Source organism: Triticum aestivum, chromosome 3A (genome assembly GCF_018294505.1).
Source record: "Triticum aestivum cultivar Chinese Spring chromosome 3A, IWGSC CS RefSeq v2.1, whole genome shotgun sequence".
NCBI lineage: Eukaryota > Viridiplantae > Streptophyta > Magnoliopsida > Poales > Poaceae > Triticum > Triticum aestivum.
Genome location: NC_057800.1, coordinates 329,430,119 through 329,502,207, shown reverse-complemented (window position 1 = coordinate 329,502,207; position 72,089 = coordinate 329,430,119).

The following is a 72,089-nucleotide window of genomic DNA, read 5'->3' as shown; positions in this document are numbered from 1 at the left end:
AATCTACAATGTTCAGACCACCATACACATGCAAAACTAGTGAAAGCACAAACAGCAGCAGCAACTCGTCTCTCCTCAGGATATTGTAAACATGTAAATCGTTGTTCAGTTTCTAACTCCCAAGTAAGATATATATCAGGAACATATCTACCCTCAAATGGTGGAATATTCAATTTCAGTTTAGGAATATGGACATCATCTCGTACCTGAGGTGGTGGTGCAGGCCTACCATGACGAATATATACCTGAGGTCGACCTGCTGGTGGTGGTGCTGGTGGCTGCTCGTAGATCTGATTTTGATCAACCTCATCCTCATAATCACCCGCATACTCATCATCCTCCTGGGTACCAGCAGGAGCAGTAGCAGGAGCCAAAGAAGCACCAACAGCAGTAGCAGCGGCACCAGAAGTTTGTCCTGTCTCAATAGGAACACGCTGTGCTCGTCCATACTGATTCGGAAGGGGGCGTAGTTGTTGTTGTTGCAGAGGTGCGACAGGTGCAGCCGGTGGTGGAAGACTCGCAAGCAGTTCATTAAATCTGTTATCGAGCTTTGTTTCGAACGTCTTCTCAAGGCCAGTGATCTTCTCCATGGCCTCTTCAAAATTGTTCAGCACATCTTGTACCTGTTCAGTCATCATTTGCTGAAACTTATCATGAAGCTCCTTGTTCGATAAGTTCTCCCAGTCAATCTCGTCGGCTTTTGATCCTGGCATGGTTAGCAGCAATAGAAACACACAAGAATATGATCCTACAGACTACTAAGAAGTGGTGGTGGTGTATCACAAATCCGTCAAGCAAATCTCAAATTCTTACCAGTTCTTACCCAGCAGCAGGCGGTGATCGGCAACCGTTGTAGTCAAAAACTCTCAAAGCGTGGATAGAGCGATTACCAGGGAGAGTCGAACACACGACGTAGATGTATGTGGAGCTGGGAAAGCTTATAGTATGGTAGCAAAAAGGGTCAGCAATAATCAATTCAGAGATGCAAAGTTGAATAAACGCTCAACAACGGTACTGTGCTGGTCCTAGGCTAGACTGTGCTAGAGACACGAGCCTAGAACACCAACAAAATCACGGCGTGGCACGTAAACAAGGGAAAAGCACACTCTGAATTTTTTTTTTCGCTTTTTTTTTGCGCTCTTTTTTTTTCTTTTGCGCTGTTTTTTTTTTGCGAAAAATCACTATAATGGCGAGTGTCTCAAAACTCTTCCTAGCTCAAACTGACAGGATGGGCATGAAATTTTTCGACCAATTTTTTTTTTTTGACTGCCCGGAACCAAAAACTGGAAACGGGTCAAAAAAAACTTCCTATAATGGCACCTGTCTCAAAACACTCAGAAACACCTAAAAATAGGATAGCCAGAAATTTTTTCGAAAAATGCGTTTTCGAAAAATTTTGGGCCTAAACGGAGCGTGGCTACCCGACTCTTTTTTTTTCGAAACCTACTCCGGCAAGGAAACACGAATCGGAATCTAGATGGATCTCGAAAACAACCCTAATAAGCAAGGAACTCGGATTGGTGGTGGATATATGGTGGTGGTATATGGCAGCGGTGGTGGTAGCGGTGGTAGTATATGGATATGGATCGGTGGTGGTATATGGGCACGGATTGGTGGTGGTATATGGATACGGATTCGGAGCGGTGGCGGATAAGCGGTGGTGGTAGATGGCAGGGGCGATGATGATGGTGCGGCGGCGGCGTGACAACTTATGACCAGAACTCGAAACTCTAAAAGACTAGACGCTAAGACCAGCAACTAGACCGACGATGCAACCGCAAATTCAACAAAGCAAAACCCTAAAAAGATTATGCAAAGGCTCAGATTGGTTCGGATATGATGAACTAACCCTAATTTTTTTTGTGTGGCTTTTTCGTGGACTGTAGGTATGAAGAACAGACTCGATCTAAACTACGAAAAAATGTAAAATCTCACCGAGCAACCTGGAAATCTGATACCACTTGATAGAGGCGAGGGTGTCCCGTCTTTCGATGAGATGATGGATATCGCTTTGGTGGAAGTCGACTTTGACGATCCGACTACGAACGTGCGAGGACGTCGCGCCTTAGCAATCGCTAAACCAACTCCGAGAGGTTATTGACCACGCCGGAGCACGATCAACCTGACCACGAGGGTCTGTTTCCTGCGAGCAAACGAAGAACAAGCAAGAAACTGAGATTGCAATCTGGATATTGCGAATATAAGATGAAAGCTTTATTGATCAAGGTGGGGTTCTGTGACGCCTTTGTCTGGTCGTTGAACACAAACGAAGTACGCGAAGTTGCAGCTATGGCGAACTTTTAATCTAAACAAAACCCAAAGTCTAAACGATGCCCTAAGGGCTGTATATATGGAGGAAGAGGGGGGGAATTTCGTGGCCCTTGGTGGAGGGGTCCGAAATCAACCCTATCCCTTGTTTCCCCATACATACGGACTCTAAAAATAGCCTATACTTATGTATTTCGAAATTACATGGGCCTGGCCCAATAATAAGGTGACGCAGCACCTAAAATAGCCTCGGGACGAAATTTATGAAGTGGCATCTTGTATATTTCGTCCAAGGCTTCATGCACCCATTATGGTGGCTTCAAAGTCCTGAAATCATCACTTGTAACTCCGTTCTTGTTCCCCTTGCGCATGCCATCATCTCCATGCTTGTTCTTGCTCCAATGTTCATCCTTCTCCAAGCTAGGCCCTTCATTTGTAAGCAAAACAAATGTATCCAATTTAGGCAGCATCATATTCTCATGAACATTAGAATCATTACCAAGAAACGAAAGTACCTGGTAATTTAGTTGGCGTGCACGAGCTCTAGTAATTGGTCCAGTATGTATAGCAACAGGGGCTGTGGGTGTAACAATTGTATTGATGTCCTCATCAGAAAGTACGTCCTCCGTCTTCTTCACGCCAAAGTGTCCCATTAATCCTCCTCCATGCGCCTCCTGCAACAACAAAAGAAGAACGGAGCTAGCTGGAATGCATAGCTTGTTAGCACGAAACACAAATCCATCGTTAACGACGAACTTGTTCCACATTCTTCCTTCTTTACAATTCCGCATTACATCTTTAAAATCAGCATCATGCACATATTGATCTTTGATGGTCTCCAAACCAAATATTTTGAAGTCAAGTTGTGAAAGCATAGTATAGCGGCGAGACAATGCATCAGCAATAACATTTTCTTTTCCCTTCTTGTGTTTAATGACATAAGGAAAAGTCTCAATGAATTCAACCCATTTAGCATGTCTACGATTCAGTTTAGCTTGACTTTTAGTATGTTTCAAAGATTCATGATCAGAATGTATAACAAATTCTTTGGGCCATAAATAATGTTGCCATGTTTCTAAAGTCCGAACAAGAGCATATAATTCTTTATCATAAGTAGAATAATTCAGACTAGGCCCACTCAATTTTTCAGAAAAGTATGCAACAGGTTTGCCATCTTGTAATAACACACCGCCTAATCCAATTCCACTAGCATCACATTCAAGCTCAAAAGTCTTATTAAAATCAGGAAGTTGGAGTAAAGGAGCATGTGTCAACTTATCTTTCAATACCGAGAAGGCTTCTTCCTGTGCGATACCCCAAAGAAAAGGCACATCTTTCTTTGTAAGCTCATTGAGAGGTGCAGCAATGGTGCTGAAATCTCTCACAAAACGCCTATAGAATCCAGCGAGGCCAAGAAAACTCCTCACTTGTGTGACCATTTTGGGTTGCGGCCAACTCTCAATAGCTTCAATCTTAGCTTTATCAACTTCAATTCCCTATGGAGTAACAACATAGCCAAGAAAAGATACTCGGTCGGTGCAAAAGGTGCACTTCCCAAGGTTACCAAACAAACGTGCATCACGTAGAGCAATAAAAACAACACGTAAATGTTTCCAATGTTCTTCCAAAGATCTGCTAGAAATAAATATGTCATCAAAGTAAACTACCACACATCGTCCAATGAAAGCACGTAAAACTTCGTTCATTAATCTCATGAAAGTACTAGGTGCATTAGTTAACCCAAAAGGCATGACTAACCACTCATATAATCCAAACTTAGTTTTGAATGCTGTTTTCCATTCATCTCCCAATTTCATACGAATTTGATGGTATCCACTACGCAAATCAACTTTGGAGAATATTGTAGAGCCACTCAATTCATCAAGCATATCATCTAGCCTAGGAATTGGATGACGATAACGAATAGTAATATTATTAATGCCTCTACAATCAACACACATACGTGATGTGCCATCCTTTTTCGGCACTAGAATAATAGGAACAGCACAAGGACTAAGGGATTCGCGTATATAACCTTTGTCGAGAAGCTCTTGTACTTGACGCATAATCTCCTTCGTCTCCTCTGGATTGGTACGGTATGGTGCACGGTTTGGCAGTGAAGCACCGGGAATTAAGTCAATCTGTGCTCAATCCCTCGAATAGGCGGTAATCCTGGTGGCACGTCTTGTGGAAAGACGTCAGCGAACTCCTGTAAAATGTTAGTGACAGCAGGAGGCAAAGAGGAAGGCACGTCCTCGAATGAAAATAATGCCTCTTTGCACACAAAAGCATAGCAAACAGATTTGCTGAAATCTAGCTCATCAATATCAGATTTGGTGGCAAATAAACATGCACTTTTCAATTTAATTTCAGAAGCAACACTAGATGGTTTATTATTAGGCTTCATTTGTTGCTCAAATTCTTTTGCCACAATCTGATTTTCACTCTTATTCGTCTCCTGTTTTGCTTTATTAGCTCTATTAATATCATCTTTCAAAATGGAATCAGGAGTCATAGGAAGCAAAGTAATATTTTTATCCTTATAAACAAGAGTATAGTGATTGTTTCTACCATGGTGTACAGAATTTTTATCAAATTGCCATGGTCTACCAAGTAATAAGGAACATGCTTGCATAGGTACCACATCACAATCAACATAATCAGCATATGTAGAGATACTAAAATGCACACGAACAGTACGTGTTACCTTAACCTTGCCGCTGTTGTTGAACCATTGGATGTAGTAAGGATGTGGATGTGGTCTTGTGGTGAGAGAAAGCTTCTCCACCATCTCCATGCTAGCCAAGTTGTTGCATCTCCCTCCATCTATGATGACGCGCATAGAACGTTCTTTCACAACTCCCTTGGTATGGAACAAATTGTGCCTCTGATTTTGCTCAGCTTGTGTGACCTGCACACTCAAAACACGTTGAGCAACTAAACATTCATACATGTCAGCATCTTCAGGAGCCATGTATTCCGTCTCATGATCAGAATCATCTCCACCATGTTCTTCACGTGTAATAAGAGCCAAAGTCTCCTCATCATAGTCACTAGCGGACTCATATCCACCATCCGCGGTAGCAATCATCACACGCGGAGATTTGCATTCTCTCGCATAATGACCTCCTCCCTTACAACGACGACAAATAATATCACTTGTGTGCCCTGTTGATGCCATGGAAGAAGCAGAACTCTGTGCAGGCCCAGCAGGTGCGCTCTTGGCAGATAATGGTGGTTGTGCCTGTTTTCTTGTATCACGACTGGAGGGGACACCTAATTGAGGTGCTGGTGCAGTTGAAGTAGAAGATGCACACGGTGTCCGTGATGAAGGTCGGCCTGCAGAAAAGTTAGTTCGCGCCAATGCTCGTCGATCCTGCACTTCACATTCAGCTTTACAAGCAAGATGGAATAAACGAGTGATATTAGTATACTCCTTATAGTCTAGAATGGTCTGAATCTCTCTATTTAATCCACCCAGAAAACGTGCAAGCATAGCTTCATTCTCCTCAACAATACCACATCTAATCATGCCAGTTTGTAATTCCTGATAATATTCTTCTACAGAATTTTTTCCTTGTCTTAAGCGCTGTAATTTCTGAAGCAATTCACGTTGATAATATGGTGGAACCCAACGAGTACGCATAGCAGTTTTCAAAGCAGCCCAAGTAGTTGGAATAGGATATAATCTACAATGTTCAGACTACCATACACATGCAAAACTAGTGAAAGCACAAACAACAGCGGCAACCCGTCTCTCCTCGGGATATTGTAAACATGTAAATCGTTGTTCAGTTTCTAACTCCCAAGTAAGATATATATTAGGAACATATCTACCCTCGAAAGGTGGAATATTCAATTTCAGTTTAGGAAGATGGTCATGATCTCGTACCTGAGGGAAAGCCCTACCATTGTGATTATTTGCATGTGGATGACCTGGTGGTTGTGGTGCAGGTGGTTGCACATAGTTCTGATTTTGAGCAACCTCATCCTCGTAATCTCCCAGATAATCATCCTCCTCCGCATCAGCAGCAGGAGCCACAGAAGTATCAACAGCAGCACCAATAGTTTGGCCAAACGCAAGAGGAACATGGCTCGCTTGGCGGAGATCTGTTTCGCGACGTGGAGTTAGTCGTTGTTGTTGTTGTTGGAGAGGGGCGTTAGGTGCAGCGGGTGGTGGTGGTGGAAGACACGCGAGCCATTCATTAAACTTGTTATCGAGCTTTGTTTCGAACGTCTTCTCCATGCCATCTATCTTCTCCATGGCCTCTTCAAATCTGTTTAGCACATCTTGCACCTGTCCACTCATCATTTGCTGAAATTTATCATGCAAATCCTTATTCGTCATGTTCTCCCAGTCAGTCTCGTCGGCTTGTGATCCTGGCATGGTTAGCAGCAATAGAAACACACAAGAATATGATCCTACAGACTACTAACAAGAGGTGGTGGTGGGTGTCACAAATCCGTCAAGCAAATCTCAAATTCTTACCAGTTCTTACCCAGCAGCAGGCGGTGATCGGCAACCGTTATAGTCAAAACTCTCAAAAGCTTGGATAGAGCGATTACCAGGGAGAGTCAAACGCACGACGTAGATGTATGTGGAGCTGGGAAGGCTTATAATATGGTAGCAAAAAGGGTTAGCAATAATCAATTCAGAGATGCAAAGTTGAATAAACGCTCAACGACGGTACTGTGCTGGTCCTAGGCTAGACTGTGCTAGAGACGCGAGCCTAGAACACCAACAAAATCACGGCGCGGCACGTAAACAAGGGAAAAGCACACTCTGGACTTTTTTTTCGCTCTTTTTTTTTACGCTCTTTTTTTTGCGCTGCTTTTTTTTTCGAAAAATCACTATAATGGCGAGTGTCTCAAAACTCTTCCTAGGTCAAACTGACAGGATGGGCACGAAATTTTTTCGACCAATTTTTTTTTGACTGCCCGGACCCAAAAACTGGAAACGGGTCAAAAAAAACTTCCTATAATGGCACCTGTCTCAAAACACTCAGAAACACATAAAAATAGGATAGCCAGAAATTTTTTCAAAAAATGCGTTTTCGAAAGATTTTGGGCCTAAACGGAGGGTGGTTTCCGGACTCTTTTTTTTCCAAAACCTACTCCGGCAAGGAAACACGAATCAGAATCTAGATGGATCTCGAAAACAAACCTAATATGACAAGAACTTGGATTGGTGGTGGATATATGGTAGTAGATGGAAGCGGTGGTGGTATATGACAGCGGTGGTGGTATATGGATACGGATTCGAAGCGGTGGCGGATAAGCGGCGGTGGTAGATGGTAGGGGCGATGATGATGGTGCGGTGGCGGCGTGACAACTTATGACCAGAACTCGAAACTCTAAAAGACTAGACTCTAAGACCAGCAACTAGACACGACGATGCAACCGCAAATTCAACAAAGCAAAACCCTCAAAAGATTATGCAAAGGCTCAGATTGGTTCGGATATGATGAACTAACCCTAATTTTTTTTGTGGCTTTTTCGTGGACTGTAGGTATGAAGAACAGACTCGATCTAAACTACGAAAAACTGTAAAATCTCATCGAGCAACCTGGAAATCTGATACCACTTGATAGAGGCAAAGGTGTCCCGTCTTTCGATGAGATGATGAATATCGCTTTGGTGGCAGTCGACTTTGACGATCCGACTACGAACGTGCGAGGACGTCGCGCCTTAGCAATCGCTAAACCAACTCCGAGAGGTTATTGACCACCCCGGAGCACGATCAACCTGACCACGAGGGTCTGTTTCCTGCGAGCAAACGAAGAACAAGCAACAAACTGAGATTGCAATCTGGATATTGCGAATATAAGATGAAAGCTTTATTGATCAAGGTGGGGTTCTGTGACGCCTTTGTCTGGTCGTTAAACACAAACGAAGTACGCGAAGTTGCAGCTATGGCGAACTTTTAATCTAAACAAAACCCAAAGTCTAAACGATGCCCTAAGGGCTGTATATATGGAGGAAGAGGGGGGAATTTCGTGACCCTTGGTGGAGGGGTCCGAAATCAACCCTATCTCTTGTTTCCCCACACATACGGACTCTAAAAATAGCCTATACTTATGTATTTCGAAATTACATGGGCCTGGCCCAATAATAAGGTGACGCAGCACCTATAATAGCCTCGGGACGAAATTTATGAAGTGGCATCTTGTATATTTCGTCCAAGGCTGCATGCACCCATTATGGTGGCTTCAAAGTCCTGAAATCATCACTTGTAACTCCGTTCTTGTTCCCCTTGCGCATGGCATCATCTCCATGCTTGTTCTTAATCCAATGTTCATCCTTCTCCAAGCTAGGCCCTTCATTTGTAAGCAAAACAAATGTATCCAATTTAGGCAGCATCATATTCTCATGAACATTAGAATCATTACCAAGAAACGAAAGTACCTGGTAATTTAGTTGGCGTGCACGAGCTCTAGTAATTGGTCCAGTATTTCTAGCAGCAGGGGCTGTGGGTGTAACAATTGTATTGATGTCCTCATCAGGTTGTACCTGAGTATATGCAAGATCGATGCATGAGGTACTAGCCATGTCTCATATGTGGAAAGTGACGGTTCGAAGAGGAGTGAGTTCACCTTGTGTCCAATGGCGTATAGTCGAGGTCTCATCGTATGTCCTCTTGGGGCTTGGGGAGTAATTGAAGTGTACATGGGGATGATCATAGGATCCTCCGCATCATCTCCCCTCCCTTGGGAAAGATCCGACCTCGGATCGTGATCCTCATCACCATGGAAACGGTAGTCATGGACGGACATGTAGTTGGACGGAGTGGAAGACGTTACGCAATCCAAGTACTCCAAGGTGTCGCTGGAGTGGTATACATGCAAAAAGAGCAAACACAAACGACACTCGGAAATACAATGGTTAGAGCACACAAAGTGTCCATGTAAGAATGAGTCCGTGCAACAAGATTGAGCATGACAAGGTGCATGAAGCTTATCCAAAAGAGATGGAATGGTATGCAAAGCATTCATGGGAGCGAAAACATTCATTATGCACACAATTGTGTTGTGAAAATGATAAATGCAACCACGGTGCAAAATGATGTCATAGAGAGACGGTGTATCAAAAGCATGAACATGGTAATTGGTGCTCAATGTGACTATGTGATCATGCAATTGATGGTGGGCAATATGATCATGATGTATGAATATGCCACAAGAAAGATCACAACAAATTTGCTAAGGAAATGCACAAGCTCATATATCATGGATGACATGGAAATAGATGCAACAAGGCAATCATAATGTGAGTCAATCCATGCATAAGATGCCAATTTGTTATGGGTGGTGTTGTACCATAGCTCAATGTTGTTGTACAAGTGGTGGTCCGATGGTGAATCCACTAAGTCCGAGCACTCCTCAACTTGAAGGTCCATAGAACCAATGTAATGCCCTCGATGCGGCTATATCTCCCACGTGTCGAAGCACGACTTAGAGGCATAACCACATTGAAAGCAATGTCGCAAGTGAGGTAATCTTCGCAAACAACCCATGTAATATAATAAGGGAAAAGAGATACATAGTTGGCTTACAATCGCCACTTCACACAATTACATGAATAAAGCATTACAACATCCAAATACAATCAAGGTCCGACTATGGAACCAAAATAAAAGAAGACTACCCCAAATGCTACACAGATCCCCGATCAAACCCAACTGGGCTCCACTACTGACCGACTAGAACGAAACAAAATAAAGGACAAGATCTTCATCGAGCTCCTCCCGAGCTTGGTTGCATCATCTGCACGGACTCATCGGCACCTGCAAGCTGGTTTTGGAAGTATCAGTGAGCCACGGGGACTCAGCAATCTCGCACCCTCGCGATCAAGACTATTTAAGCTTATAGGTAAGACCAGGTAATATGAGGAGCTGCAGCAAGCGACTAGCATATATGGTGGCTAACTTGTTTGCAAAAGAGAGCAAGAAGAGAAGGCAAAGCACGAACGAAGAACTAGAGAACAACCTATGCTAAACATTACTCCAACACCGTGTTCACTTCCCGGACTCCGCCGAGAAGAGACCATCACGGCTACACACGCAGTTGATTCATTTTAATTAAGTTAAGGTTCAAGTTATCTACAACCGGACATTAACAAATTCCCATCTGCCCATAACCGCGGGCACGGCTTTCGAAAGTTCAAATCCCTGCAGGGGTGTCCCAACTTAGCCCATTCCTTCTAACGGGAAGACCCGATCAGACTCGGAATCCCGGTTACAAGACATTTCGGCAATGGTAAAACAAGTCCAGCAACACCGCCCGAATGTGTCGACAAATCCCGATAGGAGTTGCACATATCTCGTTCTCAGGGCACACTCAGATGAGACTAGATACGAGTAAAACCAACCCTCAAGTTTCCTCGAGGTGGCCCCGCAGGCAGCTCAGTTCGGACCAACACTCAGAGGAGCACTGGCCCGGGGGGGGTTAAAATAATGATGACCCTCAGGAGCGCGACTCCCAAGGGAAAAGAAAAGGCTAGGTGGAGAATGGTAAAACCAATGTTGGGCATTGCTGGAGGAGTTTTATTCAAGGCGAACTGTCAAGGGGTTCCCATTATTACCCAACCGCGTAAGGAACGCAAAATCCGGGAACATAACACCGGTATGACGGAAACTAGGGCGGCAAGAGTGGAACAAAACACCAGGCATAAGGCCGAGCCTTCCACCCTTTACCAAGTATATAGATGCATTAATTAAATAAGATATATTGTGATATCCCAACAAGTAAACATGTTCCAACAAGGAACAACATCTCCATGTTCCAACAAGGAACAAACTTTAATCTTCACCTGCAACTAACAATGCTATAAGAGGGGCTGAGCAAAGCGGTAACATAGCCAAACAACGGTTTGCTAGGACAAGGTGGGTTAGAGGCTTGGTTCACAATATGGGAGGCATGATAAGCAAGTGGTAGGTATTGCAGCATAGGCATAGCAAAAGAGCGAGCATCTAGCAAGCAAAGATAGAAGTGATTTCGAGGGTATGGTCATCTTGCCTGAAATCCCGCAAGGAAGAAGAACGAGTCCATGAAGAAGACAAATAGACGTAGACGAACGGTTCCTCACAAACACGACGTTATCGGAACCAACCCGAAGAAGCAACACCGGAAAGGAGCAAACAACATGATGTAGGGTGGAACCCTAGATGGACGATCTTTCACGAAAGGAGCGGATCCCAAGGATGAACACAAAGAACACGAGGGGAAAACGGGGGAAAACACGAGAGAAATCACTCAACCAACAAGAAATAGATCACACGTGCGCTAGATCGATGAACACAAAGGAAGATACATTGATCCAAAGTCAACAACGGACGATACAAACGGTAACGGGTTCTTCTCCGTGAGGAGGTCTTGATGGGGCCACCCAAGAGGGGGTCTTGAATCCAAGGGGATCTTCTCCGTAGAGGGGCCGCAATCTCTCTCGTGGAGTAGATCCGTAATGGATGAGCGTAGCTCTATTTCTCAAATGAGCTATCACAATGCTAACCCTAACTAGGAGGAGGTGGAGGAGTATATATAGTCTAGGTGAGTGAAAGGGTAAGTGGCTTCGGCCCAACACACGGGCGGGCGCACAGGCGTCGGACGTCCGACAGGTACCGGATGTCCGGTGGCTCGCGAGGGTCCGGTCGTCCGGTGCATGTTGGACGTCCGGCGTTTTGGCTCTAGACAGGTGGTGTCGGACGTCCGGTCGGTGTCGGTCGTCCGGGCACTGGAGAGTGTCGATCGTCCGGTGTCTGGCGGTCGTCCGGGCGCTGGGAGTCGTCGGACGTCCGGTGGCTCCGGTCGTCCGTAGATTCGGCTCGGGTCCTTAGGGGCCGGACGTCCGGGCTGGGTCGGTCGTGATAGAGGCGGGGGTGTCCCGATCTTTCGATGAGATGATAACTATCGATTTGGTGAAGATGACTTTGACGATCCGACTACAAACGTGCACGACGTTGCGCCTTAGCAATCGCTAAACCAACTCCGAAAGGTTATTGACCACGCTGGAGCACAATCAACCTGACCACGAAGGTCTATTCCTGCAAGCAATCGAAGAACAAGCAAGAATATGATAAAAGCAATCTGAATATTCGAGTATATATGAAGTATTGATAAGGGTGGGGATCCGTAAGCGGTCTTGGTCTGGTCGTTGGACACAAACGAAGTACATGAAGTTGCAATGGCTAACTTTTAACTAAACAAATCCCAAGGAAAAGCTACTAGATGGATCTACTTATATAGGAGCAAGGGGTGGCGGCCAAGGAGGTGGGAGGACGTCCCAAGGCAGCCTAAAACTAAATCTAGGTCGTACAAGGCCAATGGGCCCAAGTGGAGGTGATGTAACACCTTTGGACTTGTAGTTTGACTCGGATTCTGCTGCAGCATCAGATTGTTTCGTCCACAACTCAACGCTCCGGACGAATTTGAAGGTGATTCCAATTGGGTTGGAAAGTGCACGAAATCTAGTTTCCAACAAAAAAATCACCCAATTCGGAGTCCGTATGAAAAACTTGTGTGCGTTTTGAGTCAGGTGTGTCTGTGCAGTCCGAATCTGAATCCAGAACGTGAGAGACTTGGACTCTATCTTCTCTTGGGCCAAAAGTGACGTGAGAGAACTTTTTGGACAGCAAATAAACATCTCTTTCTTCCTTATCTTCATATGTGGATTGTATAAATGTCCCACACACCTGCAATTAGACAAAACACAAAAGTGTGTGAAGTATTTTTGTTCTGGATAACATAAATAGATTATTGAATAGTTTGCACTAGAAATTACCTGACAAATATGTATATATGCAATATTTTTGGTCATATCCAAGGTAGTCATGTCCTCATCATCCTCCCCTTCTTGAAAATAAAGCCGTCCTCGGCGTTGCTTAATCTGAAATGTGGCTAACAAAAGAGACAAGGTGTACATGTTGTATATGTATATGTCATCCATTTTTACTTCCCTTGATTTTTGCATATATGACACATGAATAGATGAGTAACTTGCATAGTTCATAAAATCTAAAGCCAAAAAATCAGCACAAGAAGTAGAAGGCATGAAAATATTGCAACTCAGTTTGCACATATAAGTGAAGCTCTTATTCATTTCAAAAGATTGACAATGTTCATCATTAAACCATCCCAACATTGGTGAATAAACCTTACTTGCATCAAATTTACATGCTACAACATGCTTAAATAAGCAAACATGCAATAAGTCATTTAACACAGAATCATCACCAAGATTAGAGGTCATATCAAAATGATTAAACATTGGTTCTTTTGCATCAATAGTTAATTCAATGGGTGCACTCAAAATTGTTGGTATTTCAGTTGTTTGATCACATGGCAAAGTCAAATTATCAACGTAGTTCTCTAAAATAGGTGGTGTGATCAAAGTAGTGGGTAGCTCATCAGATGGTGCATTCAAATTGACAAGGCATTCATCATTCTTATGTAGAGATGGAAGATCAGTACCTTTATCATTACCTCTTATGATCAACTCAGATGATGTAGCCACTCTCGGGGGCGATGTGTCACATGGTGGAGGTGATGTAGTCTTGACAACAACGGATGTGGTTGTCATAGTATGCCTAGTAGTTGAAGGAACAATCATATCAACTCTTGGAATGTGCACCGTGCGCTTGTTCTCCTCGTGGCCAACACGTCGTTTTATTTCCTGTTCAGCTTTGCAAGCAAGATGAAACAAATGGTCCATAGGATAACACTCTTCATGAATTAGTATCTCTTGAATATCACGGTTTAATCCTCCCCAAAATCTATCCATAAAATCATCTTCACTTTCTTCTAAAGAGGAATGCAACAAGGTAGTTTGTAAATCATCATAATATTTTGTTACAGTTTCACTACCTTGTTTTAAGTGTTGCAACTTCTTAATCATGTCACGAGTATAATAAGCAGGGACGAAAGTATGTCGCATGGCAAGTTTCAAATCATCCCAACTAGTAGGTATATAATCAGGGTGTAACCGACAATATTCACTCCACCAAACCAAAGCATAACCAGTGAAAGAACCAACCGCAACCTTAACCTTTTTATGTTCATCGAAATTATGGGAAGCAAATATATTTTTTATGTCGAACTCCCATTCAATATATAAAGCAGGTTTAAAACGGCCATTAAATGGTGGTATAGATACATTAACCTGATCATGTGCATTTGGATGTTTGTGCACCTCTCGTGACGGTTGTGGTATTTGCAAAGGTGGTGGCACGTCTCCCGCGATCGATAAAGCCCATGAATTGACTCTGGATCCTGTCATGATTAGTAGAACAAGAAGCAAAACCCAAAAATAATGTTCCTATAACTACTAGGATGTGGTGGTAAAACGCTCACAGTAAAGCAAATATCAATGTCTTACAAGTTCTTACCATGCAGCAGGCGGTGATCGGCAACCAGCGGTGTCAAGTAACTCCGAATATTGAGTAAAGCGATTGCCAGGGGAGCGTACGTATACACGGTGTAGAAATATGTGGAGCTGGGTTGGCTATATATGGTAGCAAAAGATTAGCAATAATCAATTCAAAGATGCAATGTTGAATAAACGCTCAACGACGGTACTGTGCTGGTCCTAGGCTAGACCGGACTAGAGACGCGAGCCTAGAACACTAATGAGGTCACGTCGTAGCACAACTAGCATCAATGAAGGATACTAAGTAGCTCTGGACAGCAAGATATAAGTGAAGATCACAACGGCAGTAAAGATAATGAGGTGAAACAACAGCCAAGCAGGATATATCAACAACTTTGTCTCCAACTTTCCTCTGAAAAAGTTTGTGCCGATTTTTTTGTTTTTTTTTCTTCTTTTTTTTTCCTCACACTTTTTTTTTCTTTCTCTCCTTTTTTTCTCTCTGACTTTTTTTTCTCCTTTTTTTTCTCTCTTTTTTTCTCCCTCTTTCCAAAACAAACTAGATAAGATGCAGACTGGATCAAGTGAAGATGTGAACGATCTCAACTATTATTATGACAATGAATGGTGGGTAGCACGTGGTGGAAATTGATGGATGGGTGGTGGACAGCGGAAGAGATAATGATGCAGCGGTGGCGTGACTAATGTGAACAGAACTCGAAACTCTAAACGAACTAGACACTAAGACCAGCAACTTACACGACGATGCAACCGATAATTCAACTATGCAAGCAATGAATAGAAAATTGCAAAGGCTCAGACTGGCTTGGATAAAGGATGAACAGATCTAACTTTTTTTTTGTGTGGCTTTTTCTTGGACAATAGGTAAGAAAATAAATCTAATCTAGGAAAACTGGAAATTCTCACCGAGCAACCTGAAAACTGATACCACTTGATAGAGGCGGGGTGTCCCGATCTTTCGATGAGATGATAACTATCGATTTGGTGGAGACGACTTTGACGATCCGACTACAAACGTGCACGACGTTGCGCCTTAGCAATCGCTAAACCAACTCCGAGAGGTTATTGACCACGCTGGAGCACGATCAACCTGACCACGAAGGTCTATTCCTGCAAGCAATCGAAGAACGAGCAAGAATATGATAAAGCAATCTGAATATTGCGAATATATATGAAGTATTGATAATGGTGGGGATCCGTAAGCGGTCTTGGTCTGGTCGTTGGACACAAACGAAGTACACGAAGTTGCAATGGCTAACTTTTAACTAAACAAATCCCAAGGAAAAAGCTACTAGATGGATCTACTTATATAGGAGCAAGGGGTGGCGGCCAAGGAGGTAGGAGGACGTCCCAAGGCAGCCTAAAACTAACCCTAGGTCGTACAAGGCTCATGGGCCCAAGTGGAGGTGATGTAACACCTTTGGACTTGTAGTTTGACTCGGATTCTGCTGCACCATCAGATTGTTTCGTCCACAACTCAACGCCCCGGACGAATTTGAAGGTGATTCCAATTGGGTTGGAAAGTGCACGAAATCTAGTTTCCAACAAAAAAAGAATCACCCAATTCGGAGTCCGTATGAAAAACTTGTGTGCGTTTTGAGTCAGGTATGTCTGTGCAGTCCGAATCTGAATCCAGAACGTGAGAGACTTGGACTCTATCTTCTCTTGGCCAAAAGTGACGTGAGAGAACTTTTTGGACAGCAAATAAACATCTCTTTCTTCCTTATCTTCATATGTGGATTGTACAAATGTCCCATACACCTGCAATTAGACAAAACACAAAAGTGTGTGAAGTATTTTTGTTCTAGATAACATAAATAGATTATTGAATAGTTTGCACTAGAAATCACCTGACAAATATGCATATATGCAATATTTTTGGTCATATCCAAGGTATTCATGTCCTCATCATCCTCCCCTTCTTGAAAATAAAGCCGTCCTCGGCGTTGCTTAATCTGAAATGTGGCTAACAAAAGAGACAAGGTGTACATGTTGTATATGTATATGTCATCCATTTTTACTTCCCTTGATTTTTGCATATATGACACATGAATAGATGAGTAACTTGCATAGTTCATAAAATCTAAAGCCAAAAAATTAGCACAAGAAGTAGGAGGCATGAAAATATTGCAACTCAGTTTGCACATATAAGTGAAGCTCTTATTCATTTCAAAAGATTGACAATGTTCATCATTAAACCATCCCAACATTGGTGAATAAACCTTACTTGCATCAAATTTACATGCTACAACATGCTTAAATAAGCAAACATGCAATAAGTCATTCAACACAGAATCATCACCAAGATTAGAGGTCATATCAAAATGATTAAACATTGGTTGTTTTGCATCAATAGTTAATTCAATGGGTGCACTCAAAATTGTTGGTATTTCAGTTGTTTGATCACATGGCAAAGTCAAATTATCAACGTAGTCCTCTAAAATAGGTGGTGTGATCAAAGTAGTGGGTAGCTCATCAGATGGTGCATTCAAATTGACAAGGCATTCATCATTCTCATGTAGAGATGGAAGATCAGTACCTTTGTCATTACCTCTTATGATCAACTCAGATGATGTAGCCACTCTCGGGGGCGATGTGTCACATGGTGGAGGTGATGTAGTCCTGACAACAACGGATGTGGTTGTCATAGTATGCCTAGTAGTGGAAGGAACAATCATATCAACTCTTGGAATGTGCATCGTGCGCTTGTTCTCCTCGTGGCCAACACGTCGTTTTATTTCCTGTTCAGCTTTGCAAGCAAGATGAAACAAATGGTCCATAGGATAACACTCTTCATGAATTAGTATCTCTTGAATATCACGGTTTAATCCTCCCCAAAATCTATCCATAAAATCATCTTCACTTTCTTCTAAAGAGGAATGCAACAAGGTAGTTTGTAAATCATCATAATATTTTGTTACAGTTTCACTACCTTGTTTTAAGTGTTGCAACTTCTTAATCATGTCACGAGTATAATAAGCAGGGACGAAAGTATGTCGCATGGCAAGTTTCAAATCATCCCAAGTAGTAGGTATATAATCAGGGTGTAACCGACAATATTCACTCCACCAAACCAAAGCATAACCAGTGAAAGAACCAACCGTAACCTTAACCTTTTTATGTTCATCAAAATTATGGGAAGCAAATATATTTTTTATGTCGAACTCCCATTCAATATATAAAGCAGGTTTAAAACGGCCATTAAATGGTGGTATAGATACATTAACCTGATCATGTGCATTTGGATGTTTGTGCACCTCTCGTGACGGTTGTGGTATTTGCAAAGGTGGTGGCACGTCTCCCGCGATCGACAAAGCCCATGAATTGACTCTGGATCCTGTCATGATTAGTAGAACAAGAAACAAAACCCAAAAAAACTGATGCCACTTGATAGAGGCGGGGGTGTCCCGATCTTTCGATGAGATGATAACTATCGATTTGGTGAAGATGACTTTGACGATCCGACTACAAACGTGCACGACGTTGCGCCTTAGCAATCGCTAAACCAACTCCGAAAGGTTATTGACCACGCTGGAGCACAATCAACCTGACCACGAAGGTCTATTCCTGCAAGCAATCGAAGAACAAGCAAGAATATGATAAAAGCAATCTGAATATTGCGAGTATATATGAAGTATTGATAAGGGTGGGGATCCGTAAGCGGTCTTGGTCTGGTCGTTGGACACAGACGAAGTACACGAAGTTGCAATGGCTAACTTTTAACTAAACAAATCCCAAGGAAAAGCTACTAGATGGATCTACTTAAAGCAAGGGGTGGCGGCCAAGGAGGTGGGAGGACGTCCCAAGGCAGCCTAAAACTAAATCTAGGTCGTACAAGGCCAATGGGCCCAAGTGGAGGTGATGTAACACCTTTGGACTTGTAGTTTGACTCGGATTCTGCTGCAGCATCAGATTGTTTCGTCCACAACTCAACGCTCCGGACGAATTTGAAGGTGATTCCAATTGGGTTGGAAAGTGCACGAAATCTAGTTTCCAACAAAAAAAATCACCCAATTCGGAGTCCGTATGAAAAACTTGTGTGCGTTTTGAGTCAGGTGTGTCTGTGCAGTCCGAATCTGAATCCAGAACGTGAGAGACTTGGACTCTATCTTCTCTTGGGCCAAAAGTGACGTGAGAGAACTTTTTGGACAGCAAATAAACATCTCTTTCTTCCTTATCTTCATATGTGGATTGTATAAATGTCCCACACACCTGCAATTAGACAAAACACAAAAGTGTGTGAAGTATTTTTGTTCTGGATAACATAAATAGATTATTGAATAGTTTGCACTAGAAATTACCTGACAAATATGTATATATGCAATATTTTTGGTCATATCCAAGGTAGTCATGTCCTCATCAGGTCGTCCGGTGGCTGTAGCTTCGCGCAGCTTCTTCTCTTCATCCATGTACTTGACGTCCTCGCTAGCTGTTCCGTTGGATGTGGTGACTTCGTGGCTTTCCTCCAAGTACCTGATCATGCATAGAACACACGTTGGAGGTAGTAGCCATATCTCACATGTAGAAAGTGATGGTTCGGAGAGGAGCGAGTTCACCTTGTGTCCAATGGCGTATGTTCGAGGTCTCGTCATATGTCCACTTGGGGTTTGGAGAGTAGTCGGAGTGTACATGGGGATGAACGTGGGATGCTCCGCATCATCTCCCCTCCCTTGGGAAAGATCCGACCTCGGATCGTGATCCTCATCACCATGGAAACGGTAGTCATGGACGGACATGTAGTTGGACGGAGTGGAAGACGTTACGCAATCCAACTACTCCAAGGTGTCGCCAGAGTGGTATACATGCAAAAAGAGCAAACACAAACGACACTCGGAAATACAATGGTTAGAGCACACAAAGTGTCCATCATGTAAGAATGAGTCCGTGCGACAAGATTGATCATGACAAGGTGCATGAAGCTTATCCAAAAGATATGGAAATGTATGCACAACATTCATGGTAGCAAAAGCAAGAATATGATGAATGCAACCACGGTGCAAAATGAGGTCATAGTGAGACGGTTTATCAAAAGCATGAATATGGCAATGGATGCTTGATGAGGACATCAATACAATTGTTACACCCACAGCCCCTGCTGCTATACATACTGGACCAATTACTAGAGCTCGTGCACGCCAACTAAATTACCAGGTACTTTCGTTTCTTGGTAATGATTCTAATGTTCATGAGAATATGATGCTGCCTAAATTGGATACATTTGTTTTGCTTACAAATGAAGGGCCTAGCTTGGAGAAGGATGAACATTGGAGCAAGAACAAGCATGGAGATGATGGCATGCGCAAGGGAAACAAGAACGGAGTTACAAGTGATGATTTCAGGACTTTGAAGCCACCATAATGGGTGCATGAAGCCTTGGACGAAATATACAAGACGCCACTTCATAAATTTCGTCCCGAGGCTATTTTAGGTGCTGCGTCACCTTATTATTGGGCCAGGCCCATGTAATTTCGAAATACATAAGTATAGGCTATTTTTAGAGTCCGTATGTGTGGGGAAACAAGAGATAGGGTTGATTTCGGACCCCTCCACCACGGGCCACGAAATTCTCCCCCTCTTCCTCCATATATACAGCCCTTAGGGCATCGTTTAGACTTTGGGTTTTGTTTAGATTAAAAGTTCGCCATAGCTGCAACTTCGCGTACTTCGTTTGTGTTCAACGACCAGACAAAGGCGTCACAGAACCCCACCTTGATCAATAAAGCTTTCATCTTATATTCGCAATATCCAGATTGCAATCTTAGTTTCTTGCTTGTTCTTCGTTTGCTCGCAGGAAACAGACCCTCGTGGTCAGGTTGATCGTGCTCCGGCGTGGTCAATAACCTCTCGGAGTTGGTTTAGCGATTGCTAAGGCGCGACGTCCTCGCACGTTCGTAGTCGGATCGTCAAAGTCGACTTCCACCAAAGCGAAATCCACCATCTCATCGAAAGATCGGGACCCTCGCCTCTATCAAGTGGTATCAGATTTCCAGGTTGCTCGGTGAGATTTTACAGTTTTTCGTAGTTTAGATCGAGTCTGTTCTTCATACCTATAGTCCACGAAAAAGCCAAAAAAAAAAATTAGGGTTAGTTCATCCCATCCGAACCAATCTGAGCCTTGCATAATCTTTTCTGTATTTGCTTTGTTGAATTTGCGGTTACATCGTCGTGTTCAGTTGCTGGTCTTAGCGTCTAGTCTTTTAGAGTTTCGAGTTCTGTTCACAAGTTGTCACGCCGTCGCCGCACCATCATCATCGCCCCTGCCATCTACCACCACCGCTCCGAATCCGTATCCATATACCACCACCAATCCGTGTCCATATACCACCACCGATCCATATCCATATACTACCACCGCTGCCATATACCACCACCATATATCCACCACCAATCCGAGTTCCTTGCTTATTAGGTTTGTTTTCGGGATCAATCTAGATTCCGATTCGTGTTTCCTTGCCGGAGTAGGTTTCGGAAAAAAAAAGAGTCGGGTAGCCACGCTCCGTTTAGGCCCAAAATTTTTCGAAAACGCATTTTTCGAAAAAATTTCTGGCTATCCTATTTTTAGGTGTTTCTGAGTGTTTTGAGACAGGTGCCATTATAGGAAGTTTTTTTTGACCCGTTTCCAGTTTTTGGGTCCGGGCAGTCGAAAAAAAAAAATTGGTCGAAAAAATTTCGTGCCCATCCTGTCAGTTTGAGCTAGGAAGAGTTTTGAGACACTCGCCATTATAGTGATTTTTCGCAAAAAAAAAAGCAGCGCAAAAAAAAAGAGCGCAAAAAAAAAGAGCGAAAAAAAATATTCAGAGTGTGCTTTTCCCTTGTTTACGTGCCGCGCCGTGATTTTGTTAGTGTTCTAGGCTCGCGTCTCTAGCACAGTCTAGCCTAGGACCAGCACAGTACCGTCGTTGAGCGTTTATTCAACTTTGCATCTCTGAATTGATTATTGCTGACCCTTTTTGCTACCATATTATAAGCCTTCCCAGCTCCACATACATCTACGTCGTGCGTTTGACTCTCCCTGGTAATCGCTCTATCCAAGCTTTGAGAGTTTTTGACTCCAACGGTTGCCGATCACCGCCTGCTGCTGGGTAAGAACTGGTAAGAATTTGAGATTTGCTTGACGGATTTGTGACACCCACCACCACCACTTGTTTGTAGTCTGTAGGATCATATTCTTGTGTGTTTCTTTTGCTGCTAACCATGCCAGGATCACAAGCCGACGAGATTGACTGGGAGAATTTATCGAACAAGGAGCTTCATGATAAGTTTCAGCAAATGATGACTGAACAGGTGCAAGATGTGCTGAACAATTTTGAAGAGGCCATGGAGAAGATCACTGGCTTTGAGAAGACGTTTGAAACAAAGCTCGATAACAAGTTTAATGAATTGCTCGCGCGTCTTCCACCACCACCACCCGCTGCAGCTAACGCACCTCTCCAACAACAACAACAACAACGACTACCTCCACGTCGCGAAGCAGACCTCCGCCGAGCAAGCCGTGTTCCTCTTGCGTTTGGCCAAACTGTTGGTGCTGCTGTTGATACTTCTGTGGCTCCTGCTGCTGATGCGGAGGAGGATGATTATGTGGGAGACTATGAGGATGAGGTTGATCAAAATCAACACTACATGCAGCCACCTGTACCACCACCAGCAGGTCGACCTCAGGTATATATTCGTAATGGTAGGCCTGCACCACCACCTCAGGTACGAGATGATGTCCATATTCCTAAACTGAAATTGAATATTCCACCATTTGAGGGTAGATATGTTCCTGATATATATCTTACTTGGGAGTCAGAAACTGAACAACGATTTACATGTTTACAATATCCTGAGGAGAGACGAGTTGCTGCTGCCGTTTGTGCTTTCACTAGTTTTGCATGTGTATGGTGGTCTGAACATTGTAGATTATATCCTATTCCAACTACTTGGGCTGCTTTGAAAACTGATATGCGTACGCGTTGGGTTCCACCATATTATCAACGTGAATTGCTTCAAAAATTGCAGCGTTTAAGACAAGGAAAAAATTCTGTAGAAGAATATTATCAGGAATTACAAACTGGCATGATTAGATGTGGTATTGTTGAGAAGAATGAAGCTATGCTTGCACGTTTTCTGGGTGGATTAAATAGAGAGATTCAGACCATTCTAGACTATAAGGAGTATACTAATATCACTCGTTTATTCCATCTTGCTTGTAAAGCTGAACGTGAAGTGCAGGATCGACAAGCATTGGGGCGAACTAACTTTTCTGCAGGCCGACCTTCATCATGGACACCACGTGCATCTTCTACTTCAACTGCACCAGCACCTCCATCCGGTGCCACCTCCAGCCGTGATACAAGAAAACAGGCACAACCACCATTATCTGCCAAGAGCGCACCTGCGGGGCCTGCACAGCATTCTTCTTCTTCCATGGCATCAACAGGGCACACAAGTGATATTATTTGTCGTCGTTGTAAGGGAGGAGGTCATTATGCGAGAGAATGCAAATCTCCGCGTGTGATGATTGCTACCGCGGATGGTGGATATGAGTCTGCTAGTGACTATGATGAGGAGACTTTGGCTCTTATTACACGTGAAGAGCATGGTGGAGATGATTCTGATCATGAGACGCAATACATGGCTCCTGAAGACGCTGACAGGTATGAATGTTTAGTTGCTCAACGTGTTTTGAGTGTGCAGGTCACACAAGCTGAGCAAAATCAGAGGCACAATTTGTTCCATACCAAGGGAGTTGTGAAGGAACGTTCTGTGCGCGTCATCATAGACGGAGGGAGCTGCAACAACTTGGCTAGCATGGAGATGGTCGAGAAGCTTTCTCTCACCACAAGACCACATCCACATCCTTACTACATCCAATGGTTCAACAACAGTGGCAAGGTTAAGGTAACACGTACTGTTCGTGTGCATTTTAGTATATCTACATATGCTGATTATGTTGATTGTGATGTGGTACCTATGCAAGCATGTTCCTTATTACTTGGTAGACCATGGCAATTTGATAAAAATTCTGTACACCATGGTAGAAACAATCACTATACTCTTGTTCATAAGGATAAAAATATTACTTTGCTTCCTATGACTCCTGATTCCATTTTGAAAGATGATATTAATAGAGCTAATAAAGCAAAACAGGAGACGAATAAGAGTGAAAATCAGATTGTGGCAAAAGAATTTGAGCAACAAATGAAGTCTAATAGTAAACCATCTAGTGTTGCTTCTGAAATTAAATTGAAAAGTGCATGTTTATTTGCCACCAAATCTGATATTGATGAACTAGATTTCAGCAAATCTGTTTGCTATGCCTTTTGTTTGGGGTACCGCACAGGAAGAAGCCTTCACGGTATTGAAAGATAAGTTGACACATGCTCCTTTACTCCAACTTCCTGATTTTAATAAGACTTTTGAGCTTGAATGTGATGCTAGTGGAATTGGATTAGGAGGTGTGTTATTACAAGATGGCAAACCTGTTGCATACTTTTCTGAAAAATTGAGTGGGCCTAGTCTGAATTATTCTACTTATGATAAAGAATTATATGCTCTTGTTCGGACTTTAGAAACATGGCAACATTATTTATGGCCCAAAGAATTTGTTATACATTCTGATCATGAATCTTTGAAACATATTAAAAGTCAAGCTAAACTGAATCGTAGACATGCTAAATGGGTTGAATTCATTGAGACTTTCCCTTATGTCATTAAACACAAGAAGGGAAAAGAAAATGTTATTGCTGATGCATTGTCTCGTCGCTATACTATGCTTTCACAACTTGACTTCAAAATATTTGGTTTGGAGACCATCAAAGATCAATACGTGCATGATGCTGATTTTAAAGATGTAATGCAGAATTGTAAAGAAGGAAGAATGTGGAACAAGTTTGTTGTTAACGATGGATTTGTGTTTCGTGCTATCAAGCTATGCATTCCAGCTAGCTCCGTTTGTCTTTTGTTGTTGCAGGAGGCGCATGGAGGAGGATTAATGGGACACTTTGGCGTGAAGAAGACGGAGGACGTACTTGCTACACATTTCTTTTGGCCAAAGATGAGACGGGATGTTGAGCGTTTTATTGCTCGCTGCACTACATGTCAAAAAGCTAAGTCACGACTCAATCCTCATGATTTATATATGCCTTTGCCTGTACCTAGTGTTCCTTGGGAGGATATATCTATGGACTTTGTTTTAGGTTTACCTCGAACAAAGAAGGGGAGGGATAGCATATTTGTTGTCGTGGATAGATTCTCGAAAATGGCACACTTTATACCATGTCATAAAAGCGATGATGCTGTTAATGTTGCTGATTTGTTCTTTCGTGAAATTATTCGCTTGCATGGTGTGCCAAATACTATTGTTTCAGATCGTGATACTAAATTTCTTAGCCACTTTTGGAGATGTTTATGGGCTAAGTTGGGGACTTGAACTTCCGTCGAGGACGACAGGTGCAGCCGGTGGTGGAAGACGCACAAGCAGTTCATTAAATCTGTTATCGAGCTTTGTTTCGAACGTCTTCTCAAGGCCAGTAATCTTCTCCATGGCCTCTTCAAAATTGTTCAGCACATCTTGCACCTACTCAGTCATCATTTGCTGAAACTTATCATGAAGCTCCTTGTTCGATAAGTTCTCCCAGTCAATCTCGTCGGCTTGTGATCCTGGCATGGTTAGCAGCAATAGAAACACACAAGAATATGATCCTACAGACTACTAAGAAGTGGTGGTGGTGTATCACAAATCCGTCAAGCAAATCTCAAATTCTTACCAGTTCTTACCCAGCAGCAGGCGGTGATCGGCAACCGTTGTAGTCAAAAACTCTCAAAGCTTGGATAGAGCAATTACCAGGGAGAGTCGAACACACGACGTAGATGTATGTGGAGCTGGGAAGGCTTATAGTATGGTAGCAAAAAGGGTCAGCAATAATCAATTCAGAGATGCAAAGTTGAATAAACGCTCAACGACGGTACTGTGCTGGTCCTAGGCTAGACTGTGCTAGAGACGCGAGCCTAGAACACCAACAAAATCACGGCGCGGCACGTAAACAAGGGAAAAGCACACTCTGAATTTTTTTTTCGCTCTTTTTTTTTGCGCTCTTTTTTTTTGCGCTGCTTTTTTTTTTGCGAAAAATCACTATAATGGCGAGTGTCTCAAAACTCTTCCTAGCTCAAACGGACAGGATGGGCACGAAATTTTTTTCGACCAATTTTTTTTTTTCGACTGCCCGGACCCAAAAACTGGAAACGGGTCAAAAAAAACTTCCTATAATGGCACCTGTCTCAAAACACTCAGAAACACCTAAAAATAGGATAGCCAGAAATTTTTTCGAAAAATGCGTTTTCGAAAAATTTTGGGCCTAAACGGAGCGTGGCTACCCGACTCTTTTTTTTCCGAAACCTACTCCGGCAAGGAAACACGAATCGGAATCTAGATTGATCCCGAAAACAAACCTAATAAGCAAGGAACTCGGATTGGTGGTGGATATATGGTGGTGGTATATGGCAGCGGTGGTAGTATATGGATATGGATCGGTGGTGGTATATGGACACGGATTGGTGGTGGTATATGGATACGGATTCGGAGCGGTGGTGGTAGATGGCAGGGGCGATGATGATGGTGCGGCGACGGCGTGACAACTTGTGAACAGAACTCGAAACTCTAAAAGACTAGACGCTAAGACCAGCAACTGAACACGACGATGTAACCGCAAATTCAACAAAGCAAATACAGAAAAGATTATGCAAGGCTCAGATTGGTTCGGATGGGATGAACTAACCCTAATTTTTTTTTTTGGCTTTTTCGTGGACTATAGGTATGAAGAACAGACTCGATCTAAACTACGAAAAACTGTAAAATCTCACCGAGCAACCTGGAAATCTGATACCACTTGATAGAGGCGAGGGTCCCGATCTTTCGATGAGATGGTGGATTTCGCTTTGGTGGAAGTCGACTTTGACGATCCGACTACGAACGTGCGAGGACGTCGCGCCTTAGCAATCGCTAAACCAACTCCGAGAGGTTATTGACCACGCCGGAGCACGATCAACCTGACCACGAGGGTCTGTTTCCTGCGAGCAAACGAAGAACAAGCAAGAAACTAAGATTGCAATCTGGATATTGCGAATATAAGATGAAAGCTTTATTGATCAAGGTGGGGTTCTGTGACGCCTTTGTCTGGTCGTTGAACACAAACGAAGTACGCGAAGTTGCAGCTATGGCGAACTTTTAATCTAAACAAAACCCAAAGTCTAAACGATGCCCTAAGGGCTGTATATATGGAGGAAGAGGGGGGAATTTCGTGGCCCTTGGTGGAGGGGTCCGAAATCAACCCTATCTCTTGTTTCCCCACACATACGGACTCTAAAAATAGCCTATACTTATGTATTTCGAAATTACATGGGCCTGGCCCAATAATAAGGTGATGCAGCACCTAAAATAGCCCTGGGACGAAATTTATGAAGTGGCATCTTGTATATTTCGTCCAAGGCTTCATGCACCCATTATGGTGGCTTCAAAGTCCTGAAATCATCACTTGTAACTCCGTTCTTGTTCCCCTTGCGCATGCCATCATCTCCATGCTTGTTCTTGCTCCAATGTTCATCCTTCTCCAAGCTAGGCCCTTCATTTCTAAGCAAAACAAATGTATCCAATTTAGGCAGCATCATATTCTCATGAACATTAGAATCATTACCAAGAAACGAAAGTACCTGGTAATTTAGTTGGCGTGCACGAGCTCTAGTAATTGGTCCAGTATGTATAGCAGCAGGGGCTGTGGGTGTAACAATTGTATTGATGCGGAGGTGTCCCGTCTTTCGATGAGATGATGGATATCGCTTTGGTGGAAGTCGACTTTGACGATCCGACTACGAACGTGCGAGGACGTCGCGCCTTAGCAATCGCTAAACCAACTCCGAGAGGTTATTGACCACGCCGGAGCACGATCAACCTGACCACGAGGGTCTGTTTCCTGCGAGCAAACGAAGAACAAGCAAGAAACTAAGATTGCAATCTGGATATTGCGAATATAAGATGAAAGCTTTATTGATCAAGGTGGGGTTCTGTGACGCCTTGGTCTGGTCGTTGAACACAAACGAAGTACGCGAAGTTGCAGCTATGGCGAACTTTTAATCTAAACAAAACCCAAAGTCTAAACGATGCCCTAAGGGCTGTATATATGGAGGAAGAGGGGGAGAATTTCGTGGCCCTTGGTGGAGGGGTCCGAAATCAACCCTATCTCTTGTTTCCCCACACATACGGACTCTAAAAATAGCCTATACTTATGTATTTCGAAATTACATGGGCCTGGCCCAATAATAAGGTGACGCAGCACCTAAAATAGCCTCGGGACGAAATTTATGAAGTGGCGTCTTGTATATTTCGTCCAAGGCTTCATGCACCCATTATGGTGGCTTCAAAGTCCTGAAATCATCACTTGTAACTCCGTTCTTGTTTCCCTTGCGCATGCCATCATCTCCATGCTTGTTCTTGCTCCAATGTTCATCCTTCTCCACGCTAGGCCCTTCATTTGTAAGCAAAACAAATGTATCCAATTTAGGCAGCATCATATTCTCATGAACATTAGAATCATTACCAAGAAACGAAAGTACCTGGTAATTTAGTTGGCGTGCACGAGCTCTAGTAATTGGTCCAGTATGTATAGCAGCAGGGGCTGTGGGTGTAACAATTGTATTGATGTCCTCATCATCCTCCCCTTCTTGAAATGAAGTCGTCCTCGACGGAAGTTCATCTTCCTCACCCAAATAAGGCTTCAAATCTGCAATGTTAAAAGTGGGACTAACCCCAAAATCTGCAGGCAGCTCAAGTTTATATGCATTATCATTTATTTTCTCTAACACCTTAAAGGGACCATCAGCACGTGGCATTAGCTTTGATTTGCGCAAATCAGGAAATCTATCCTTACGCAAATGTAACCAAACAAGATCTCCAGCTGCAAACACAACATGTTTTCTACCCTTATCTCCAGCAAGTTTATATTTAGCATTCATACGCTCAATGTTTTCCTTAGTTAACTCATGCATTTTTAAAATCAATTCAGCACGTTGTTTAGCATCAAAATTAACCTTCTCCGAAGATGGAAGAGGCAACAAATCAATAGGTGCACGAGGTAGGAAACCATACACAACTTCAAAAGGGCACATCTTAGTAGTAGAATGCAATGAACGATTATAAGCAAATTCAATATGAGGCAAGCATTCCTCCCACATTTTCTTATTATTCTTCAAAACAGCCCTAAGCATAGTAGACAACGTTCTATTGACTACTTCAGTTTGTCCATCAGTTTGGGGGTGACAAGTAGTACTAAAAAGCAGTTTAGTCCCCAACTTAGCCCATAAACATCTCCAAAAGTGGCTAAGAAATTTAGTATCATGATCTGAAACAATAGTATTTGGCACACCATTGATGAGGACATCAATACAATTGTTACACCCACAGCCCCTGTTGCTATACATACTGGACCAATTACTAGAGCTCGTGCACGCCAACTAAATTACCAGGTACTTTCGTTTCTTGGTAATGATTCTAATGTTCATGAGAATATGATGCTGCCTAAATTGGATACATTTGTTTTGCTGACAAATGAAGGGCCTAGCTTGGAGAAGGATGAACATTGGAGCAAGAACAAGCATGGAGATGATGGCATGCGCAAGGGAAACAAGAACGGAGTTACAAGTGATGATTTCAGGACTTTGAAGCCACCATAATGGGTGCATGAAGCCTTGGACGAAATATACAAGACGCCACTTCATAAATTTCGTCCCGAGGCTATTTTAGGTGCTGCGTCACCTTATTATTGGGCCAGGCCCATGTAATTTCGAAATACATAAGTATAGGCTATTTTTAGAGTTCGTATGTGTGGGGAAACAAGAGATAGGGTTGATTTCGGACCCCTCCACCAAGGGCCACGAAATTCTCCCCCTCTTCCTCCATATATACAGCCCTTAGGGCATCGTTTAGACTTTGGGTTTTGTTTAGATTAAAAGTTCGCCATAGCTGCAACTTCGCGTACTTCGTTTGTGTTCAACGACCAGACAAAGGCGTCACAGAACCCCACCTTGATCAATAAAGCTTTCATCTTATATTCGCAATATCCAGATTGCAATCTTAGTTTCTTGCTTGTTCTTCGTTTGCTCGCAGGAAACAGACCCTCGTGGTCAGGTTGATCGTGCTCCGGCGTGGTCAATAACCTCTCGGAGTTGGTTTAGCGATTGCTAAGGCGCGACGTCCTCGCACGTTCGTAGTCGGATCGTCAAAGTCGACTTCCACCAAAGCGAAATCCACCATCTCATCGAAAGATCGGGACCCTCGCCTCTATCAATGCTCAATATGATGTGATCATGCAATTGACGGTAGGCAATAAGATCATGATGTATGAATATGCCATCAAGGTATATCACAACAAATTTGCTAATGAAATGCACAAGCTCATATATCATGGATGACATGGGAATACAAGATGCAACAAGGCAATCATGATGTGAGTCAATCCATGCATAAGATGCAAATTTGTCATGTGTATGATATCTCCATCGAGCATGACATGTGTGAACACAATCAACAAATATGGGGGTGTTGGTATACCAATGCTCGATGTTGTGGCATGAGTGGAGGTTCGAAGGTGCATCCAATAAATCCAGGCGCTCCTCAAATTGAAGGTCTATGGGTTCCATCCCAATGTCGGTCCTCCATCCACTAGATGTAACATGTAGACAAGAAGAAGGAAACAACAATGAAAGAGTGACCCATCCAATATGCATAATTGAGGATGGCTCAAAGGGAAGGAGTTCACCTTCAGGAGATTCTCCCAAATGTTGGTGTTGCACATCGTGTATGCCTTCGCATGACCAAGTGGTCGCATAACGGCACCGCCTTGTGAATCCTTCAAAATGAAAGAACATGAAAAACACTCGGAAAAACAAATGAGGTTAGCGGAAGTGCAAAACCTATCAATCGTGTGGCAAAATACCCAACAAGTGTATGCATCATGCTCATCATAAGAAAGGACAAGGGAGCATTTCATAGTATGGAGGCATATGATGTGAGAACAACCAAATAGAATAGGCTCAATCAAACAAGCATGCATCACAAGTAATGTTTCCAAGTCTCCAAGATCAATAAGCATAATTGGAGGCAAGCGACAATGAACAAGATGTATCAAGTGAGAGGCACGAGCATATATGTCATCAACCTAAGAAAGCGAGTAAGAGTTGAACATGGGTGATGTGGCAAAGCAAGCAATCATGGTGATCAATTCAAGCAAGCTAGTAGTGCGAAGATGCAACATACTAGAAGAAATCATGGCAAGCATGTCATGGGTGCAAATAGTGTGCATGAATAATTCACATGACATAGCACAAGCATGAAAGCAAGATATGAGCAAAATAGCATCAATAGCATGAGGCACATGATAAACATGGTAATAGCAACAAGGATCTCCACCAAGCATGCAAATACACATAGGAGTAACATAATTGTGAATCATGGGTAGATGTAAGCAAGGGTCACAATTGCATGGCAAAGGCATAGAAGCAAGCATAGCATGCAAAGTGAACACGATAAAATGAGCAAGAAGCGAGAAGCGGTATATAGTCCATAGCCGTGTGAGAGCCAAGTGAAAGAGATGCGCGTAGTCGTTGCACGAAGAGAGTGGTGGAAAGGATAGTTCACGGGATCCCAAGTCATCTTTGCTCACAAGAGCTCGTTTCGTCAACTCTTGGGATCGAGAGGTTGATGGGTATACGGGAGTACCTACACAAAACAAGGACAAAGGGAAAATTGTGTGTGCGTGGTAGATGTACACATCATCCATCATGATGCGCACGTGCTTGTGTTGGTTAGCACAAAATAGCCAACGCTCAAATAAATGAGATGCGCGATATAGAAACATGTCATCCATCATGAGAGGTTTGTTATGATGTATGTCATAATGGAGACTCAAAGGATGTAATGCATCATGAGAAATATCTAGAGCATTGTTATTCATGGAATGCATATGGTGTACACTATCATGGGAATCATGCAAAGTATGAAATGCATCAAGATCTCCTAATATGTATGAGGAAACTATGGGGGTCTCCTCATGAGCATGAGTAGCAACATCACATGGAGAATATTGACAACATCCAAAACAATGCATATTTGGAACAATGTGATCATGGCATGGTATAGTAGATGAATTGTGCAAATCATGTAAAGGAAGCATGGCAATATCATCACAAGAGAAGCAAAAGCCAATGACCATCATCTCATCATCTATGCCATAAGTGCAAATGGGATTTATTGTAATGGGGCATGCATAGTCACTATGTTGAGATTGGAATAATGCAATATGGGATATCTCACTCATAGCATATGACAAGGTTAATGGATTGTCAAACATGATGTGACCAATAGAATTTTCACATGATATCCTATGGAGCATAGCATCACAACTAGGCAAATCAACATGCTCGTCATCATATTCATCATAAATAGGTAAGTCATGACATGTAGAAGTCGCACTAGCATGAAGCATGGGAATAGGTGGATCAACATCATGCAAGCAATCATTTGTAAAATAGTCCACTAGTGGGACAAGAGAAGCACCATCACCTATGTTACCTTTGGAGCATCGGTCATGTGTTGTAGGTGAGGTGTCGAAACTCGTCTCGTTGTCATCTTCATCTTGATGGAACCATGTGGGGGGTGCATCATCGTCCACCATGGCCATCATTGTCTCCATTGGAGGTATGGACTCGTCGAGGGTAGGCATGTCGTCAAGTAGGAGACCTAGCACCAAAGAAGAAAACACACTAGGAGTAGAGGTTAAGTCGTTAGAAATCAAAGTGGCCTCACATGCCGTGTCAACTACCTCGCTCACTAATTGTTGTGGCTCACTCACTCGCTATCGGATGCTCTCACTCATATGGTTGGTGGAGTCACTCAAATGGCTCTCAACCTCACATAGGATGTGTAGCATGCTCTCAAGTGTGGGGCTAGTGGTGGTCACACTCATCCTCTCATAGGAAATGCTCTCAATGTCACGTGTGTTGGAGTCACTCATGTCACTCATGTGGTGGTGGCTCTCCTCACATGGCAATTGGGGCATCTCATCATATGTCGTTGTCAGAGAGATGTTGGTGCAAATGTCTCCATGCTCAATCATGTCGTGGTCATAGCCGTGGATGAAGGCCGAAGATGGCACGTCATCACTCTCCTCGAAGACCAAAGAGAAGGTCTCATGAGCGGTCTCGTAGCTTGACTCGGAGTATGAGTCCAATATGGGCGTCGTCTTCATGTTGTTGAAGAGGTTCGTGCTCGTCGCCGTGGTCGAAGGGGATGGCCCTAGGCCGACCTTCTTGTCGCCGTCTTGTTGTAGGAGGCCCAAATGATGTGGCACCTCGTAGCTCGTCTCCATGACCGAAGGGAAATTCCCATGCTCGGCCATCTTCCTTGGGGGGCTTCCGAAGATGGAAGTGTCGCCCTCACTTGTAGGTGGTCGCCTTGGACTTGATGAAGTCAATGTAGGCGTACTTGTGGGAAGTAGGCGAAGATGCCGTACGTGCAAAGGCGAAGATGCCTTGATAGCACTTGGCGAAGATGCCGAAGTGGTTGTTGTAGCCGTAGCGTGCTCTTGGTGGTGCTTCTCTCGCGGTCTTCTCTTGTGGTCATGAAGTTTGGACTTGGCGTGAAGTAGGGCTTGTTGGGACTTGTAGGTAGGCGCATCTCGAGCATCTTCACGTTGATGGTGGCATTGTCGCACTTGAGCTCGTAGTAGATGTCGTTCGTCGTCGTCGTGCACATGTTGCTTGGAGGTGGCTTGCCCTTCATGACAAGATGGATCACGAACGTGATGATGGTCGCCATGGAGTTGTGGATGTGGACGACTTGCGCTTGTGTCGCTTGGGCGCTCCGAAGAGGATCGATGTGCTTGCCGCCGCCTTGAAGATGACGAAGGGGAAGTAGACTTGATCAATGCCCGAATCTCCTCCATCCTTGCATCTTGCTCCTCCTTTCATGCAGAAAGCTTGTTGTCGATGTAGTCCCTTTTCGTCGCTTCAGAGTGGCGAATGTCAATGGAGAGGTTCTCGATGCGCTCTCACAATCTTGATTGTGTGCCTTGCATTTGTCGTTGTAGATCGAAGATTGACGCATTGGTGATGTAGTTGTTCACGCCGTCGTTGTTGTCAAAGACCGGAGATGAAATGCCTTGCCTATCCATCATAAGATTCGAGCCAATATGAGTGGAGAAAGAGAAGAACGAATACCAAAGGTGTTGCATCATCTCCACTTGGGCCCATGAGCCTTGTACGACCTAGGGTTAGTTTTAGGCAGCCTTGGGACGTCCTCCCACCTCCTTGGCCGCCACCCCTTGCTCCTATATAAGTAGATCCATCTAGTAGCTTTTTCCTTGGGATTTGTTTAGTTAAAAGTTAGCCATTGCAACTTCGTGTACTTCGTTTGTGTCCAACAACCAGACCAAGACCGCTTACGGATCCCCACCATTATCAATACCTCATATATATTTGTGATATTCAGATTGCTTTATCATATTCTTGCTCGTTCTTCGATTGCTTGTAGGAATAGACCTTCGTGGTCAGGCTGACCGTGCTTCCGGCATCGTAAGTAACCTCAGGAGATTGGTTTAGCAATTGCTAAGGCGCAACGTCGTGCACGTTTGTAGTCGGATCGTCAAAGTCGTCTCCACCAAATCGATAGTTATCATCTCATCGAAAGATCGGGACACCCTCGCCTCTATCAAGTGGTATCAGTTTTCAGGTTGCTCGGTGAGAATTTCCAGTTTTCCTAGATTAGATTTATTTTCTTACCTATTGTCCAAGAAAAAGCCACAAAAAAGAGTTAGATCTATTCATCCTTGGTCCAAGCCAGTCTGAGCCTTTGCAATTTTCTTTTCATTGCTTGCATAGTTGAATTATCGGTTGCATCGTCGTATCGAGTTGCTGGTCTTAGTGTCTAGTTCGTTTAGAGTTTCGAGTTATGTTCACATTAGTCACGCCACCGCTGCATCATTATCTCTTCCGCTGTCCACCACCCATCCATCAATTTCCACCACGTGCTACCCACCATTCATTGTCATAATAATAGTTGAGATCGTTCACGTCTTCACTTGATCCAATCTGCATCTTATCTAGTTTGTTTTGGAAAGAGGGAGAAAAAAAGAGAAAAAAAAACGAGAGAAAAAAAAGAGAAAAAAAAAGTGAGAGAAAAAAAAAGGAGAGAAAGAAAAAAAAAAGTGTGAGGAAAAAAAAGAGAAAAAAAAACAAAATTCGGATCTTTTTAGACTCATTCTCGTAGTTGAATTCGGATTGGAATCTGTTTTGTGCACTGTTTAGTAAAACAGGCATAACTTCCTCATACGAAGTCCGTTTTGCCTCCGCGAGTACTCAAACGAAAGCTAGCAACGAGCCGCATCTAAATAGTCGAAGAAGCTAGTTCAATATTTGGCACCTCAAAATCGGCTTCTAAATAGGTCTTTTTGTCCTCCGAAGTTCATGAACACAGCTTATTCCAGTTTTTCAGGCCAGTTTTCAAATTTTTTGACTCCTCATATCAACTCGGAATTGAGCGATTCCTTTGGTGTTTGAAAGCTTGAGTCAATCCCATTCTTGAAAAAAAATTCAAAAAAAATTGGCACAAACTTTTCAGAGGAAAGTTGGAGACAAAGTTGTTAATATATCCTGCTTGGCTGTTGTTTCACATCATTATCTTTACTGTCGTTGTGATCTTCACTTATATCTTACTGTCCAGAGCTACTTAGTATCCTTCATTGATGCTAGTTGTGCTACGACGTGACCTCATTAGTGTTCTAGGCTCGCGTCTCTAGTTCGGTCTAGCCTAGGACCAGCACAGTACCGTCGTTGAGCGTTTATTCAACATTGCATCTCTGAATTGATTATTGCTAATCTTTTGCTACCATATATAGCCAATCCAGCTCCACATATTTCTACACCGTGTATACGTACGTTCCCCTGGCAATCGCTTTACACAATCTTCAGAGTTATTTGACACCGCTGGTTGCCTGTCACCACCTGCTGCTTGGTAAGAACTTGTAAGATATTGATATTTGCTTTACTATGAGCGCTTTACCACCACACCCTGGTAGTTCATAGGAACATTATTCTTGAATTTTGTTGTTTCTACTAATCATGACAGGTTCTGATGATAGAAGTTCTTGGACGACGGACACATCTTCAGCATCATGAGAGTTGGGACAACACACACAAGCACATAGTCAGGTTATTTTTTTACCGTCATTTGAGGGTAGATTTAATCCTACTACTTATCTAGCTTGGGAGCTTGAAGTAGAACAAGTTTTTAGTCACCATGACTTTTCTGAACTTGAGCGAGTGCGAGCAGCCACTAGAGCATTTACTGATTTTGCTTCTGTTTGGTGGAGTGTACATTGTAAGAAAAACATTGATAACCAACCCACAACTTGGAAAGTTTTGAAAGCTGTAATGAGATAACAATTTTTCCCTCCTTATTATCGTCGTGAATTGCTTCGCAAATTTGAACAATTTAAACAAGGCAACAACACTGTTCATGCTTACTACCAAGAGTTCAAATCTTATATGCATCATTGTGACATAGAAGAATCTGAGAATGATACAATGAATAGATTTTTTGGTGGTTTGGACCATAATATTCAGGCAAGATTTCAGTATATTCCTCGTTGCATTACTGGTATGTATGTCCGTGCCTGTACCTTTGAGAGACAGATATAGGAGGATGTATTAGGTGACTACAACAACTACTATTCCAGTTCATGCTCACCACCGCCGGTGGGTTCCTCCATCATTGCACCTTGGATTATGAGCGCGACATCATCTCAAGGGTATGGTACATTGTCAACGTCCGTACCTACATCAGCTACATCTTTGCCACAAGGTAACAGTAAAGGTATTGATGATATAACTTCACATGAGAATGATGCATGCCTAGTTAACTTGAATGCGCCATGTACTGAGTTACCTGTTGATTTGAGCACACCACCTATTTTAGAGAATCTTGTTACTGTCATGAATGCGTCATGTGATCAAACAACTGAAATATCAACAATTTTGAGTGCACCCATTGAATTAACTGTTGATGCAAAAGAACTAATGTTTAATCATTTTGATATGGCCTCCAATCTTGGTGATGATTTTGTGTCCAATGACTTATTGCATGTTTGCTTATTTAAGCATGTTGTAGCATGTAAATTTGATGCAAGTAAGGTTTATTCACCAAAGTTGGGATGGTTTAATGATGAACATTGCGGATCTTTTGAAATGAATAAGAGCTTCACTTATATGTGCAAACTGAGTTCTAATATTTTCATGCCTTCTACTTCTTGTGATAATGTTTTGGCTTTAGTTTTTATGAACTATGAAAGTTACTCATGTATACATGTGTAATACGTGCAAAAATCAAAGGAAGTTAAACTGGATGACATATACATATACAACATGTACACCTTGTCTCTTTTGTTAGCCACATTTCAGATTAAGCAACGCCGAGGACGGCTTTGTTTTCAAAAAGGGGAGGATGATGAGGACATGACTACCTTGGATACGACCAAAAATAATGCATACATGCATATTTGTCAGGTGATTTCTAATGCAAACTATTCAATAATCTATTTATATTATCCAGAACAAAAATACTTCACACACTTTTGTGTTTTGTCTAATTGCAGGTGTATGGGACATTTATACAATCCACATATGAAGATAAGGGAAAAGGAGAAGTTTAGGTTGTGTTCAAAAAGTCCTCTCACGTCACTTTTGGGGCAAGAGAAGATAGAGTCCAAGTCTCTCAAGTTCTGGATTTAGATTCGGACTGCACAGACATACCTGACTCAAAACGCCAACAACTTTTTCATACGGACTACGAATTGGGTGATTCTTTTTTGTTGGAAACTAGATTTCGTGCTCTTTCCAACCCAATTGGATTCACCTTCAAATTCATCCGGAGCGTTGAGTTACGGACGAAACAATCTGATGTTGCAGCAGAATCCGAGTCAAACTACAAGCCCAAAGGTGTTGCATCATCTCCACTTGGCCCATGAGCCTTGTACGACCTAGGGTTAGTTTTAGGCTGCCTTGGGATGTCCTCCCACCTCCTTGGCCGCCACCCCTTGCTCCTATATAAGTAGATCCATCTAGTAGCTTTTTCCTTGGGATTTGTTTAGTTAAAAGTTAGCCATTGCAACTTCGTGTACTTCATTTGTGTCCAACGACCAGACCAAGACCGCTTCCGGATCCCCACCATTATCAATACTTCATATATATTTGCGATATTCAGATTGCTTTATCATATTCTTGCTTGTTCTTCGATTGCTTGTAGGAATAGACCTTCGTGGTTAGGCTGACCGTGCTTCCGGCATCGTCAGTAACCTCAGGAGATTGGTTTAGCGATTGCTAAGGCGCAACGTCGTGCACGTTTGTAGTCGGATCATCAAAGTCGTCTCCACCAAATCGATAGTTATCATCTCATCGAAAGATCGGGATACCCTCGCCTCTATCAAAAAGATTCGCAATGTTCATCCTTAAACCATCCCAACTTTGGTGAATAAACCTTACTTGCATCAAATTTACATGCTACAACATGCTTAAATAAGCAAACATGCAATAAGTCATTGGACACAGAATCATCACCAAGATTGGAGGCCATATCAAAATGATTAAACATTAGTTCTTTTGCATCAACAGTTAATTCAATGGGTGCACTCAAAATTGTTGATATTTCAGTTGTTTGATCACTCTCTAAAATAGGTGGTGTGCTCAAATCAACAGGTAACTCAATACATGACGCATTCAAGTTAACTAGGCATGCATCTTTCTCATGTGAAGTTATATCATCAATATCTTTATTGTTACCTTGTGGCAAAGATGTAGCTGATGTAGGTACGGGCGTTGACAATGTACCATACCCTTGAGATGATGCCGCGCTCATAATTCGAGGTGCAATGATGGAGGAACCCACCGGCGGTGTGATAGAGGCAAAGGTGTCCCGTCTTTCGATGAGATGATGGATATCGCTTTGGTGGCAGTCGACTTTGACGATCCGACTACGAACGTGCGAGGACGTCGTGCCTTAGCAATCGCTAAACCAACTCCGAGAGGTTATTGACCACGCCGGAGCACGATCAACCTGACCACGAGGGTCTGTTTCCTGCGAGCAAACGAAGAACAAGCAAGAAACTGAGATTGCAATCTGGATATTGCGAATATAAGATGAAAGCTTTATTGATCAAGGTGGGGTTCTATGACGCCTTTGTCTGGTCGTTGAACACAACCGAAGTACGCGAAGCTGCAGCTATGGCGAACTTTTAATCTTAACAAAACCCAAAGTCTAAACGATGCCCTAAGGGCTGTATATATGGAGGAAGAGGGGGGAATTTCGTGGCCCTTGGTGGAGGGGTCCGAAATCAACCCAGCTCTTGTTTCCCCACACATACGGACTCTAAAAATAGCCTATACTTATGTATTTCGAAATTACATGGGCCTGGCCCAATAATAAGGTGACGCAGCACCTAAAATAGCCTCGGGACGAAATTTATGAAGTGGCATCTTGTATATTTCGTCCAAGGCTTCATGCACCCATTATGGTGGCTTCAAAGTCCTGAAATCATCACTTGTAACTCCGTTCTTGTTCCCCTTGCGCATGCCATCATCTCCATGCTTGTTCTTGCTCCAATGTTCATCCTTCTCCAAGCTAGGCCCTTCATTTGTAAGCAAAACAAATGTATCCAATTTAGGCATCATCATATTCTCATGAACATTAGAATCATTACCAAGAAACGAAAGTACCTGGTAATTTAGTTGGCGTGCACGAGCTCTAGTAATTGGTCCAGTATGTATAGCAGCAGGGGCTGTGGGTGTAACAATTGTATTGATGTCCTCATCATCCTCCCCTTCTTGAAATGAAGTCGTCCTCGACGGAAGTTCATCTTCCTTACCCAAATAAGGCTTCAAATCTGCAATGTTAAAAGTGGGACTAACCCCAAAATATGCAGGCAGCTCAAGTTTATATGCATTATCATTTTTTTTCTCTAACACCTTAAAGGGACCATCAGCACGTGGCATTAACTTTGATTTGCGCAAATCAGGAAATCTATCCTTACGCAAATGTAACCAAACAAGATCTCCAGGTGCAAACACAACATGTTTTCTACCCTTATCTCCAGCAAGTTTATATTTAGCATTCATACGCTCAATGTTTTCCTTAGTTAACTCATGCATTTTTAAAATCAATTCAGCACGTTGTTTAGCATCAAAATTAACCTTCTCCGAAGATGGAAGAGGCAACAAATCAATAGGTGCACGAGGTAGGAAACCATACACAACTTCAAAAGGGCACATCTTAGTAGTAGAATGCAATGAACGATTACAAGAAAATTCAATATGAGGCAAGCATTCCTCCCACATTTTCTTATTATTCTTCAAAACAGCTCTAAGCATAGTAGACAACGTTCTATTGACTACTTCAGTTTTTCCATCAGTTTGGGGGTGACAAGTAGTACTAAAAAGCAGTTTAGTCCCCAACTTAGCCCATAAACATCTCCAAAAGTGGCTAAGAAATTTAGTATCACGATCTGAAACAATAGTATTTGGGACACCATGCAAGCGAATAATTTCACGAAAGAACAAATCAGCAACATTAACAGCATCATCGCTTTTATGACATGGTATAAAGTGTGCCATTTTCGAGAATCTATCCACGACAACAAATATGCTATCCCTCCCCTTCTTTGTTCGAGGTAAACCTAAAACAAAGTCCATAGATATATCCTCCCAAGGAACACTAGGTACAGGCAAAGGCATATATAAACCATGAGGATTGAGTCGTGACTTAGCTTTTTGACATGTAGTGCAGCGAGCAATAAAACGCTCAACATCCCGTCTCATCTTTGGCCAAAAGAAATGTGTAGCAAGTACGTCCTCCGTCTTCTTCACGCCAAAGTGTCCCATTAATCCTCCTCCATGCGCCTCCTGCAACAACAAAAGACGAACGGAGCTAGCAGGAATGCATAGCTTGTTAGCACGAAACACAAATCCATCGTTAACAACAAACTTGTTCCACATTCTTCCTTCTTTACAATTATGCATTACATCTTTAAAATCATCATCATGCACATATTGATATTTGATGGTCTCCAAACCAAATATTTTGAAGTCAAGTTGTGAAAGCATAGTATAGCGACGAGACAAAGCATCAGCAATAACATTTTCTTTTCCCTTCTTGTGTTTAATGACATAAGGGAAAGTCTCAATGAATTCAACCCATTTAGCATGTCTACGATTCAGTTTAGCTTGACTTTTAATATGTTTCAATGATTCATGATCAGAATGTATAACAAATTCTTTGGGCCATAAATAATGTTGCCATGTTTCTAAAGTCCGAACAAGAGCATATAATTCTTTATCATAAGTAGAATAATTCAGACTAGGCCCACTCAATTTTTCAGAAAAGTATGCAGCAGGTTTGCCATCTTGTAATAACACACCTCCTAATCCAATTCCACTAGCATCACATTCAAGCTCAAAAGTCTTATTAAAATCAGGAAGTTGGAGTAAAGGAGCATGTGTCAACTTATCTTTCAATACCGTGAAGGCTTCTTCCTGTGCGGTACCCCAAAGAAAAGGCACATCTTTCTTTGTAAGCTCATTGAGAGGTGCAGCAATGGTGCTGAAATCTCTCACAAAACGCCTATAGAATCCAGCGAGGCCAAGAAAACTCCTCACTTGTGTGACCGTTTTGGGCTGCGGCCAACTCTCAATAGCTTCAATCTTGGCTTTATCAACTTCAATTCCCTGTGGAGTAACAACATAGCCAAGAAAAGATACTCGGTCGGTGCAAAAGGTGCACTTCCCAAGGTTACCAAACAAACGTGCATCACGTAGAGCAATAAAAACAGCACGTAAATGTTCCAAATGTTCTTCCAAAGATCTGCTATAAATCAATATGTCATCAAAGTAAACTACCACAAATCGTCCAATGAAAGCACGTAAAACTTCGTTCATTAATCTCATGAAAGTACTAGGTGCATTAGTTAACCCAAAAGGCATGACTAACCACTCATATAATCCAAACTTAGTTTTTGATAGAGGCGAGGGTCCCGATCTTTCGATGAGATGATGGATATCGCTTTGGTGGAAGTCGACTTTGACGATCCGACTACGAACGTGCGAGGACGTCGCGCCTTAGCAATCGCTAAACCAACTCCGAGAGGTTATTGACCACGCCGGAGCACGATCAACCTGACCACGAGGGTCTGTTTCCTGCGAGCAAACGAAGAACAAGCAAGAAACTAAGATTGCAATCTGGATATTGCGAATATAAGATGAAAGCTTTATTGATCAAGGTGGGGTTCTGTGACGCCTTTGTCTGGTCGTTGAACACAAACGAAGTACGCGAAGTTGCAGCTATGGCGAACTTTTAATCTAAACAAAACCCAAAGTCTAAACGATGCCCTAAGGGCTGTATATATGGAGGAAGAGGGGGGGGAATTTCGTGGCCCTTGGTGGAGGGATCCGAAATCAACCCTATCTCTTGTTTCCCCACACATACGGACTCTAAAAATAGCCTATACTTATGTATTTCGAAATTACATGGGCCTGGCCCAATAATAAGGTGACGCAGCACCTAAAATAGCCTTGGGACGAAATTTATGAAGTGGCATCTTGTATATTTCGTCCAAAGCTTCATGCACCCATTATGGTGGCTTCAAAGTCCTGAAATCATCACTTGTAACTCCGTTATTGTTCCCCTTGCGCATGCCATCATCTCCATGCTTGTTCTTGCTCCAATGTTCATCCTTCTCCAAGCTAGGCCCTTCATTTGTAAGCAAAACAAATGTATCCAATTTAGGCAGCATCATATTCTCATGAACATTAGAATCATTACCAAGAAACGAAAGTACCTGGTAATTTAGTTGGCGTGCACGAGCTCTAGTAATTGGTCCAGTATGTATAGCAGCAGGGGCTGTGGGTGTAACAATTGTATTGATGTCCTCATCATCAATCCTCATGGTTTATATATGCCTTTGCCTGTACCTAGTGTTCCTTGGGAGGATATATCTATGGACTTTGTTTTAGGTTTACCTCGAACAAAGAAGGGGAGGGATAGCATATTTGTTGTCGTGGATAGATTCTCGAAAATGGCACACTTTATACCATGTCATAAAAGCGATGATGCTGTTAATGTTGCTGATTTGTTCTTTCGTGAAATTATTCGCTTGCATGGTGTGCCAAATACTATTGTTTCAGATCGTGATACTAAATTTCTTAGCCACTTTTGGAGATGTTTATGGGCTAAGTTGGGGACTAAACTGCTTTTTAGTACTAATTGTCACCCCCAAACTGATGGACAAACTGAAGTAGTCAATAGAACGTTGTCTACTATGCTTAGGGCTGTTTTGAAGAATAATAAGAAAATGTGGGAGGAATGCTTGCCTCATATTGAATTTGCTTATAATCGTTCATTGCATTCTACTACTAAGATGTGCCCTTTTGAAGTTGTGTATGGTTTCCTACCTCGTGCACCTATTGATTTGTTGCCTCTTCCATCTTCGGAGAAGGTTAATTTTGATGCTAAACAACGTGCTGAATTGATTTTAAAAATGCATGAGTTAACTAAGGAAAACATTGAGCGCATGAATGCTAAATATAAAGTTGCTGGAGATAAGGGTAGAAAACATGTTGTGTTTGCACCTGGAGATCTTGTTTGGTTACATTTGCGTAAGGATAGATTTCCTGATTTGCGCAAATCAAAGTTAATGCCACGTGCTGATGGTCCCTTTAAGGTGTTAGAGAAAATAAATGATAATGCATATAAACTTGAGCTGCCTGCAGATTTTGGGGTTAGTCCCACTTTTAACATTGCAGATTTGAAGCCTTATTTGGGTGAGGAAGATGAACTTCCGTCGAGGACGACTTCATTTCAAGAAGGGGAGGATGATGAGGACATCAATACAATTGTTACACCCACAGCCCCTGCTGCTATACATACTGGACCAATTACTAGAGCTCGTGCACGCCAACTAAATTACCAGGTACTTTCGTTTCTTGGTAATGATTCTATTGTTCATGAGAATATGATGCTGCCTAAATTGGATACATTTGTTTTGCTTACAAATGAAGGGCCTAGCTTGGAGAAGGATGAACATTGGAGCAAAAACAAGCATGGAGATGATGGCATGCGCAAGGGAAACAAGAACGGAGTTACAAGTGATGATTTCAGGACTTTGAAGCCACCATAATGGGTGCATGAAGCCTTGGACGAAATATACAAGACGCCACTTCATAAATTTCGTCCCGAGGCTATTTTAGGTGCTGCGTCACCTTATTATTGGGCCAGGCCCATGTAATTTCGAAATACATAAGTATAGGCTATTTTTAGAGTCCGTATGTGTGGGGAAACAAGAGATAGGGTTGATTTCGGACCCCTCCACCAAGGGCCACGAAATTCCCCCCCTCTTCCTCCATATATACAGCCCTTAGGGCATCGTTTAGACTTTGGGTTTTGTTTAGATTAAAAGTTCGCCATAGCTGCAACTTCGCGTACTTCGTTTGTGTTCAACGACCAGACAAAGGCGTCACAGAACCCCACCTTGATCAATAAAGCTTTCATCTTATATTCGCAATATCCAGATTGCAATCTTAGTTTCTTGCTTGTTCTTCGTTTGCTCGCAGGAAACAGACCCTCGTGGTCAGGTTGATCGTGCTCCGGCGTGGTCAATAACCTCTCGAAGTTGGTTTAGCGATTGCTAAGGCGCGACGTCCTCGCACGTTCGTAGTCGAATCGTCAAAGTCGACTTCCACCAAGCGATATCCATCTTCTCATCGAAAGACGGGACACCTCTGCCTCTATCATCTTTGCACACAAAAGCATAGCAAACAGATTTGCTGAAATCTAGCTCATCAATATCAGATTTGGTGGCAAAGAAACATGCACTTTTCAATTTAATTTCAGAAGCAACACTAGATGGTTTATTATTAGGCTTCATTTGTTGCTCAAATTCTTTTGCCACAATCTGATTTTCACTCTTATTCTTCTCCTGTTGTGCTTTATTAGCTCTATTAATATCATCTTTCAAAATGGAATCAGGAGTCATAGGAAGCAAAGTAATATTTTTATCCTTATGAACAAGAGTATAGTGATTGTTTCTACCATGGTGTACAGAATTTTTATCAAATTGCCATGGTCTACCAAGTAATAAGGAACATGCTTGCATAGGTACCACATCACAATCAACATAATCAGCATATGTAGAGATACTAAAATGCACACGAACAGTACGTGTTACCTTAACCTTGCCGCTGTTGTTGAACCATTGGATGTAGTAAGGATGTGGATGTGGTCTTGTGGTGAGAGAAAGCTTCTCCACCATCTCCATGCTAGCCAAGTTGTTGCAACTACCTCCGTCTATGATGATGCGCACAGAACGTTCCTTCACAACTCCCTTGGTATGGAACAAATTGTGCCTCTGATTTTGCTCAGCTTGTGTGACCTGCACACTCAAAACACATTGAGAAACTAAACATTCATACCTGTCAGCGTCTTCAGGAGCCATGTATTGCGTCTCATGATCAGAATCATCTCCACCATGTTCTTCACGTGTAATAAGAGCCAAAGTCTCCTCATCATAGTCACTAGCGGACTCATATCCACCATCCGCAGTAGCAATCATCACACGCGGAGGTTTGCATTCTCTCGCATAATGACCTCCTCCCTTACAACGACGACAAATAATATCACTTGTGTGCCCTGTTGATGCCATGGAAGAAGCAGAACTCTGTGCAGGCCCAGCAGGTGCGCTCTTGGCAGATAATGGTGGTTGTGCCTGTTTTCTTATATCACGACTGGAGGAGGCACCTGATTGAGGTGCTGGTGCAGTTGAAGTAGAAGATGCACGCGGTGTCCATGATGAAGGTCGGCCTACAGAAAAGTTAGTTCGCGCCAATGCTTGTCGATCCTGCACTTCACGTTCAGCTTTACAAGCAAGATGGAATAAACGAGTGATATTAGTATACTCCTTATAGTCTAGAATGGTCTGAATCTCTCTATTTAATTCACCCAGAAAACGTGCAAGCATAGCTTCATTCTCCTCAACAATACCACATCTAATCATGCCAGTTTGTAATTCCTGATAATATTCTTCTACAGAATTTTTCCCTTGTCTTAAACGCTGCAATTTTTGAAGCAACTCATGTTGATAATATGGTGGAACCCAACGCGTACGCATAGCAGTTTTCAAAGCAGCCCAAGTAGTTGGAATAGGATATAATCTACAATGTTCAGACCACCATACACATGCAAAACTAGTGAAAGCACAAACAGCAGCAGCAACCCGTCTCTCCTCAGGATATTGTAAACATGTAAATCGTTGTCCAGTTTCTAACTCCCAAGTAAGATATATATCAGGAACATATCTACCCTCAAATGGTGGAATATTCAATTTCAGTTTAGGAATATGGACATCATCTCGTACATGAGGTGGTGGTGCAGGCCTACCATTACGAATATATACCTGAGGTCGACCTGCTGGTGGTGGTGCTGGTGGCTGCACGTAGTTCGGATTTTGATCAACCTCATCCTCATAATCGCCCGCATACTCATCATCCTCCGCATCAACAGCAGGAGCCACAGAAGTATCAACAGCAGCACCAACAGTTTGACCAAACGCAAGAGGGACACGGCTCGCTCGGCGGAGGTCTGCTTCGCGACGTGGAGGTAGTCGTTGTTGTTGTTGTTGTTGTTGGAGAGGTGCGTTAGGTGCAGCGGGTGGTGGTGGTGGAAGACGCGCGAGCAATTCATTAAACTTGTTATCGTGCTTTGTTTCGAACGTCTTCTCCATGCCATCTATCTTCTCCATGGCCTCTTCAAATCTGTTTAACACATCTTGCACCTGTTCACTCATCATTTGCTGAAATTTATCATGTAGCTGTTTGTTCGTCAGGTTCTCCCAATCAGTCTCATCGGCTTGTGATCCTACCATGGTTAGCAGCAAATAGAAACACACAAGAATATGATCCTACAGACTACTAAGAAGTGGTGGTGGTGTATAACAAACCCGTCAAGCAAACCTCAAATTCTTACTAGTTCTTACCCAGCAACAGGTGGTGATCGGCAACCGTTGTAGTCAAAACTCTCAAAGCTTGGATAGAGCGATTACCAGGGAGAGTCAAACGCACGATGTAGATGTATGTGGAGCTGGGAAGGCTTATAATATGGTAGCAAAAAGGGTCAGCAAGAATCAATTCAGAGATGCAAAGTCGAATAAACGCTCAACGACGGTACTGTGCTGGTCCTAGGCTAGACCGTGCTAGAGACGCGAGCCTAGAACACTAACAAAATCACGGCGCTGCACGTAAACAAGGGAAAAGCACACTCTGGAAATTTTTTTTTGCTCTTTTTTTTTGCGCTGCTCTTTTTTTTGCTGCTCTTTTTTTTGCGAAAAATCACTATAATGGCGAGTGTCTCAAAACTCTTCCCAGGTCAAATTGACAGGATGGGCACGAAATTTTTTCGACCAATTTTTTTTTTCGACTGCCTGGACCCAAAAACTGGAAACGGGTCAAAAAAAACTTTCTATAACGGCGACTGTCTCAATACGCTTAGAAACACCTAAAATTAGGATAGCCAGAAAATTTTTTGTCAAGTGCGTTTTCCGAAAATTTTGGGCCTAAACGGAGGGTGGTTTCCGGACTCTTTTTTTCTTTTTTTTTCCGAAACCTACTCCGGCAAGGAAACACGAATCGGAAACTAGATGGATCTCGAAAACAAACCTAATATGACAAGAACTCGGATTGATGGTGGATATATGGCGGTAGATGGCAGCGGTGGTGGTATATGGATACGGATTCGAAGCGGTGGCGGATAAGCGGTGGTGGTAGATGGCAGGGGCGATGATGATGGTGCGGCGGCGGCGTGACAACTTATGACCAGAACTCGAAACTCTAAAAGACTAGACTCTAAGACCAGCAACTAGACACGACGATGCAACCGCAAATTCAACAAAGCAAAACCCTAAAAAGATTATGCAAAGGCTCAGATTGGTTCGGATATGATGAACTAACCCTAATTTTGTTTTTGTGGCTTTTTCGTGGACTGTAGGTATGAAGAACAGACTCGATCTAAACTACGAAAAACTGTAAAATCTCACCGAGCAACCTGGAAATTTGATACCACTTGATAGAGGCAAAGGTGTCCCGTCTTTCAATGAGATGATGGATATCGCTTTGGTGGCAGTCGACTTTGACGATCCGACTACGAACGTGCGAGGATGTTGCGCCTCAGCAATCGCTAAACCAACTCCAAGAGGTTATTGACCACGCCGGAGCACGATCAACCTGACCACGAGGGTCTGTTTCCTGCGAGCAAACGAAGAACAAGCAAGAAACTGAGATTGCAATCTGGATATTGCGAATATAAGATGAAAGCTTTATTGATCAAGGTGGGGTTCTGTGACGCCTTTGTCTGGTCGTTGAACACAAACGAAGTACGCGAAGTTGCAGCTATGGCGAACTTTTAATCTAAACAAAACCCAAAGTCTAAACGATGCCCTAAGGTCTGTATATATGGAGGAAGAAGAGGGAATTTCGTGGCCCTTGGTGGAGGGGTCCGAAATCAACCCTATCTCTTGTTTCCCCACACATACGGACTCTAAAAATAGCCTATACTTATGTATTTCGAAATTAGATGGGCCTGGCCCAATAATAAGCTGACGCAGCACCTATAATAACCTCGGGACGAAATTTATGAAGTGGCATCTTGTATATTTCGTCCAAGGCTTCTTGCGCCCATTATGGTGGCTTCAAAGGCCTGAAATCATCACTTGTAACTCCATTCTTGTTCCCCTTGCGCATGCCATCATCTCCACGCTTGTTCTTGCTCCAATGTTCATCCTTCTCCAAGCTAGGCCCATTATTTGTAAGCAAAACAAATGTATCCAATTTAGGCAGCATCATATTCTCATGAACATTAGAATCATTACCAAGAAACGAAAGTACCTGCTAATTTAGTTGGCATGCGCGAGCTCTAGTAATTGGTCCAGTATGTATAGCAGCAGGGCCTGTGGGTGTAACAATTGTATTGATGTCCTCATCATAAACGCTCAACGACGATACTGTGCTGGTCCTAGGCTAGACTGTGCTAGAGACGTGAGCCTAGAACACCAACAAAATCACGGCGCGGCACGTAAACAAGGGAGGAGCACACTCTGAATTTTTTTTCTCTTTTTTTTCCTCTTTTTTTTTGCTCCGCAACAAATTTTTTTCGAAAAAGTCTACAAATGGTCTAAAAACTGGCTAGCCAGAATTTTCCAGACTTAGTTTTTTTTTTTGAAATTGGAACTATTTTTCTTCTGCGGATGGCTTGGAAGTTGGGGAGTCCTTCTCTGTCACGACTCGGAGTATCGCGTGATCTGGAAATCGAGAACAATGCAACAATTACTGGACTCGGACTAGGACTGGTGGCGGAGATGAATCTGATGGAACTCGGACTGGTGGCGGAGATGAATCTGGTGGAACACGGACAGGTGGCGGATATATGTTGTAGGTGAACTCGGATTGGCGTGATGGCGGTGGATATGTGGTGGCGTATATGGATTCGGATGGGCGGTGAATATGTGGTGGTGGTATATGGCAACAGTGACGATGATGATGCGGTGGTGATATATGGCAGCGGCGACGTGACAACCTGTGAACAGAACTCGAAACTCTAAAAGACTAGACGCTAAGACCAGCAACTGGACACGACGATGCAACCGCAAATTCAACAAAGCAAATACAGAAAAGATTATGCAAGGCTCAGATTGGTTCGGATGGGATGAACTAACCCTAATTTTTTTGGCTTTTTCGTGGACTATAGGTATGAAGAACAGACTCGATCTAAACTACGAAAAACTGTAAAATCTCACCGAGCAACCTGGAAATCTGATACCACTTGATAGAGGCAAAGGTGTCCCGTCTTTCGATGAGATGATGGATATCGCTTTGGTGGAAGTCGACTTTGACGATCCGACTACGAACGTGCGAGGACGTCGCGCCTTAGCAATCGCTAAACCAACTCCGAGAGGTTATTGACCACGCCGGAGCACGATCAACCTGACCACGAGGGTCTGTTACCTGCGAGCAAACGAAGAACAAGCAAGAAACTGAGATTGCAATCTGGATATTGCGAATATAAGATGAAAGCTTTATTGATCAAGGTGGGGTTCTGTGACGCGTTTGTCTGGTCGTTGAACACAAACGAAGTACGCGAAGTTGCAGCTATGGCGAACTTTTAATCTAAACAAAACCCAAAGTCTAAACGATGCCCTAAGGGCTGTATATATGGAGGAAGAGGGGGGGAATTTCGTGGCCCTTGGTGGAGGGGTCCGAAATCAACCCTATCTCTTGTTTCCCCACACATACAGACTCTAAAAATAGCCTATACTTATGTATTTCGAAATTACATGGGCCTGGCCCAATAATAAGGTGACGCAGCACCTAAAATAGCCTCGGGACGAAATTTATGAAGTGGCATCTTGTATATTTCGTCCAAGGCTTCATGCACCCATTATGGTGGCTTCAAAGTCCTGAAATCATCACTTGTAACTCCGTTCTTGTTCCCCTTGCGCATGCCATCATCTCCATGCTTGTTCTTGCTCCAATGTTCATCCTTCTCCAAGCTAGGCCCTTCATTTGTAAGCAAAACAAATGTATCCAATTTAGGCAGCATCATATTCTCATGAACATTAGAATCATTACCAAGAAACGAAAGTACCTGGTAATTTAGTTGGCGTGCACGAGCTCTAGTAATTGGTCCAGTATGTATAGCAGCAGGGGCTGTGGGTGTAACAATTGTATTGGTGTCCTCATCAGGTGGCGGCGTGACAACTTATGACCAGAACTCGAAACTCTAAAAGACTAACGCTAAGACCAGCAACTAGACACGACGATGCAACCGCAAATTCAACAAAGCAAAACCCTAAAAAGATTATGCAAAGGCTCAGATTGGTTCGGATATGATGAACTAACCCTAATTTTTTTTGGCTTTTTCGTGGACTGTAGGTATGAAGAACAGACTCGATCTAAACTACGAAAAACTGTAAAATCTCACCGAGCAACCTGGAAATCTGATACCACTTGATAGAGGCAAAGGTGTCCCGTCTTTCGATGAGATGATGGATATCGCTTTGGTGGAAGTCAACTTTGACGATCCGACTACGAACGTGCGAGGACGTCGCGCCTTAGCAATCGCTAAACCAACTCCGAGAGGTTATTGACCACGCCGGAGCACGATCAACCTGACCACGAGGGTCTGTTTCCTGCGAGCAAACGAAGAACAAGCAAGAAACTAAGATTGCAATCTGGATATTGCGAATATAAGATGAAAGCTTTATTGATCAAGGTGGGGTTCTGTGACGCATTTGTCTGGTCGTTGAACACAAACGAAGTACGCGAAGTTGCAGCTATGGCGAACTTTTAATCTAAACAAAACCCAAAGTCTAAACGGTGCCCTAAGGGCTGTATATATGGAGGAAGAGAGGGGGAATTTCGTGGCCCTTGGTGGAGGGGTCCGAAATCAACCCTATCTCTTGTTTCCCCACACATACGGACTCTAAAAATAGCCTATACTTATGTATTTCGAAATTACATGGGCCTGGCCCAATAAAAAGGTGACGCAGCACCTATAATAGACTCGGGACGAAATTTATGAAGTGGCATCTTGTATATTTCGTCCATGGCTTCATGCATCCATTATGGTGGCTTCAAAGTCCTGAAATCATCACTTGTAACTCCATTCTTGTTCCTCTTGCGCATGGCATCATCTCCATGCTTGTTCTTGCTCCAATGTTCATCCTTCTCCAAGCTAGGCCCTTCATTTGTAAGCAAAACAAATGTATCCAATTTAGGCAGCATCATATTCTCATGAACATTAGAATCATTACCAAGAAACGAAAGTACCTAATAATTTAATTGGCGTGCGCGAGCTCTAGTAATTGGTCCCGTATATGTAGCAGTAGGGGTTGTGGGTGTAACAATGGTATTGATGTCCTCATCAAATAGGATGACGATAACGAATAGTAATAATATTAATGCCTCTACAATCAACACACATACGTGATGTACCATCCTTTTTCGGCACTAGAATAATAGGAACAGCACAAGGACTAAGGGATTCGCGTATATAACCTTTGTCGAGAAGCTCTTGTACTTGACGCATAATCTCCTTCGTCTCCTCTAGATTGGTACGGTATGGTGCACGGTTTGGCAGTGAAGCACCGGGAATTAAGTCAATCTGATGCTCAATCCCTCGAATAGGCGGTAATCCCGGTGGCACGTCTTGTGGAAAGACGTCAGCGAACTCCTGCAAAATGTTAGTGACAGCAGGAGGCAAAGAGGAAGGCATGTCCTCGAATGAAAATAATGCCTCTTTGCACACAAAAGCATAGCAAACAGATTTGCTGAAATCTAGCTCATCAATAACAGATTTGGTGGCAAATAAACATGCACTTTTCAATTTAATTTCAGAAGCAACACTAGATGGTTTATTATTAGGCTTCATTTGTTGCTCAAATTCTTTTGCCACAATCTGATTTTCACTCTTATTCTTCTCCTGTTTTGCTTTATTAGCTCTATTAATATCATCTTTCAAAATGGAATCAGGAGTCATAGGAAGCAAAGTAATATTTTTATCCTTATGAACAAGAGTATAGTGATTGTTTCTACCATGATGTATAGAATTTTTATCAAATTGCCATGGTCTACCAAGTAATAAGGAACATGCTTGCATAGGTACCACATCACAATCAACATAATCAGCATATGTAGAGATACTAAAATGCACACGAACAGTACGTGTTACCTTAACCTTGCCGCTGTTGTTGAACCATTAGATGTAGTAAGGATGTGGATGTGGTCCTGTGGTGAGAGAAAGCTTCTCCACCATCTCCATGCTAGCCAAGTTGTTGCAGCTCCCTCCGTCTATGATGACGCGCACAGAACGTTCCTTCACAACTCCCTTGGTATGGAACAAATTGTGCCTTTGATTTTGCTCAGCTTGTGTGACCTGCACACTCAAAACACGTTGAGCAACTAAACATTCATACCTGTCAGCGTCTTCAGGAGCCATGTATTGCGTCTCATGATCAGAATCATCTCCACCATGTTCTTCACGTGTAATAAGAGCCAATGTCTCCTCATCATAGTCACTAGCGGACTCATATCCACCACCCTCGGTAGCAATAATCACACGTGGAGATTTGCATTCTCTCGCATAATGACCTCCTCCCTTACAATGACGACAAATAATATCACTTGTGTGCCCTGTTGATGCCCTGGAAGAAGAAGAACTCTGTGCAGGCCCGGCAGGTGCGCTCTTGGCAGATAATGGTGGTTGTTCCTGTTTTCTTGTATCACGGCTGTAGGAGGCACCTGATTGAGGTGCTGGTGCAGTTGAAGTAGAAGATGCACGCGGTGTCCATGATGAAGGTCGGCCTGCAGAAAAGTTAGTTCGCGCCAATGCTTGTCGATCCTGCACTTCATGTTCAGCTTTACAAGCAAGATGGAATAAACGAGTGATATTAGTATACTCCTTATAGTCTAGAATGGTCTGAATCTCTCTATTTAATCCACCCAGAAAACGTGCAAGCATAGCTTCATTCTCCTCAACAATACCACGTCGAATCATGCCAGTTTTAATTCCTGATAATATTCTTCTACACAATTTTTTCCTTGTCTTAAACGCTGCAATTTTTGAAGCAATTCACGTTGATAATATGGTGGAACCCAACGCGTACGTATAGCAGTTTTCAAAGCAGCCCAAGTAGTTGGAATAGGATATAATCTACAATGTTCAGACCACCATACACATGCAAAACTAGTGAGAGCACAAACAGCAGCAGCAACCCGTCTCTCCTCGGGATATTGTAAACATGTAAAACATTGTTCAGTTTCTAACTCCCAAGTAAGATATATATCAGGAACATATCTACCCTCAAATGGTGGAATATTCAATTTCAGTTTGGGAATATGGACATCATCTCGTACCTGAGGTGGTGGTGCAGGCCTACCATTACGAATATATACCTGAGGTCGACCTGCTGGTGGTGGTGCTGGTGGTTGCACGTAGTTCTGATTTTGAGCAACCTCATCCTCGTAATCTCCCACATAATCATCCTCCTCCGCATCAGCAGCAGGAGCCACAGAAGTATCAACAGCAGCACCAACAGTTTGGCCAAACGCAAGAGGAACGCGGCTCGCTCGGCGGAGGTCTATTTCGTGACGTGGAGGTAGTCGTTGTTGTTGTTGTTGGAGAGGTGTGTTAGGTGCAGCGGGTGGTGGTGGTGGAAGACGCGCGAGCAATTCATTAAACTTGTTATCGAGCTTTGTTTCGAACGTCTTCTCCATGCCATCTATCTTCTCCATGGCCTCTTCAAATCTGTTTAGCACGTCTTGCACCTGTCCACTCATCATTTGCTGAAATTTATCATGCAAATCCTTATTCGTCATGTTCTCCCAGTCAGTCTCGTCGGCTTGTGATCCTGGCATGGTTAGCAGCAATAGAAACACACAAGAATATGATCCTACAGACTACTAACAAGAGGTGGTGGTGAGTGTCACAAATCCGTCAAGCAAATCTCAAATTCTTACCAGTTCTTACCCAGCAGCAGGCGGTGATCGGCAACCGTTGTAGTCAAAAACTCTCAAAGCTTGGATAGAGCGATTACCAGGGAGAGTCAAACGCACGACGTAGATGTATGTGGAGCTGGGAAGGCTTATAATATGGTAGCAAAAAGGGTCAGCAATAATCAATTCAGAGATGCAAAGTTGAATAAATGCTCAACGACGGTACTGTGCTGGTCCTAGGCTAGACTGTGCTAGAGACGCGAGCCTAGAACACCAACAAAATCACGGCGCGACACGTAAACAAGGGAAAAGCACACTCTGGAATTTTTTTTCGCTCTTTTTTTTGCGCTCTTTTTTTTGCGAAAAATCACTATAATGGCGAGTGTCTCAAAACTTTTCCTAGCTCAAACTGACAGGATGGGCACGGAATTTTTTTCGACTGCCCGGACCCAAAAACTGGAAACGGGTCAAAAAAACTTCCTATAATGGCACCTCTCTCAAAACGCTCAGAAACACCTAAAAATAGGATAGCCAGAATTTTTTTCAAAAAATGCGTTTTCGAAAATTTTTGGGCCTAAACGGAGCGTGGTTTCCGGACTCTTTTTTTTCCGAAACCTACTCCGGCAAGGAAACACGAATCGGAATCTAGATGGATCTCAAAAACACACCTAATATGCAAGGAACTCGGATTGGTGGTGGATATATGGTGGTGGTATATGGCAGCGGTGTTGGTATATGGCAGCAGTGGTAATATATGGATATGGATCGGTGGTGGTATATGGATAGGATTGGTGGTGGTATATGGATACGGAGCGTGGTTTCCGACTCTTTTTTTTTCCGAAACCTACTCCGGCAAGGAAACACGAATCGGAATCTAGATGGATCTCGAAAACAAACCTAATATGACAAGAACTCGGATTGGTGGTGGATATATGGTGGTAGATGGCAGCGGTGGTGGTATATGACAGCTGTGGTGGTATATGGATACGGATTCAAAGCGGTGGCGGATAAGCGGTGGTGGTAGATGGCAGGGGCGATGATGATGGTGCGGCGGCGGCGTGACAACTTATGACCAGAACTCGAAACTCTAAAAGACTAGACTCTAAGACCAGCAACTAGACACGACGATGCAACCACAAATTCAACAAAGCAAAACCCTAAAAAGATTATGCAAAGGCTCAGATTGGTTCGGATATGATGAACTAACCCTAATTTTTTTTGTTGCTTTTTCGTGGACTATAGGTATGAAGAACAGACTCGATCTAAACTACGAAAAACTATAAAATCTCACCGAGCAACCTGGAGCTCTGATACCACTTGATAGAGGCAAAGGTGTCCCGTCTTTCGATGAGATGATGGATATCGCTTTGCTGGCAGTCGACTTTGACGATCCGACTACGAACGTGCGAGGACGTCGCGGCTTAGCAATCGCTAAACCAACTCCGAGAGGTTATTGACCACGCCGGAGCAGGATCAACCTGACCACGAGGGTCTGTTTCCTGCGAGCAAACGAAGAACAAGCAACAAACTGAGATTGCAATCTGGATATTGCGAATATAAGATGAAAGCTTTATTGATCAAGGTGGGGTTCTGTGACGCCTTTGTCTGGTCGTTGAACACAAACGAAGTACGCGAAGTTGCAGCTATGGCGAACTTTTAATCTAAACAAAACCCAAAGTCTAAATGATGCCCTAAGGGCTGTATATATGGAGGAAGAGGGGGGAATTTCGTGGCCCTTGGTGGAGGGGTCCGAAATCAACCCTATCTCTTGTTTCCCCACACATACGGACTCTAAAAATAGCCTATACTTATGTATTTCGAAATTACATGGGCCTGGCCCAATAATAAGGTGACGCAGCACCTAAAATAGCCTCGGGACAAAATTTATGAAGTGGCATCTTGTATATTTCGTCCAAGGCTTCATGGACCCATTATGGTGGCTTCAAAGTCCTGAAATCATCACTTGTAACTCCGTTCTTGTTCCCCTTGCGCATGACATGATCTCCATGCTTGTTCTTGCTCCAATGTTCATCCTTCTCCAAGCTAGGCCCTTCATTTGTAAGCAAAACAAATGTATCCAATTTAGGAAGCATCATATTCTCATGAACATTAGAATCATTACCAAGAAACGAAAGTACCTGGTAATTTAGTTGGCGTGCACGAGCTCTAGTAATTGGTCCAGTGTGTATAGCAGCAGGGGCTGTGGGTGTAACAATTGTATTGATGTCCTCATCACGGTGGTGAGCATGAACTGGAATAGTAGTTGTTGTAGTCACCTAATGCATCCTCCTGTATCTGTCTCTCAAAGGTACAAGCACGGACATACATACCAGTAATGCAACGAGGAATATACTGAAATCTTGCCTGAATATCATGGTTCAAACCACCAAAAAATCTATTCATTGTATCATTCTCAGATTCTTCTATGTCACAATGATGCATATAAGATTTGAACTCTTGGTAGTAAGCATGAACAGTGTTGTTGCCTTGTTTAAATTGTTCAAATTTGCGAAGCAATTAACGACGATAATAAGGAGGGAAAAATTGTTGTCTCATTACAGCTTTCAAAACTTTCCAAGTTGTGGGTTGGTTATCAATGTTTTTCTTACAATGTACACTCCACCAAACAGAAGCAAAATCAGTAAATGCTCTAGTGGCTGCTCGCACTCGCTCAAGTTCAGAAAAGTCATGGTGACTAAAAACTTGTTCTACTTCAAGCTCCCAAGCTAGATAAGTAGTAGGATTAAATCTACCCTCAAATGACGGTAAAAAAATAACCTGACTATGTGCTTGTGTGTGTTGTCCCAACTCTCATGATGCTGAAGATGTGTCCGTCGTCCAAGAACTTCTATCTTCGGAACCTGTCATGATTAGTAGAAACAAGAAAAAAATTCAAGAATAATGTTCCTATGAACTACTAGGGTGTGGTGGTAAAGCGCTCACATTAAAGCAAATATCAATATCTTACAAGTTCTTACCAAGCAGCAGGTGGTGACAGGCAACCAGCGGTGTCAAATAACTCTGAAGATTGTGTAAAGCGATTGCCAGGGGAACGTACGTATACATGGTGTAGAAATATGTGGAGCTGGGTTGGCTATATATGGTAGCAAAAGATTAGCAATAATCAATTCAGAGATGCGATGTTGAATAAACGCTCAACGACGGTACTGTGCTGGTCCTAGGCTAGACCGAACTAGAGACGCGAGCCTAGAACACTAATGAGGTCACGTCGTAGCACAACTAGCATCAATGAAGGATACTAAGTAGCTCTGGACAACAAGATATAAGTGAAGATCACAACGGCAGTAAAGATAATGAGGTGAAACAACAGCCAAGCAGGATATATCAACAACTTTATCTCCAACTTTCCTCTGAAAAAGTTTGTGCCGATTTTTTTGTTTTTTTTCTTCTCTCTTTTTTTCCTCACACTTTTTTTTCTTTCTCTCCTTTTTTTTCTCTGACTTTTTTTTCTCCTTTTTTTCTCCTTTTTTTCTTGTTTTTTCTCTTTCTTTTTTCCCCCTCTTTCCAAAACAAACTAGATAAGATGCAGATTGGATCAAGTGAAGATGTGAACGATCTCAACTATTATTATGACAATGAATGGTGGGTAGCACGTGGTGGAAATTGATGGATGGGTGGTGGACAGCGGAAGAGATAATGATGCAGCGGTGGCGTGACTAATGTGAACAGAACTCGAAACTCTAAACGAACTAGACACTAAGACCAGCAACTCGACACGACGATGCAACCGATAATTCAACTATGCAAGCAATGAAAAGAAAATTGCAAAGGCTCAGACTGGCTTGGACCAAGGATGAATAGATCTAACTCTTTTTTGTGGCTTTTTCTTGGACAATAGGTAAGAAAATAAATCTAATCTAGGAAAACTGGAAATTCTCACCGAGCAACCTGAAAACTGATACCACTTGATAGAGACGAGGGTCCCGATCTTTCGATGAGATGATAACTATCGATTTGGTGGAGACGACTTTGACGATCCGACTACAAACGTGCACGACGTTGCGACTTAGCAACCGCTAAACCAATCTCCTGAGGTTACTGACAATGCTGGAAGCACGGTCAGCCTGACCACGAAGGTCTATTCCTGCAAGCAATCGAAGAACGAGCAAGAATATGATAAAGCAATCTGAATATTGCAAATATATATGAAGTATTGATAATGGTGGGGATCCGGAAGCGGTCTTGGTCTGGTCGTTGGACACAAGCGAAGTACACGAAGTTGCAATGGCTAACTTTTAACTAAACAAATCCCAAGGAAAAAACTACTAGATGGATCTACTTGTATAGGAGCAAGGGGTGGCGGCCAAGGAGGTGGGAGGACGTCCCAAGGCAGCCTAAAACTAACCCTAGGTCGTACAAGGCTCATGGGCCCAAGTGGAGGTGATGCAACACCTTTGGGCTTGTAGTTTGACTCGGATTCTGCTGCAACGTCAGATTGTTTCGTCCATAACTCAACGCTCCGGACGAATTTGAAGGTGAATCCAATTGGGTTGGAAAGAGCACGAAATCTAGTTTCCAACAAAAAAATCACCCAATTCGGAGTCCGTATGAAAAAGTTGTTGGCGTTTTGAGTCAGGTATGTCTGTGCAGTCCGAATCTGAATCCAGAACATGAGAAACTTGGACTCTATCTTCTCTTGGCCCAAAAGTGACGTGAGAGGACTTTTTGAACACAACCTAAACTTCTCCTTTTCCCTTATCTTCATATGTGGATTGTACAAATGTCCCATACAACTGCAATTAGACAAAACACAAAAGTGTGTGAAGTATTTTTGTTCTGGATAACATAAATAGATTATTGAATAGTTTGCATTAGAAATCACCTAACAAATATGCATGTATGCAATATTTTTGGTCGTATCCAAGGTATTCATGTCCTCATCACCAAATGTACCTTGACCGAAGTTGAAAGTGGATCAATGATCACTCCAATGTGGACAAGGAAATAGCACAATTGGTACCAATTCTTGTCGGTTTCTCACACCTACACAAGTAAGGCTTATGGTGGAGCTCGGTGAGGATAGTGGCACAAAAATTTGATGTAAAATGTTAGCAAGAGTCAATAATGTTGAAAGAGATTCACAAATTCGCAAGTGTAACAAGTAGACCAATAGCAATATGTGACACACGGAAACACACACGTGGATAGATAAATGGGGTCGTGCAACCAAGGATGAGCACAAAATGTGGAGTCCACGGAAAATGCTCGTGTTGCACAACTCAAGAGAGATGCTAGCACGATTGCTCAATAGGCGGATACGACACTTGTGCACAACCTATAAATTGCAAAATGTAACAACTTCTATCCCAAGTATGCTATATATGTATGATGTTCCGGTGGCATGATCCAAGATGATCTTATATGCAATGTGGTATGATGCTATGGCACTTGCTTACAAGCTTCTTTGCTCTTTCTCTTTCGCTTAAAAGCTTATTCTCTTTTTTTGGCCACTTTGCGAAATGCACAAACCAAGGTAGCAATTGTATATATGCAGGAACAAACTTGAGGCACACGAGATGATATGATGATACCAATATGATATGGTATGTATGCAATGTATGATGTAGATCACTAATGTGCACAAGTAATGTTGCCGGCAATACTCAACTGGCTAGTCTCGACAGGCAAGTAACGCAAAATGGGCTAGGGGTTATCAATGCAATGGCTAGGGAATATACAATGGAGGGATACCACGATACCAAGATGATATGGAGGTTACCATCCGCGGTGATGATGAGTGGCGGTGATCTTGATGGAGATACCAAGATGATGGAGACTCGTCCCTAAGTAGACGAAACACCTTAGGAAACGGAAAAACCGCGAACTCAAAATCTCAAACGTCAAATGGTGGTAGCAGAATGTGGTGGTGTTGCACCAGGCAATGCGGAAGTGGAGGTTATGGTGGTGGACTATACACGGTGTCGGAGTTGAAAGCACGGTCCCTAAGTAGCCGAAACACCTTAGGAGACACAACTCACAACACAACCAAAATTGGGTTAAGTTGGGGTGGCGGAAGTGTATAGTGGTCAAGCCTATGCGGAAGTGGTGGTGGTGGTGGTTGAAGAAGAAGCAACCGTCCCTAAGTAGCCTAGACACCTTAGGAGACTCAAATCACTCCTCTAGCAACCACTAATGCGATGGGGAACAAAATTGGTTAGGTTGCGGAAGTCGGAGATGGTGTAGCGGATGATGTGGTGGAAGCCCTAGGCAAAGATGCCAAAATTGTCAAACTTTGATGGAGTCAAAAGATGTTGGTGGTATTTTTGTGGGAAGGAGGATGTCAAGAGCTTCAAAACGAGCTAAAGAACGTCAAAATCGGAGTTCGGATGAATTAGTTATGGCCGAAACAAAAATCAGCCGAAGTCAGTTTTTACAGGTAGCGGACGTCCGGAAATGGACGGATGTCCGGTCGCCGGACGTCCGGTCGGGTCGGAAATCCGGTGATTCTGCTCGGGTTAGGGGGTTCCGGTCGTCCGGTAAGGTTAGAGGTCCGGTGCTTCCTGGGTCTCCGGACGTCCGGTAAAGTGACGGTCGTCCGGTGGATCTGGGTCAATGCGAGATGCGAGTTTCGGGACGCGATTTTGGGCGGAATTTGGGGATTTTGGGGTCAAAATTGCTGAGATTTTATGGGTGAAAGATGGGGAAACTTGGGGAGATGCTAGATCCATTCGAAACCAAGCAAATCCATGGATCAAAATCAACAAAACATCATCAAACCAACAAATCACAAAAAAAATTGGGGCTATTTTTGGTGGGGATTTTCGAATTTAGGACGAAATCAAGCAAAAGAAGGCTAGAAAACGGTGGGGAAGGCTCCGAAATCATGATCAACGTGGCTCATGATACCAAGATGATGTAGGGTGGAACCCTAGATGGCCGATCTTTCACGAAAGGAGCGGATCCCATGGATTAACACGAAGAACACGAGGGGAAAACGGGGGAAAACACAAGAGAAATCACTCAACCAACAAGAAATAGATCACACATGCGCTAGATCGATGAACACAAAGGAAGATACATTGATCCAAAGTCAACAATGGACGATACAAATGGTAACCGGGTTCTTCTCCATGAGGAGGTCTTGATGGGGCCACCCAAGAGGGGGTCTTGAATCCAAGGGGATCTTCTCCGTAGAGGGGCCGCGGTCTCTCTCGTGGAGTAGATCCGGAATGGATGAGCGTAGCTCTATTTCTCAAATGAGCTATCACAACGCTAACCCTAACTAGGAGGAGGTGGAGGAGTATATATAGTCTAGGCGAATGAAAGGGTAAGTGGCTTCAGCCCAACACACGGGCGGGCGCACAGGCGTCGGACGTCTGACAGGTACTGGACGTCCGGTGGCTCGCGAGGTTCCGGTCGTCCGGTGCATGTCGGACGTCCAGCGTTTTGGCTCTGGACAGGTGGTGTCGGACGTCCGGTCGGCGTCGGTCGTCCGGGCGCTGGAAAGTGTCGGACGTTCGGTGTCTGGCGATCGTCCGGGCGCTGGGAGTCGTCGGACATCCGGTGGCTCCGGTCGTCTGTAGATTCGGCTCGGGTCCTTAGGGGCCGGACGTCCGGGCTGGGCCGGTCGTCCGGTGGCTGTAGCTTCGCGCAGCTTCTTCTCTTCGTCCTTGTACTTGGCGTCCTCGCTAGCTGTTCCGTTGGATGTGGTGACTTCGTGGCTTTCCTCCAAGTACCTGATCATGCATAGAACACACGTTGGAGGTAGTAGCCATATCTCACATGTAGAAAGTGATGGTTCAGAGAGGAGCAAGTTCACCTTGTATCCAATGGCATATGTTCGAGGTCTCGTCATATGTCCACTTGGGGTTTGGAGAGTAGTCGGAGTGTACATGGGCATGAACGTGGGATGCTCCGCATCACAACATAGTAAACAACCACCACATAACATGGCATGATGCACAACCAAATATGATGCATGTCCGGTTTAATGAAGCATGGCATGGCAAAGTGCAACAAACAACCCTACAAATTATGTGGAGCTCAATATGCAACAAGTTGCATATTGACGAAACACGACGACAAGTTATTTAGTTCGATCTCGTTTATGTACCCAACAATATTAAATGTTGTTAAACATGGCAAGAGGGTGAAGCAAAGTAAAACTACCTATCTAGTCAACGTTAAATGAGGCCGGAAGCAACGAACAACAATTGCGGTAAATCCCCATATGCACATATTAGGTTTGCTACTGTTCTGCCCTAAACACAATTTTAGAGTTGTTAAACATGCAAAACAAGTACACCATGTTAAACTAGGCATTTCTCTACCCCATTTACATACAAAGTTTATTAAAAACCGAGCCACGGTTATTTAGTTATGAATTAAACCGTTTTAGCAAGTTATTTAAGCAAATTATAACAAACAACATTTTAAACATTTTAAACATGGGTGAAAATGGCATATTATGAAACTAGACAAAATTCTAAGCATTTTTCATATATAAATTATTCTAAAAAGATGCACGGTTATTAAGTTGTTATAAGCATGAACATGGTGGGTTTTTTCTGAAAAACTGCAGTCTCTGGATAAACAGGAAATTCGGCCGCGAAAAAAAAACAGGCACTCGGGCCGAATCTAGCTGGCCCAACAAGAACAGGGGATCTGGAGGGGAAAGCTCACATTGGGCCTAGCAGGGGCGCACAGAGCTGGGCCTCGCGGGCGAAGGGAGCTGGGTCTGCGCCTTGGTGCTGGGCCGGACTTGCTGGAGGAAGCTCTGGGCCGGGGCGAGGGAAGAGGAGGCCCACGCGCGGTCGTTGTGGCATCGTGCCCAGTCAACGCGAGGCGCAGGCGAGCGGGCAAACTGCTCGCTCTGAAGAAACAGCGACAGCAACAGGTGAACTCCGGCGCGATTGCATGGACTTAGCGAGGCGATGCAGGCAAGGATCGATGGCGACCGGACGCGGGAGTCGAGGGCGGCTTGGGACCACGTCGGCAGCGGCTTGCGGAGGCGCTTGGCATCAGGAGGCGGGCTTGATAGGGGCGCGGTGCGGCTGTCGGCTGGAAGAGGCCGCGGCAGGGACGAATCGAGCTTGGACGAGGCAGGGCAACCGGCGGGAGGAACTTGAGGAGGTACAGTGCTGGCATCCCATGGCCGGAGCAGACGCGCTGGCGACGAGGGGCAGCGGGACCGGGCAGAGAACGGCGGAAATCGAGCGCGGAGGAGCCGGGCATGGCGGATCCAGACGCGTACGCCAAGAACTTGGCGATGGCGGTTTCCTCCTTGCGGTTCCTGCACGGACGTACCTGGGAGAAAGAGAGAGCAATATTGAGCGAGAGGGACAGAGAGACGATAGGAGGAGGAGAACGAAGGGAGGGAGAGGGACGAGGCTGGTCCTAGTGGCTTCGGTGGTGGACGACGGGATCCAGGGGAGGCACCGGTTGGGTAGGTTCATAGGCGATCGGCCGGGGGCTGAAATCGAGGAGGGATGGGTGGAAGAATCAGACAGATCCCGAGGAAGGGGGAGACCAGTTGGAGAAATCAGTGGGTGGCGGCACTAGGAGGATTGGACGGGCTAGGGCTAGGGTTAGGGGTTGATCTATTTAAATAGGTAGGGGGATAGCTCTTGGACCCTCCGATTAAATCGGACGATCGAGAATAAAAGGTTAGAGGAGTCCAAATAAGAAAATGGTGATGTTTTTGTAGATGTTTGGGGATATTCCAGACACAACGGTAGCGACAGCCCGGGTCGGGTCTAGGACAACTTTCGGACACGCGCGCGAGGAGGGCCACGGGCTGACGAGAGAGGTTAGGTTGGATCTAGAGGATTGTGAAGAGCGGATTGGTCTGAGAGAAGAGGGGAGAAATGCAGCCCGACACGATTTCCGGAGACCGAAAACATCCGACGAAAAGAACGGCTATACTGCTGCTATAGTTAAACGTTGGGGCGTCAAATAAACTCCGAATGCGATGAAACTTGACAGGCGGTCTATCTACACTATAGTAAGACCACACGCCAACTTTCATCCCATTCCGAGAACATTTTCCGGCCACTTATAAAATACTATTTCGGACATGCCGCGGGCGCGTGCAAGTGTGGTTGGACTCAGAATGGACAATGGACGGAACTGGCGGAACCCAGACGGATGCAGGTTTTGAAAACATGAAGATGCAATGCACATGATGACAGGACAAGAAGTAGCACGCAAGCAAATGACATGGCAACAACAGAGAATAACAGGAAGACACCTGGCACATCGGTCTCGGGGCATCACAACACTCCACCACTACGAGAGGATCTCGTCCCGAGATCTAGAATGGCACCGGAGGGACAACGGAAAAGAAAGAGAAGAGGTAAAACTAAGTTGCTCCTTTGACAAACGAGTGAAACCAAAGAACCTTGAAAAGGTTAAGCCATTTCGAGAAAAGAATACAACGGAGATAAACGAAGTTGAAAGCACTCCGTTAAGAAAGGGGAAAAGGAAAGAACCGATTCGGGTAGCACTCCGGCTTAGAAGGGATGCAAGACTTGATAAGGCGAAAGGAACTTGAGAAAAAAGGTCACAACACTCCGGTTAAAAGGATAAGCATGAAAAGAATAAGGTCCTGACAAAAATAAGAAGAAGGGTTGAAGAGAGCAACATCACAATGCCTCCGGAAGAAAAGAGAGAATGGAATGGATTGAACGGAGGAGGGAACAATATCTTCTATCTCGAATGAGCTTGAAAAAGGCATCCTTAGAAGAATGGTCGAACGGAGATGTTGGAAATCCAAGAACGAAAAAGAGTAAGCTTCTAGTGGGCTTATGAAGAACATCTCAAAACTATGAGGTGAAAATTCTGCCACTAACTGAAAACAATGGATTTGAATTGATATCAACAAGGAAATGAGAAACTTATACCACCGGGAGGATAAAAGAACTTGAGTCCTATATGAGCACCATAAATAGCAACAATCCTTAGGGACGGTTTTAGGTGAAATATAGCCCAAGATAATTCCAACGAAGGGATTGATGGATTAAAATACCTCATTCTTAACAACATGTGAATCATGAAACATGAACTCAAGTTATGAAGAATGCCATAGCACCACCTCAAATGATACAGTAAAAAGAATTGCACTCCGGATTGCAAGATGACGAATGCTTGAGCTCCTCTGAAAAGAATCTCGATGAACACTTCGAGAAGGAATTAAATCCTTGGTGAACCATCATGTAGAGCCTCCATGAAGAATTCCGGTAACAAGAGAATGATCAAACGAAAGGAAAGATAAGTAGAGAACACAAGGTGAAGCCTTGCAATGCTTAGATGGATCTTCGCAATGAAATAATTGAGAAAACTTGGAACTTCAGGAAAAGAATAGATAAAGCATCTCGAACCGAGAATTTGATGAGCCTCCGGAATAAAGAATTAATCATTTGGGTGAATCAAGAATAAGAATTATGTTATGCTCCTCCTTCACCAATTAAATTGATGACGAGCAAACGGATTGCATACAACTTATTCTCGAAGAAAGGATTAGGATAGATACGGCGCCAACTTGAGAAGGTCTTCAACTAACCACCGGTGGAATCGGAACAACGAATGAATTGGTATGATAAAGAAGGAAGAGAATTCTTAAACGAACCACCATAAGGATTGAAAAAGAACGAATAAAAGATAACGAATCACCGGGAAGAATTATGAAATGAACGAAGATGCTTGAGAGGATTTAGATACATGAGAACGAAGAGATCACAAGCCGATTAAAGATCACTTGAGCGAAGCACCGGTAAAATTGGAGAATGATAGCTGAAAGCTGAGAATGAATAATCCCGAAATGATGGCCTTCGGAGAATGATGAGGACATGACTACCTTGGATATGACCAAAAATATTGCATATATGCATATTTGTCAGGTGATTTCTAGTGCAAACTATTCAATAATCTATTTATATTATCCAGAACAAAAATACTTCACACACTTTTGTGTTTTGTCTAATTGCAGGCGTATGGGACATTTGTACAATCCACATATGAAGATAAGGAAGAAAGAGATGTTTATTTGCTGTCCAAAAAGTTCTCTCACGTCACTTTTGGCCCAAGAGAAGATAGAGTCCAAGTCTCTCACGTTCTGGATTCAGATTCGGACTGCACAGACACACCTGACTCAAAACAGACACAAGTTTTTCATACGGACTCCGAATTGGGTGATTCTTTTTTTGTTGGAAACTAGATTTCGTGCACTTTCCAACCCAATTGGAATCACCTTCAAATTCGTCCGGAGCGTTGAGTTGTGGACGAAACAATCTGATGCTGCAGCAGAATCCGAGTCAAACTACAAGTCCAAAGGTGTTACATCACCTCCACTTGGGCCCATTGGCCTTGTACGACCTAGATTTAGTTTTAGGCTGCCTTGGGACGTCCTCCCACCTCCTTGGCCGCCACCCCTTGCTCCTATATAAGTAGATCCATCTAGTAGCTTTTCCTTGGGATTTGTTTAGTTAAAAGTTAGTCATTGCAACTTCGTGTACTTCGTTTGTGTCCAACGACCAGACCAAGACCGCTTCCGGATCCCCACCATTATCAATACCTCATATATAGTTGCAATATTCAGATTGCTTTATCATATTCTTGCTCGTTCTTTGATTGCTTGCAGGAATAGACCTTCGTGGTCAGGCTGACCGTGCTTCCAGCATCGTCAGTAACCTCAGGAGATTGGTTTAGCGATTGCTAAGGCGCAACGTTGTGCATGTTTGTAGTCGGATTGTCAAAGTCGTCTCCACCAAATCGATAGTTATCATCTCATCGAAAGATCGGGACCCTCGCCTCTATCAAGTGGTATCAGTTTTCAGGTTGCTTGGTGAGAATTTCCAGTTTTTCCTAGATTAGATTTTTTTCTTACCTATTGTCCAAGAAAAAGCCACAAAAAAAAGTTAGATCTGTTCATCCTTTATCCAAGCCAGTCTGAGCCTTTGCAATTTTCTATTCATTGCTTGCATAGTTGAATTATCGGTTGCATCGTCGTGTCAGTTGCTGGTCTTAGTGTCTAGTTCCTTTATAGTTTCGAGTTCTGTTCACATTAGTCACGCCGCCGCTGCATCATTATCCCTTCCGCCGTCCACCATCCCATCTATTAATTTCCACCATGTGCTACGCACTGTTTATTGTCATAATCATAGTTGAGGTCACTCACATCTTCGCCTGATCGAATCTGCATCTTATCTAGTTTGTCTTGGAAAGAGGGAGAAAAAGAAGATAAAGAAAAAAAGAGAGAAAAAAGGAAAGAAAAAAAAAGAAAAAGAGGGAGAAGAAAAAGAAAAAAAGGCGTGAGAAAAAAAAAGAGAGAAGAAAAAAATTGGATCTATCTAGAATCAATCTCGTACCTGAATTCGGATTGGAATCTGTTTTGTGCACTGTTCAGTAAAACAGGTGTATCTTCCTCATACGAAGTCAGTTTTGGCTCTGTGAGTACTCAAATTGAAGATAGCGACGAGCCGCATCTAAATAGTTGCAGAAGCTAGTTCAATATTTGACACCTCAAAATCAGCTTCTAAATAGGTCTTTTGGCCCTCCGAAGTTCGTGAACACAACTTGTTCCAATTTTTCAGGCCAGTTTTAGAATTCTTTGACTCCTCATATCAACTCGGAATTGAGTGATTCTTTTTGCATTGGAAAGCTTGAGTTAGTAGCATTCTTTTAAAGAATTTATCAGAAAATTGTCTCAAACTTTTCAAGAGGAAAGTTGGAGAGAGAGTTGTTGTATATCCTGCTTGGCAGTTGTTTTTCATCATTATCTTCACTGCCGTTGTGATCTTCACTTATATCTTGCTGTCAAGAGCTACTTAGTATCCTTCATTGATGCTAGTTGTGCTACGCCGTGACCTCATTAGTGTTCTAGGCTCGGTCTAGCCTAGGACCAGCACAGTACCGTCGTTGAGCGTTTATTCAACATTGCATCTTTGAATTGATTATTGCTAATCTTTTGCTACCATATATAGCCAACCCAGCTCCACATATTTCTACACCGTGTATACGTACGCTCCCCTGGCAATCGCTTTACTCCATATTCGGAGTTACTTGACACCGCTGGTTGCCGATCACCGCCTGCTGCATGGTAAGAACTTGTAAGACATTGATATTTGCTTTACTGTGAGCGTTTTACCACCACATCCTAGTAGTTATAGGAACATTATTTTTGGATTTTGTTTCTTGTTCTACTAATCATGACAGGATCCAGAGTCAATTCATGGGCTTTGTCGATCGCGGGAGACGTGCCACCATCTTTGCAAATACCACAACCGTCACAAGAGGTGCACAAACATCCAAATGCACGTGATCAGGTTAATGTATCTATACCACCATTTAATGGCCGTTTTAAACCTGCTTTATATATTGAATGGGAGTTCGACATAAAAAATATATTTGCTTCCCATAATTTCAATGAACATAAAAAGGTTAAGGTTGCGGTTGGTTCTTTCACTGGTTATGCTTTGGTTTGGTGGAGTGAATATTGTCGGTTACACCCTGATTATATACCTACTACTTGGGATGATTTGAAACTTGCCATGAGACATACTTTCGTCCCTGCTTATTATACTCGTGACATGATTAAGAAGTTGCAACACTTAAAACAAGGTAGTGAAACTGTAACAAAATATTATGATGATTTACAAACTACCTTGTTGCATTCCTCTTTAGAAGAAAGTGAAGATGATTTTATGGATAGATTTTGGGGAGGATTAAACCGTGATATTCAAGAGATACTAATTCATGAAGAGTGTTATCCTATGGACCATTTGTTTCATCTTGCTTGCAAATGATGAGGACATGACTACCTTGGATATGACAAAAAATATTGCATATATGCATATTTGTCAGGTGATTTCTAGTGCAAACTATTCAATAATCTATTTATGTTATCCAGAACAAAAATACTTCACACACTTTTGTGTTTTGTCTAATTGCAGGTGTATGGGACATTTGTACAATCCACATATGAAGATAAGGAAGAAAGAGATGTTTATTTGCTGTCCAAAAAGTTCTCTCACGTCACTTTTGGCCCAAGAGAAGATAGAGTCCAAGTCTCTCACGTTCTGGATTCAGATTCGGACTGCACAGACACACCTGACTCAAAACGCACACAAGTTTTTCATACGGACTCCGAATTGGGTGATTTTTTTTGTTGGAAACTAGATTTCGTGCACTTTCCAACCCAATTGGAATCACCTTCAAATTCGTCCGGAGCGTTGAGTTGTGGACGAAACAATCTGATGCTGCAGCAGAATCCGAGTCAAACTACAAGTCCAAAGGTGTTACATCACCTCCGCTTGGGCCCATTGGTCTTGTACGACCTAGATTTAGTTTTAGGCTGCCTTGGGACGTCCTCCCACCTCCTTGGCCGCCACCCCTTGCTCCTATATAAGTAGATCCATCTAGTAGCTTTTCCTTGGGATTTGTTTAGTTAAAAGTTAGCCATTGCAACTTCGTGTACTTCGTTTGTGTCCAACGACCAGACCAAGACCGCTTCCGGATCCCCACCATTATCAATACTTCATATATATTTGCAATATTCAGATTGCTTTATCATATTCTTGCTCGTTCTTCGATTGCTTGCAGGAATAGACCTTCGTGGTCAGGCTGACCGTGCTTCCAGCATCGTCAGTAACCTCAGGAGATTGGTTTAGCGATTGCTAAGGCGCAACGTCGTTCACGTTTGTAGTCGGATCGTCAAAGTCGTCTCCACCAAATCGATAGTTATCATCTCATCGAAAGATCGGGACCCTCACCTCTATCAAGTGGTATCAGTTTTCAGGTTGCTCGGTGAGAATTTCCAGTTTTCCTAGATTAGATTTACTTTCTTACCTATTGTCCAAGAAAAAGCCACAAAAAAGAGTTAGATCTATTCATCCTTGGTCCAAGCCAGTCTGAGCCTTTGCAATTTTCTTTTCATTGATTGCATAGTTGAATTATCGATTGCATCGTCGTGTCGAGTTGCTGGTCTTAGTGTCTAGTTCGTTTAGAGTTTCGAGTTCTGTTCACATTAGTCACGCCACCGCTGCATCATTATCTCTTCCGCTGTCCACCACCCATCCATCAATTTCCACCACGTGCTACCCACCATTCATTGTCATAATAATAGTTGAGATCGTTCACATCTTCACTTGATCCAATCTGCATCTTATCTAGTTTGTTTTGGAAAGAGGGAGAAAAAAAGAGAGAGAAAAAACGAGAGAAAAAAAAGGAAAAAAAAGTCAGAGAAAAAAAAGGAGAGAAAGAAAAAAAAGTGTGAGGAAAAAAAAAGAGAGAAGAAAAAAAAACAAAAAAATCGGCACAAACTTTTTCAGTCGAAAGTTGGAGACAAAGTTGTTGATATATCCTGCTTGGCTGTTGTTTCGCCTCATTATCTTCACTGCTGTTGTGATCTTCACTTATATCTTGCTGTCAAGAGCTACTTAGTATCCTTCATTGATGCTAGTTGTGCTACGCCGTGACCTCATTAGTGTTCTAGGCTCGCGTCTCTAGTCCGGTCTAGCCTAGGACCAGCACAGTACCGTCGTTGAGCGTTTATTCAACATTGCATCTTTGAATTGATTATTGCTAATCTTTTGCTACCATATATAGCCAACCCAGCTCCACATATTTCTACACCGTGTATACGTACGCTCCCCTGGCAATCGCTTTACTCAATATTCGGAGTTACTTGACACCGCTGGTTGCCGATCACCGCCTGCTGCATGGTAAGAACTTGTAAGACATTGATATTTGCTTTACTGTGAGCGTTTTACCACCACATCCTAGTAGTTATAGGAACATTATTTTTGGGTTTTGTTTCTTGTTCTACTAATCATGACAGGATCCAGAGTCAATTCATGGGCTTTGTCGATCGCGGGAGACGTGCCACCACCTTTGCAAATACCACAACCGTCACGAGAGGTGCACAAACATCCAAATGCACATGATCAGGTTAATGTATGTATACCACCATTTAATGGCCGTTTTAAACCTGCTTTATATATTGAATGGGAGTTCGACATAAAAAATATATTTGCTTCCCATAATTTCAATGAACATAAAAAGGTTAAGGTTGCGGTTGGTTCTTTCACTGGTTATGCTTTGGTTTGGTGGAGTGAATATTGTCGGTTACACCCTGATTATATACCTACTACTTGGGAGGATTTGAAACTTGCCATGCGACATACTTTCGTCCCTGCTTATTATACTCGTGACATGATTAAGAAGTTGCAACACTTAAAACAAGGTAGTGAAACTGTAACAAAATATTATGATGATTTACAAACTACCTTGTTGCATTCCTCTTTAGAAGAAAGTGAAGATGATTTTATGGATAGATTTTGGGGAGGATTAAACCGTGATATTCAAGAGATACTAATTCATGAAGAGTGTTATCCTATGGACCATTTGTTTCATCTTGCGTGCAAAGCTGAACAGGAAATAAAATGACGTGTTGGCCACGAGGAGAACAAGCGCACGGTGCACATTCCAAGAGTTGATATGATTGTTCCTTCAACTACTAGGCATACTATGACAACCACATCCGTTGTTGTCAGGACTACATCACCTCCACCATGTGACACATCGCCCCCGAGAGTGGCTACATCATCTGAGTTGATCATAAGAGGTAATGACAAAGGTACTGATCTTCCATCTCTACATGAGAATGATGAATGCCTTGTCAATTTGAATGCACCATCTGATGAGCTACCCACTACTTTGATCACACCACCTATTTTAGAGGACTACGTTGATAATTTGACTTTTCCATGTGATCAAACAACTGAAATACCAACAATTTTGAGTGCACCCATTGAATTAACTATTGATGCAAAAGAACCAATGTTTAATCATTTTAATATGACATCTAATCTTGGTGATAATTC